A 72,089-nucleotide genomic window follows, 5' to 3' on the forward strand; every position below is an offset into this window, starting at 1 on the left:
TGAACCATCAAGTTGTTTTGTTTACAAGTCTGTATATGTATATATTTGTTGAATGACTTGTAATGTTATCGTTTATGTTTTATGGTCTGTATCGGAACATGACATCCCGAGTTTTGATTATATAATGAAAATACATTTCTTTTATGAAATGATTTGGTAAACATTGTTTTATCACGTTTTGTTTTTGGGAACAAATTCCGCAACTCTTTCAAATCAAAAGGATTTACTCTGAAATTATTTTAAAAGCATAAATGAAAATCGGTCTTTTCTGGACGAGATTTTGGGGATGTCACAATAAGGCTAGCTAAGGCCTAAGCCTAAAAAACATAGGTCAATGACTAGAAAAAAGGACGAACCCTGAGCTCGTGAGCGCAAACTCTCGGGCCAAAACCAAAAAACTTTGGTAAAGTATAAATCCTAAAATCACAGTTCAAACCAACCTAGTAAAACAACTAAGTTGTTGAGCAATATAACTTTCACCTATCAAAGGGAAGAACGCCTCGAGTCTTAACACCCTACAAAGCAAGTAGGAATCATTCCCAGTCAATTCCTAAGGCCAACAAAAACCTTCGGAAATAAATCCCTCAAATGGGAAAAACATGAACAAATGCACCTCATAGGCCAACATTAACCTTTGAGAAGAAACCAAACCAATGGCCAACATAAACCATCTGGGATCAAAGCAAGCAAGCTTTAATCAAATGATAACCATACCATTAAGCAAACTAAAACAAACTGTATGTCAGACACGTCCCAGACTTAAAAGAAGACCACGTAGGGCCACAAACCAAGTTAAACATTATTCAAACTTTGTTTCCCAAAACGTTATCATCAAAACAAAAAACTAATAGGAGATAGAAAAAGGAGAGATCAATAACCAGGTGGACTAGAGGATGGTCCAACATTCGGAGAACTACCTTTTGATGGGTTCCCCTCGGTGTTGGAATCACGTCATAGGTGACAGAGGCCTGCCAAATCCATTTCACCTAAACGGCGATATGAAACAAATTCAGTCTCCATAAAGTCCTTCACGTAGTCGTTTATTGCTTGGGTCTGCTCCAAAAATACACTCGGCTCCTCTGGATTAAACTTTCCGGTGACCACGTGCTCTCGCACTACATGTTTATCACCCTCCACGTCGGCTGCCACACACACTGCCTTCATTTGTCGGACCCCAAACGAGAACTCAATGCTCTTGATGAGCCGATTCACCACACGAACAATACAATTTTGGAGTAACCAGGACATATCCATCTCCAAAATCCTTCTCTCCGACTCCTCACGACAGCTGCTCACCCTGTTGCTTCACCTTCTCCTCCAACACTTTCTTCTCTATTGTCAAGGTCTCCACTTGCTGAGACAAGTGTTCCACTTTAACATCCAAGCTTGTCACTTGATCCTCCACTAAAGCTTTCTCCCCGGCCAACATATCATAGCCGTATTCAAAATTGTGTTTCTCCTCCTCAAGACTCAACACTTTCTCCCTCAATTCACCATGCTCAGCTTTGAAAACGGTCAATTCTGCCAAGTCTGAGCCCACATGACGTAGGTGCCCATCGGAAGCCACCAACTAGGGGAAATATGGGTCTCTGCATATCGAAGGTTGTTCTCCATGTGGGAATTGGAAAAGGACGTCAGTGCTTCCATTATAGTCAGATGGAACGTATGACGACACCCCTCATACGCAATGACATGTTGTATGAGTAGGGTCTCGTGAGTAAGAGTCCATCCAAGGAGATAAATGTTGGGAGCCACCAATGGCAAAAGGGAAACACCAAAAATTGTGTTGTCCCTCATCAGAGACAAAGTAGTGCCAAGAGCAGTTTGGAGGTCAACCTCCGACTTCTTTTCAAACTTTCCCTCATCAATGTCAAGGCCGATAGCATCCTCATCTTCTTTCTTTGGTTCCCGAGGTGTTTATGTTTCCTTCTTTTCTATCCCCTACGATTGGTGACAAGTGTCATAATTGGGGATGTTAATTATCGTGTTGGACTCTCCCAACAAAAAATCGACGTTATGCTTCTTGCGAAGTCATTTTCCAATAGTGTCTGCACTAGCATCTTCTGCAAGAGGGGAGTCCATCCAAGTTATCTGCCGTTTGGTGGTAATACGGTCGCCGTCAATTAACACCTCCTTCGCCAGTTCTTCTTCATATGTTTGAGGCAGAGGATCGTCATGGAAAACGCCATCAACAGGTACATCCACCAAACCAAGTTTAGCCTGGCTAGCAAATTCCTCACCCTTGATGGCAGGAGAAGCAACAAGCGTCATTGCCCAATCAACAATAACGGGCGGAGGAAGAGTCTCCACCAGGTCCACCTCATGGTACTGGCGATCACTCTTGTACTTGCCCCGCATAACCATCTCAAAGGATAACACCATTTCGATACCTAAAAATACGAACAATAAACGGGTTAGCAAACCCCTTTCTTCTCCCAAAAAAGAAAGGGGGAGGAGAAGAGTACTCACCATCCTACTCCACAAAGAACCGAGGCATCTTTCCTCGGGCCCGCCGGGTGGCACTCATTCTTGCTGCCGCCAAGATGCAATCCTCCTAATCTTCCTCACTGAAACAGATCTTCCTAAACGTCTGTGCCACAGTCAAACTGACACTCCACGGCTGTGGTTCTCGGTCAGAGAAAGTGATCGAACGAGGATAACCAAAACCACCCAGGTTGTTGTTAACCCAGAACCACTTGTCCTTCCAGCCCATCTTAGGCGCCTTATGATTGATGATGAATGTGTAGATGTTTTGCCTCTTAGATAAGGTGTGAACATTGGACTTCATAGACGAGTTGAAGTAAGCCTAAAACACCCAAAATTGGGGAAGGACACCAAGTGCTCAGCAAGCTAGTTCGAACCCCACGATCTTGTTAACAGCGGTAGGGGTCAAATCGTCCACAAAAAGATGTAGTGGCGCAAAATTTCATCAAAGAAATCAGTCTTGGGTAACCGCAACGCTGCTTCAAAGATTGGGATGGGGACTCCGACCTTGCCTGCTGGAGGCTGATAGATGGTAAGCCCCTTTCTTGGAAACTAAAATCCGTGCTCTGGCATGAATCCAAAGCGGGGCTACAGAGACTCAAACTCCTCCGGAGTCGGCTTAATTCTAGATCGATCAATCGCTAGTGTTGTTTTAGCGCAAACAAAAGAGAGAAGAATGAGGGAGTAAAGAGAATTCAGAAGTAGTGTAGAACGAAAGGGTGAGAAGAAAACCGCTCTTAATGAGATGGGTTTAAATGAGGAGCGGGAATATCAAACCGTCTCCATGATTAAATCGTCTGCGCTGACGACCCCGTCGCATTAGTCGAACGTCCAAACCATCTCCGTCGAACACGTGTCCTAATCAAGGCTAACATGACTCGGCTACGCTACGCCAACGCTCACGCCTACTAGCGTAAGGGACTTGTTAACATATCCCTCTTGGAATATTTTAAAGATAACATAACTGCTATCTTTAGGATGACCTAGCTAACAACTGTTAACCAGCCTAGTCCCAAACCCTCTCCCTTGCCCTTACAGCCTCATGCTAGGACTCTGGTGCTTGGCGCTCTTGTGCCCAGGTCCAACTCATGACAACAATCTCCGGTCTATAATAAGACAAAACACAATTAATCACTCCCTAGGGGCGACAAATGTAATGCTAAAAGCATTATCCTTTATTCCCTCTGCACCAATAGCAGAGATGATTACTACTAGTGATGCACGATTCACCAATGGGACTCCTCCACATCCTATCGGCCCTGACGGGACAAAGGAAACCGTTAGGATCATGCTCAACGGATAAAACGTATAAAAAGTGTCCTTCTCCTTCAAAGGAAGGGATCACTTCCTTACAACTAAAACTCTAATCTCTGTATTCTCACATACACACTCAAACTAACTAGACTGTTGGAGCTTCGTCCCATGACTACCGTCCCAGACGTCGACTGACGCCACTTCTTCATTGTTGTGATGTAACATCCCAAAACACGAGGGTAAAATTTCATTTTTAAAACAATCAAAACACCCATTTATCATTTAAACAAATCCTTAAAGATATTTTATAATAAAAACAGTTATCAAAGTACAATCCTAAAATCTCAAAGTTGCGGAAAATATAGGTGTATGCGCTGCGATCAAGTCGAGCTCTTCCTTTTCGAACCGGAAGTACCTGAAAGGATAAACAACAACTGTAAGCACAAAGCTTAGTGAGTTCCCCAAATAACACATACCATACATAACATATGAGTCATACATATCAAACATGCAATAGGAGGTGCTATGTGCCAACCATAGTCTTGACATTATGCCACAAGCCATATCATGGTCTTTCCTTTCCAGGCCGGGGACCAAAACTTTGGGCCTTACAGACAAGTGCCAGGAGTCACCTCCTGGTCTTCCATGCAAGCATCACAAAGACAACTAGCATTTAATCTACAACTACTTATCTACTTAACTGTCAGAGTCCAAACTCTAGTCTTGCATATAGATTTGCTACAAGCCACCTCCTGGTTTTTCATACAAATGCCAAGGGCCACCCCCTAGTGCTCCTATAATACATAAACTAAATGGGTCGGCATTGGTGTCTTCGACCCATAGTACGGTGATGAGTCTCACCTCGACAGCTAAACCCACAAATAAATCTCTGACTGCAGATTCTCTAGAATCCTCGCGTGTAACGCCCGTAGATCCGGGTTAGTCAATTTAGAGATAATAGGGGTCAAAAACGAATTTTCGACAAAATATTATTAAGAATAAATAATCTCAGCCAAGTTTTAGTATATGTTACAAGGTTTCCGTACATATAAAGAGCGTCGAAATCCGAGTTATAACGAAAAAGTTATGACCCGTCGAAGTTTCGCGACGGAACCAGCACGGCACCGGGAAGCGTAAATAGTGAATTTACGATAGAGCGAGATTTAGCCTTAGCGATCTAAACAAAAGTCGTAGAATACGGAAAAACGAGAGCGTCCATAAAAAGAACGCCCAAATCTGACTTTATATGAAGAAGTTATGATTTTTCGAAGTTTCAGATTAGCAATGTACAACCCGAAATTCGAATAATAGATCGAGCAATTTTTAGCTGACATGACCTAAACGAGAATCGAAGATCTCGTTAAGAGTAGCGTAATGAGAAAAAGATGGGTGAAAACGGACGTCGGATGAAGAAGTTGTGGATTTTTAACGGACCAATCCTATCCCGACCTGTTAAAAATATAAAATTTAAAATAAAATCAAAATTAGCCGTTGGAGTCTAAATGAAAGTTGTAGAGTACATTCCCACCTACGCATGGATATAAAGAACGTTGAAAACGGAGCTCGTATGCGAGACTTATGAATTTTTGAAGTCGGGACTCGGATTTGCGAGATTTGGTGACGTGGCCGGATCCTAGCCGTTGCTTGATGATCACGCCTCGCTTCGGATTTGCGACATGTCGCCTTCGCTTACGCCCATTGTTCGAAGCTCGGTACGCACCGTGTACAGCTGCCCCCCTCAATCCACAAGCAACCGCGTAGCTCCGGCCGATGTCCAACGTGTGTCTCGTACGAAACCATCTGGTAGCCTGATGCGAACTACGCCCAATGTAGCCGAGGACTACGCCCAACGTACGTCCGAGGCTGCTGAGGCTATAAATTGCATGCGAATTCATCCGGATTTCTCACACCTTTCTCATATCTCTCTCTCTCTCTCTAAAGTTTCTCTCTCTAGGGTTTTGAACCCTCCCTAAAGTCTAGGTGAACCCCTAGCACCCGAGGGAAGCTCCGAGGCTCCCGGAGTCCCGAGAAAAAGGGTATTTCAGTTTCGAAACGCTACTCCGAGCAAAGCTCAGTTTTCTTTAAAATTTGCTGTAAGTGAGCTAGGCTTACGCAACTTTTAATATAGCTTTCAAATAATTATAGTAATGTTATTAGGTCCTTAAAATAATTATTTGGGCTATTATTATGAGTTATATTGAGTGTTATTTAACGCTTATATAATAACAATAATAGTCAGACTATTAATTTGTCGCGGTTATCGTTAGACTAAACCCTAGTGGTATTGATACTAGGTTTTATCCGAGGGAAATTATTCTAACAGTAACAAAGTGTTGTCCAAGTACCGAGTCATCACCTTATCAGGTGAGTGCATAGTCCCTTTCATCTTACACATAGATATGAAGTATTTTACTATAAATTACGTGCTATGTGTGCATATTGTCTAAATACTTGCTGTCTATGCTGGTGAAAGATTTTTATACATGTTTTAAATGATGTAAACTGTATAAAGTATTTTATATCTACAAAATATGTTGGGTAAAACATGGATAGATGAATGATGAGGGATAAAAGCTGAAATAGAGGAACATTAGTAGTATGGACCTAGCGCCCTATAGGTAAACATTGGCAGCAATGGACCTAGTACCCTATAGATGAGCACTAGCAGCTGCACCACAACTCGTAGATGTTTTAGATCTACGGTAAACGTCCTAGCAGTTGCGCTCTAAGGACAGTATTAACAGTTGCGCCTAATAGGGAGCCTTATGACCATGACAGTAGCGTTTAAAGGTCAATACCAGCAGCAGCACCTCATAGAAAATGTCCCAATTTTGGCAGTTGTGCCTACACAATAATATTAGCAGTTGTGCTTGACCACTGTGTCATTAGCAAGAATGGACTTCATGTAGTTTCCTTAGGATGATCCTTAGTAATGAATGAACAAGGGTTAGCTGATCCTTAGGGTAAATCCTTAAGAAGATAATGGGAATGAGTAATTGGGTTGATTGTTTGATATTTAAATATAATAATTATATTATTGTGGGTTGAAAACCCTATGTACTCACCAGGTTTCCCAACCTGACCCACTCAGCTTATTTATATCACAGGTGTCGATATGAAGTTACATTACACTGAGAGACTTAAAAGAGATGTAAATCACTAGTGTAAATGAATGTAAGTTCTGTTTATGATTATGTTTCTGTATTGACGATGACATCTCAAATGTTTTAAAAGTGAATAAAAAAATACATTTCTTTAGAAATACTTTGATAACGCAATTATCATGTTTTCATGAGAACAAATTCCGCAACATTTATATTAATTAAAAGAGGTACTCTGATTTTTATAAAGCATAAACAAAATCGGTCTTTTCTGGCCGTGAAAATGGGGATGTCACACCGCGCTATCGAACATAAATAACATTTGGGTTCCAATCCAACACCAACAATCCATATATGGGGTAAAAATACCATTTTACCCCTCACCTAGTTTGGTCTAAGACTAAGGCCCAAACTCACAATAAAAAAGGCCCACAAACCAATTAATCATCCAAATCCTTCTTATGGCCCAATTTTCCAAATTGGGCCCAACCCTTACATGGGTCTTACCCTAAAGCCCATTAACTTTTCCCTAATCCAAAATACTTGTTCTTAGATGACCTAACAATGCCCCAAGCAACCAAGCCCAAAAGATAGCCCAAACATATGAGGCCCAACAGACCGAGTACGTGGGGCGTACTCAACACATACGCGCATCGTACTCGCTTGGAGGCTTGTACGCTAAGAGTACCTGCTTGTACGCCCAACGTACTCACCCTCTTTAGCCCAAAACTTGATTAAACACTTAATCCCTTAATACAAAGCACCAAAACATAGATTTGACTTCCTTGAGCTGGATTATCACGTAAAGTTGCTAACTTGATGTTCATGCATGGCTAAATGAAGCTCCTAAGCTTAAATAGGACTTAATAAGTGACTTAATGCATGCATGGCACCAAAAATCTCATAAAGCTGACACCTTTATGCTTAAGGAGTCCAAAACAAACTCAAATCTAAAAGAACAAGCCCTTGAACGACTTAACTCTTCCATTAACCCAAAAAGGGACCAAAAGCATAACAAACTAACTATGAAGAGATCTAAACATATACAAGCCAAGATGCAAACTTGATACCTCAGAAAGCTTTCCCACAAGATGATGATTATGGATCCAAAACCTTTTCACAATGTAAGGCAACTTCAAGCTTCTCTACTTCCTTCACAACGGAAAAAATGGGCACCAAAGTCTTCTTAATAGCTCAAGAACACCACCAAGAGGCTAAGGGGTCGATTTAGGGTTTTAAGGGCAAGTAAAGAGGCCAACCCTAAAGGATTAAGATGCTTAAATAGGGTACACTTATTCAAAAATTAAGGTTTTAGCACCCCTCCTACGCCCAACGAACAAGGCCGAGTTTCGCGATCCTTCCTTCTGGGTACGTTGAGCGTACACCAATGTATACCCAGCGTATTGCCCTTCGCACTAGTATGCTCTGCGTACTCCCTATGTACGCCCAACGTACTAGGGTTTCCTCTTAAACCCTAAATTACTCCGAAGACCATAACTTCTTTGTTATAAATTTGATTTTGACGATACTTATATCCATGAAAAGGTAACGAGAAGCTCTTCACTTTTATCAACTCATACTTGCCATGAAGTTTTCCAAACAAAAATCCAATTTCCATAAAAGCCCGCTGCCATTTTACCAAAATACCCCTTGGCTCCAAAACAAAATCCGAACACCCGAATCATCTACATTACATCACCCACACCCAAATGGATGATGATTCGAGACAGTAGGTTACATGTGATTACAGGGATTAACTTAGATGGAACCACCACGAGAGGGCGTTAAGCTCAGAGCACATATCACAACAGTACTCATCATGCCAACTTGCAAGATTAAGTCTTCAGGAATTGTTGGGAATAAAATTGCAATTTCTACATTGTTTCTCTTAGCATCCATCGTTCCTGGATCAACATCATCCTAGAGTTGGTAAATGTTGAAGATAACTTTCATGCGAATTGCCCAAACAATGTAATTTCTTGTAATGAGCATTGGTGCGTGAGACGAAATGGACGAATTTTCCTTTGTTCTGGATGTGCTTGGATTCGTCGGTCCTATTATGCTTGGTGAATTGGATCATTTTTTCTAAAATACGATACCAATTGAAAGACTATTAATATGCAAAAAAATATAAGAAAGCGAAATTTAAAGGTACACAACTCTTATTGTAAATAAGAAAATAACTCAAAACTATGTATATTCTCTCCTCTCAAATGCTCTCTCGGAGCTGGAAATTCCTATCAAGGGTGTCAAGAATCTCACCAAGGTTATCAAGATCGAGATCTTACTTAAAACCGTTTTATGTTTTGAAAGATCTTAATTGTACGATCGGATCGGGATCAAAAGATTCTATCAAAATGAACTCATATTTAAATTTGATCGCAAGATAGTGGGTGTGAAGTATACATTATAAGTTGATGTTTATTAAGATGTTGATAGTGGAATCAACTTTAACTTCTTAAGCATGAACCATAAATTTTGTTGCTACAAACTATAAATATTAAGAAGAAAACGACTTAACTAGAAAATATCATTTTGATCATGTAGAACTAAAGACATAATGAGTGTGTTATGCCTAATTCATGATGAATTAATGAACTGTTGATGCTTTACAAGACTTCTTGCAACTTGTGATATTCGATTTCAAATTGACTAGACAAAACTTTGATACTCGACTACATTATAGAACTAGAGAGGTCATATTGGTATCGTAAAGTGATCAGGATCATTTTTCACTTGTAGGATCTTAAAATCATAAAATTTTAAGATCAATATCGGGATTTTAACAACCTTGATTCCCACCACCCTCTGAGACGTGGATTATGTAGACAACAAATAGAACCAGAAAAGAAAACCAAATATCTAGATTTACATAGTTGAGTGAACAAAACAAAGGTTGAAAGTAAGTTTAGGAATATAATAGAAATCAACGAGAGAAATACGAAGGGTAACAACATAACCAACATTCTCCATTGTATGAATATACAGATATAATAGAAATATGTGCGGTAGTATACAAATAAATAGAGGATGACAAACACGTTGACATGAACCAAAATCCAAAATTCATAAGGATGGAGTAATACTTGAAGTATTGAAAGAAGACAAACTCCAAATGAGACATAAATGTTGAACTGGCAGCAAGACTAAAGGCAATATGTTATCTTAACTTCTAAAAAACATGTAGATCCAAAGACATGGCGGTGTGATGGTAGCTTGGTGATCAATCTCTAATGAATGTGTAACAACAATAATGAATTATGGTGGACAAGGTGCCTATGATGTAGGACCAGAAGGGCATGGGTGAAAGGATGGCAATAATTGTCCAAATGGTATGTTTTGTACGTCCTTTGTTGGTGTTTTACCTTGTTAAGTAACAGTGGGCACTGAGACTTCTAATAATTCTTTTGTTTGAAAAAAACACATTCATCAAATATAACTTTAGGGTTGGTTCAAACTAATTTGCAGTCTATAGTCGTGGTAGAAACAAACAAGTGTAGTTGAAGCTTTAGACTGTTTGTCAATCTGAGATTTGATACACGTTTCTTCTACTATCAGCTTATGAAAAAACTAAATCAGCCGCGGGAATAGGAGTATAATGGAGTATTGCTCCACATAGTCCTTTAAAATCATATCATGATGCCATCAAAACTACATTAAATGTTGTTCTTTTAACCTAACAATGTAAGGTTTGAAGACCTTCAACTCAAAGGACTCTATGATAGCCGACTGGTCCCATAAATTAGACATAACAACATAAAAATCATGAACACTAATTGTATTCAGTTTGAGGGATCGAGTATAAATATCAAGTTAGTATTGTTTAACAAAGATATACTAACTGTACACTCTACCAAGTGATCTCAAACTTCTTTTATCGTATCAGACTTCACCAATTGGGTGCCAATCAATTGATTGAACTACATAGTTATTGATCCAAGTGATAATCCTAGAATTATCAGTTTTACATGCATCCAGTAGCGTTGCATAACTAATAGCTTTCTCATTTGCCGGTTTTACTTTTACAAAAAGTTCTTCATTATATAACCCCAGTAAGCATAATTATTGCCATCAACTTTGGTACTAATCGACCGAAGATAATCATCTTTTGGATCCATAATGCCAATAATTAAGCACAAAAACAAATAACCAACAACGAAAAATGAGAACTAAACCAACAACAAACGACAACAACGAGAATCAAATACTAATGAGATCGAAAAACACACCTGACAAAAAAGAGATTGAAACGAGAATATATGAAGAACAATACCATGAAAATTTGCATTTTGGCATTGCCCCGGACCCCGATCGAAACCAAATGCACAATAGTGGTGTCTCCTACAAAGCCATCTATAATAATCAAATTATCAGTCATGAATCGAATATAGCTTTTATACCATGTAAGTTGATAACAAAATAAAGAATATATAGCTGAGGTTTATTATTGAAAGGAAAAGTTGTTTTAAAAAAATACAACTATAAATAGGAAAAATATATAATGTTAACTTAGCTAAAGAGCTAAATAAAAACTCAATATAAAATAAGCATGTATCCTTCTTAATAAATGAATGTTTATTTTTTCCACATGTCAATCTATCATGATTTTTGACACTTGTCATTTTATGGTATTTTTTAATAAATGTTTTTTCCATTTGTCATTTTCTTATTTTTTTTTTATCTTTCTTAATTAACATATCATATTTACATCTTAATTAATAATTGTTTTAATTGAAAATAACCAATAAATTACAATATTACAACTCATATAGTATTTAATATGTTCCTTTAAATTCAAATTTTAAAATTTAAATTTAAATAAATTTTTGTTTAAACCTTCATATTTATTTATTTTTTTGTTTTATCCAATCCATATAACATACGGGTCTCACAACTAGTATTATATTATGTTAACATTTCTACACGGTTAAGATGTAATACATATTTAAAAAAAATCAGATTTCTTCTATTTAACAATCAAACACATCAAATATTAGAATCTTATCTTTCCGAAGAAAGCCTGATTATTAAAATGCAAAATTTCACAAACATTCAATACTCAACATTAATATATCCAAAATATTGCTATTGTTTGACGAATGACCTATATGAATATGAACCCTAAGACGAATAGACCTGTTATAGTTTACCATCTCTTTTAGAATCTTCCGATTTAGTATTTTTGGATTCCATCGAAAGCAAAACAAATGAATCCAAACAAAATGGTTATTTATATTACATGAGTAGATAACACTTTTTGTGTTATTATAATTTTTCTGCCTATGTTTTGAGTTGTGTCCAATTAAAAACTTTAAAAATTCTTCTTTTATGATGTCGACCATTTTGATATTTGCATTATTGTTAAAAATTAATCTACTTTTTATAGAATGGGATGAAGGGATAGGATGGCTTGATGTTATATTTAATTCAATAAATTACTTTTTGTTATGATGCGTTTTAAGAGGTCATATGAAGCACATCAATTTCAGTATTTCACATATTTTACATGTATGATGATGTTTCTAGAATTTCAAAGAATAAATACTAAAATTTAACCAATCAAAACCAATTTCGAAAATAATTAATCAAGTCGGATATCCAAACTACATCAAAAAGGGTTGGTAAACCAACATTCATTGATTAAATCCATTTAGGAATGAATGATGTTTCCAGAATTTCAAAGAACAAATACTAAATTTTAACCAATCAAAACCAATTTCGAAAATAATTAATCAAGTCAGATATCAAAACGACATCAAAAAGGGTTGGTAAACCAACATTCATTGATTAAATCCATTTAGGAATGAATCATACCCAATGGAAACACTTACAAAACAAATTCTCTAATCAAGTAATATGTTAATTTGAAGTAAAGGGAATCTAAAGTTCAACCAAAAGAACTTCAGGGGCTTTTTAGTAACAATAAACACCTACTCATAAACATAAACAAGTATCAATATATAGCATTGCACCCATAGCATTCCTCCACGTGTCACAATTTTGAATAATTTATAACTAACAAAGCAAAATCAGCCACCACAAACAAACCACGTATCATTAGATACACATACATAAACCCATCCTTCCCCTCTATATAAACGACATCGGTGAGACAGGATCGAAATGGTCCACCGTCTACCATCGAAGGCGGCCAAAGCAGGCAGACTACGGTGCATGCTTCCGGTGAGCCATCTTTCTCTCTATTCCTCTATATATAGTTATATACGTAAATATATGTATATGTAAATTTCTATACCCTATGAACTTCAACCTCGAAATTGTTAACATAATGATGAATTTGATTACATAATTTGATCACAGATTACTTACAGTTACAAAGATGTTGATAGATAGGTTGTTGAAGCTAAATTAAATCACAAATTTTGCAATAAAAGTCAAAAGTCAAAAGTAAACCACAGAGTTTTATTCCTGAAAAGCATGTGTACAAGTACAATTACAAATCTTTTCGAGCAGAAAGGGCCAATCTTCCCCTAGCTGTCGAGGGTTAACTTCCATTGCAACTCTAAAATCTAACAAACAAATCCTCCGTTTCTCTTCGTGTTCTTCACTTCTCCCCAAACTTCCAAAATGTTGTTTGACTGGTGTCCTGAAATTACCAAAACACCCTATCAACCCCTTCAAATAAGCATCTAATCCTTTATTCAGTACACTAGCACAATCCATTGATACTCCTTGAAGACCTTGTGCTGCTGTAATTTGATCCATACGTTCTTTTAATCTGATCGTATCCATCAATCCACCAGTGTCAAAAACAGTAACATACTTTCGATTATTGGATGACACCTTTCGGGCCCCACATGGAATCCCGAGTGGAGCTGTGACTGTAACTGATCCATTTTCATGGTGAACCTTCGGTGGTGGTGGTGGTGGTGGTGGTGGTGGTGGAGGAGGAGGTGGGGGTTTTCTGGTGGAAGCGTTCTTTAAAAGTGATTGAATTAACTGATTATGAAGTGATAAGTTGTCTCTTCCAATAGTTCTTAAACAAAGCTTATCGAACTCAATCTTATTCAGCTTTAAGCTCAAAAACCTTTTCAAGTAATCAAAATACTGTTTTGATCTTTCAGGTCCGAGCTTTCTGGTTAATTGATCTTTCATGTCGGCAAGATTGATCCTTGAATGCTTCTGCTGTGGTTCCATAAAACACTCACAAAACTATAAATTTCCTACTTCGCTAAAAAAAACCCCAAATTTGACGAACTAAATTAGGGTTTTGCTTCTTCTACAAAATGACATCTTCCTGAATGAATTTAAACTACTCTACAACAATTTACGTAACGAGTAACGAATACACATTTATTGAAACTCTCAATTGGGTTTTTCCGTACTGATTCAGAGAATCAAATCGCATATTACAGTTTTAACTAACTCTCCCTCCAAAACCCAAATCCCCAATTATTCAAATTCTAATCTACAAACGAATAAACCCTAAATCTAATTCACATCTACACTATGTAAAAACCCTTAATTTTTGAAAAGAGATCTCTATCCAACTCCAAGTAAACTCATGAATCAGTGTACGAAACATGCTCACACTTTCAAGAATCTTCAAGTACCGGAAACGTAACTTTAAAAATGTGTTAAGCTTAACAAAAAGATCGAATTTGGAGATTTCCCAACACCAACTTCAATTTCTCAATGCAAAATTGGGAATCAAATATACAACGGATTGAAGATATTTATGCTTCGAATCAACTTTATCAGTAAACATAAATATCCAATTCTGACCTTTTTGCAGCTCCTCCAAAATTGAAATTCCGATCACTGAGGTGTTAACTTTCACAATCATCAATCTTTTTCTTCGTTGGAACCCAAGGTAATGATACTATTAGCTTCGATTTGATGTTCCAAAATATCGGGGTTTCCTTTTGGTATAAATTTCTCCGCCGCATTAATGTTCTTCGCCTAAAATTTCCATCTTGCCTGTTTAATTCAAAGCCAAAAGAGCACTCTCTCTCTCTATGATCGCTCTTCACCGATACACACTCTATCTTCTCTTTCTCTCTCTACTTTCCTTTTCCAACTCTTTTTTTCGTTTTTGAGTCTGTACAGCGACGTTAATGTGCATTACCAACTGCCCCCTCATCTTTAAATTATATAAAAAACACCCCCTTCAGTTCAATACTTGTGGTAGGGAATTCAAAGATATAAGTTCATTTCATTTACTTCATGTTTGTTTCAAGCGTATTGCTATGTGTGCATGATAAGTAAAATATTAAAATGTTTAACCTTTTATTGATGGCTCGAAATTTATTTGATGATACTTTCGAAACATAGGGACTTCCATGTCAATTATTATAAGCTAAGGGTGGTTTGTGTAACATAACAGTTTTCAGTTTTCTATTTTCATGTCTATTATAGCTTCATATACAATGGAAACTCCAAATTCGTTAACTAAATCTAATACCCCAAACATATATAGTAAGTGACGTATTGCTGTTCCATTTTAACCTTCTGATTTCATATATTTACTTTCAGGTTCAAGATTTCGCATATGCATGTTCGGGGCATTTTGCCATTGGAATCAACGTTGTTTATGTAGAAAACTTATAAACCTAAAATAACACATTTCATGAGAAAAGACAATAAAGAACATAACTTTGTGTATTATGTTCGGATAATTAAATTGATACATGATAATACCATGGTAATAACAACAAGACTACTACTGGAAGTTCCAATGCCTGATGGTTGATCAGTATCTGCAGGCTGGGATAGTGATTCAGCGGGAGTGTCTGCAATCTTTGGTGGTGATATTGGCGGTGCCTCTATAGAATTAGGAGGTGATTTTGGTGTACTTGCAGAACTACCTGAGGGTGCAACCAATGATGTTTCACTCTCCGGTGGTGATTTTGCAGATACCGGTGTATTTGCCGAACCTCCTGAGGGTGCACCCTCAGGTGGTGATTTTATTGATGTCGGTACATTTGTAGAACTACCTAAGGGTGAGGGTGCCGGTGCACCGTTAGGTGGTGATTTTGTAGATGCCGGTGCACTTGCAGAGGGTGCACCCTTCGGTGGTGATTCTACAATTGGAGGTGGATTTGGGGAAAGGGTTGGGGTTGGGGATCTCGAATGAGATGGTACTAGCTTAGGAGCCAACAACGGTGATTCTGCAAATGCTGGTGCATTTGCAGAACCACCTGAGGGCGCAGGTGATGCGCCCTCAGGTGGTGATTCTCCATGTGGATTTGGAGAAGGTGCGGAGTATCTCGAATGAGATGGGGCCACTTTATGGCCACATCGTGGCGTGTAGACACGTGGTTTTGACGTTTTTGGGGTAGGGGCAGAAGAGTCCACCCGAGAACTTGAATTTGAATCAGAAACAACCGGAAAATTCATCCCGAGTGGGACGATCTCAGTGCTAATATGAAGCACCGATATGTTGAACGGCTCAGCGAACATTGAATTTACCAAAATAGCCCCAACAAGGACTCCACTAGTCGCCGAACTAATGACAACATTTTCAGTCTTGGAAACCGTAGCTTTCAAGAAACCCTGTTCGCCAAGGGCTCGACCAGTGGTTTGGAATAGTGTTGTCATTTGTGTAGTCCCGTTTTGCAAATTATGTAGCTTTTCAACATCAAAATAATCAAGAACAACATGAACCCTCATGAGATCATCAAGCATATCATTTTGATGTTTTCCAGATAAATGCAATACATCATCATTAGATACAGCCAACACTGTTATAGTTTGGCGTGAATTGATCTCTGATGAAACGTTTGTTTCAGAAAGATAACGATTGAAGATGCTAAATGATGGGTATTGGTTGAGGATCGTTGTGATGTTAAATGCATTTGAGTAGTGAATGAAGAACAAATGGGTGTAGAGTAAAAAATAAAACTTAAAATGCATCAGTGGCAACAATGGCGACAATGGTTAATTTCTTGAAAATGGATGATAATATGGAGTGGTTGTTATTTGTTAATTTGTTATGTGTGTATATATTTGTACATGTACACACACAGATAAACGCAGTCAAGATTAGGACAGTTTCAATAGAAGAAAAAGCAGATTCTTGTGCCATTTTTGTAGGGAATTTGTTTCCAATTGTATAACTGAACCTGACTAAAAAATGTTTCCTTTTATATCAATGAAAGAATTAATTAAATTTTCTACAATGTTACATATTTTGTACATAACACGTATAAGAATATCTAACAATAAATCTTGCTAAACTCCCTTGGAAACAGTTAATGTAATCGGATATTTTTGTACTTGATGGAATCTTCTACTTTCTTCACTTTTAATGGCGTTCACATCTCCTTCTGACCATGAAGATAGACCATCATAGCTTGATCCATCTGTAAATGAAGACGACCATAACTCACCATCATCATCATCATCATCATCATGGGAGAAAGCTAGTGATGAGGTGATGTTGTTTATGTCAAAAACTTCTTTCTGTGATTTGTCAACCTCATTGACATTGTCATCAAGTAAACCTTTTACAAATGGATGATTTAACAGCATATTAGACCTTAATCTACACATAACCTTTCTAGACAAACAACCCTTCAAGAAACTCCTTCCATCTGTAGATATACTGCTGGAAACACATGGCAACTCATTTTCATCATCACTAATACGACTCAAAATCTCATCAACTGTCAAATCTTTTTCAGAAAACCAAAGCGGTTTTCCAGTCAACATCTCAAACACAATACAACCAACTGCCCAAACATCAGAAGGAGGCTCTTGAACACCATTAACAACAGTTTCAGGTGATAAGTACATTGGGGTGCCTCTCCAGTAAGGACCCAACTTGTTCTTCTTGCTCTGTTTTGCTCGTTTTGCCAATCCCAAATCCCCAATTTTAGCAGTGAAACCATCTCTTGAATTGGCTACAAGCAATACGTTTTCAGGTTTTAGGTCACAATGAACGTACCCTTTCTTGTGAATGTGAGTTAACCCACGTAGAATTGACCTGGTGTAGCGTCTGACGTCAACTTCCGGCAAGCTTTTACCGGATTTCTTGATTAGGTCGGCTAGGGTTCCACCGGAGCCATACTCCAACAACAAGTTGTACACCATTTGACCATCTTCTCCGTTTGTAATCTCGTCGCCAAAACATTTTATCACGTTAGGACACCCACGAATGTTATCCATAACTTCTTTCTCCTTTTGGATTGAACCAGAAGCAGAGACCTCCGCCGATTTCACAGCCATAATCGGTGGATAAGAGCTGTATTTCGATTTGGGTTTCTTCAAATTCGCTAGAAAAACAGACCCGAAACTTCCTTTACCTATCATTGCACCTCTGGACCAAGCAATCCCATCTCCATATTTCTTATGCACAAGCTTCCAATCGTCTTGTTTACTTCTTTTACCCTCGTACGACTTCTCTCCAGCAAGCAAGCTTCTTTTCTTCGTCTTTGCTTCCATGGAGTTCATATTTGTCACCAATTGGTTCGTGAAACTTAGGGCTTTGGTGACAAATTAGGCAACAATGTCGTTGTATTGGTGCAATACGCATGTATATGTATGTTTTTGCTTACTTGGGGTTAAAGCAATGAAACTGAAGGGATTGGGGGATGGGATTAGGGTTAGGGTTTAGAAGAAGAAAGCGTATGGAATGGGCATAGGTTTGTGGATGATTGAAGTGCATATGCAAGCTATTTAACGGAATAACGGTCAGTTGCGTTTATATGGAGTTTCATGTGCAGTTTCTATATTTGACGGCATAATTCCCTTCTTTGCTTCTACGGTCACGTTTACTCTTCTTGTAATGAGAAAAGTATAGACTTCATGAAAAAAATGTATTAAAAAATGGGTAAATTGTATTTTACGTTAAAGATTCATGAGTTTAATCGGTATTTGTTATAACGTATAAAGAATACATGTATAAAATAAAGTTTAAAAAGATTCATGATTTTAATCGGTATTTGTTATAACTTATAAAGAATACATGTATAAAATAAAGTTTAAAAGTTTCTAACTTGAGTATATAATTATATGAAGAATGAAGAATTCGGTCATTAAATAACAAACTCATCTACCCTAATAAATTAAAATGACTTTGCCACATGTCATCTTCTCATTCATTTGGACACATGACATTTTCTAGAGATTTTAAATTTTTCTATTTTCCACTTGTCATTTTATTGTATTTTTTATTTTATTAAATTAAAATCCACATTTAATATATAAGGTAATATATATGTAAGGTATTTATTAGAAAATGGTTTATATATGTAATGTATCTAATGCATTAAAGTCTCATTAATTTTAATAATTCAAAAAATTTCTTATTTTTCTTATAAATTTAAAGTTTTCAAATTGTTAAAATTTTATATTTAATTTTTTTTTTAAATAAACTCATGTAATACATGGGTCTCACACCTAGTTAGCAATAATTATGTTAAATTTAGAAGAGAAATGACTATAATAGTTTTTTTTCTTAAAGTGTTTTTACAATATAATCTAAAAATGAAAAATAAATCAAAATATTCATAATTTTCATGTCACATCTATTAAAATCGACATGGCTAATGAAAATTTTTATTTTTTTTCTCCAAAAATCTAAATGACGTTCTTCTGGAAACTAATGATGTAATCTTAGAAAATTGGTCAAATATAGTTTTTATTTTAAACAAGTTGTACTGTCTTGTCATGTTGATTACGAAAATCATAGGTCGTACTGCGAAATCAGAATCTGTGATCACGAAGAAAGCTTGGTCAATACTTGCATAACCTTGGAAGTACGAACCTCCATAGTTACACCAACATTAGAACATATGTTGTTAGATCATTTTTTACTCTATTTTGTGGCTCTTGGATGTGTGATAAGATAATTTTATTTCCTAACTTTTAATTGTTTATTTTCATTTTTTTAATTTTGTTACCATTAACTGTTTAGTTTTTCCATAAAATATAGCTTCATACATTCATCTTGTTAATTTTACCAATCATCTTTATATGTAATATCCCTCTAAGAGGGGACTAATGTACATAATGGCTGTTATGGATGGAAACAACCGGAGTTTTCATCTAATGTTTATCTAGACATGACAAATAGCATCAACTCTTGTACCTGGTTGGTCATGATGCGGATGAAAGAAGCTCTTAGCGGGACACTAGGGAAGTAACATTCATAACTAATCTGGACAATGTCATCATAATTTTTTTAGGTCAACCTGATTCATATCATGGGTATTGTTGTAAGAGTGTGGTTGTTGCTTTGTGCCCTAGGTTTGGTCAAAATAGAACATATGATCTTGTGTTCTATAGGGCATGAAAATCATATACAATGCATGACTTATTTTGAAGAAAATGTTGGTTAACTACATGTGACATAGACTGCATGTGACTAATAAAATGTTGGTTGACTACAACATATGGCATAGATTGCATGTGACTAGCTTGCCATATTGGCCATGCGAAATGGTTAAGTCCTTTTTCCGCTAACATTTGTTAGAATGTAATCAACCTTAATAGTCCATATGTGTGACAACCCGAAAAAATTTTACGTTTAAAAGACCAGTCAATCAAATCAACTGAGTGTCAAAATCATTAGTACAGAGTTCTAGCCTGGTTACAGGTCATTCTAAGGAGTTTTGAGCCTAATACACTTACGGAATAAGTGTTAGGAAGTACCCGCTAGAACCACAGTGTAGCAAAACGAACCCTAACCCCATCTAAATGAGTTCACGGCCACAAGACCATGAGTTTACGGCCGTAAACTTATGTGGCCGTAAACTCAAGAGTATATATAGGGCATTGGGTCATTTCTTCAGTTCTTGGCCGAATTTTCCTTCATTCTCTCTCAACTATCATAACAACAATCACCCTAGATGTAACACCCAAAGTTTTGAAGGCCAAGAAAGGAAAGAAAACCCTAATTTTAAGGGGGGGGGGGGGGGGGCTCGGCGAGTCCAAGCGGGATCCGGGTCGAGGAGTAAGTGACCGACTCGGCGAGTCGGCCATGGAGACTCGGCGAGTCAGGTCTGTTCGAGGAAAACCCTAAATCCGGGACTTTGGGCGCTATTTAAACTCCTTATTCTCTCCATTAAGGTTCCTTAGAGCCTCCCTCATACAGAAAACGAACCCTAAGCCCCCATTGTTGTGCATTCAAGCTTCCAAGTCATTTTTGGGTGAATTGAAGGAAGAAGAAAGAGGGAAATCATTGAAGTCTCAAGGATTGGCCTTAGATCTGGAGTTTGTGGAACCTTTCTGAGTTATTGAAGGTAATAAGTCGTTCCTTTCCTTTAGATTTTCTTTGGTTGTGAGATTTGGGGCTTTTTAAGCCATGGATAGTCATCCATTTGAGTTAGAAGCCGGATCTGGAGTTGCTACTTCAGATCCAAGCATACTATGGTCTTGAGAAGCATAAAGTTTCAACCCTTGAGTTGATTATGGAGCCTCCTTGCCTTAAACCCTATTTTATGGTGTATTTTGCCTAGATCTCCTTCTCTACATGTAAAGTTTGCAACTTTACGTGAGGAATAGGCTTGGGAAGGGTAGATCTACGGTTTGGAGTCCATGCATGACTCAAAAGTCCTCTGCATGTATAGAGATCTGAATGGACTCGACGAGTCCTTTGAGTGGACTCGGAAAGTAGCATGACGATGAGGAGGAACTCGACGAGTGGGATGAACAGCTCGTCGAGTCAGATGAAGTTGGGTAGGAACTCGGCGAGTCTGTTGAAGGTTGTCTTGGACTCGGCGAGTCAGGTCGCGAAACCCCAAACCCTTCGAGTTGAGACTCGAATCAGTGAGTCGAGTGGAGACTCGGTGAGTTGGACAGGTCAGGACTCGGAAATCGGTACACTCGGCGAGTCATGGACTGACTCGGTGAGTCGAGATGCGAATGGAAGAACTCTGAACATATGAACTCGGCGAGTAGGGTTGACCTGGAAGGTTGACTATGACCAGGACTTTGTCTTTGACCGGAGTTGACTTGGTTGACTGGCGGGGGTCAGCTAGACTAAGTGTTGCATTGATTTTGGTAGCTCGGGAAGCTAGTGGAGCAGGAGTTCAGAGAGTTGCCGGTCAGCAGCCAGTGGGATCATCAGCGAGTTCAGCCAGTGCAGGTGAGTTTCCCTTTGTATGAATGGGTCTACGGCCACAATGTCGGCCCATGTAGTTATGAGTAGGAGACCCGGGGGTTAGCCCTAGGCACAGTATGCTAATATGATATTCGGGACGAGGTCCAATGATAGAGGGCGGGTGCCCAAGGAATGGTTTATGTGATAGTTTATACTTGTTGTCTGTGTGATACTTGTATGTGCCTGGTAGGGAGGTGAGTGTGGGCGAGGTCCCGTATCTCACCAATAGCAGAGTGTGGATGGTGTTCCACATCTCAGTAGCAGCAGATCAGGGGCGAGGCCCAAGTTAGGGAAGGAGTGAGGGTGGGTTGGGCCCGTACCTCACTATCAGTAGGAGTATGGACGGGGTTCCATGACTCATCAGTAGCGGGACAAGGGCGGGGCCCAGAGATAGGCGAGGCCTTAGGACAAGATCCGTTAGAATGTGTTAAGCTTACGTGATGTGATGTGATATGTTTATGTGCTATTGTATGTTAGTGCGTGAGGCCCTGTGATAGGGGAGGCCTAAATGAAACAGATTTGTATCCGAGCGGGGCTCGAAGCCAGGGGGCCTGGAGCGGCGGGGCCGTTGTAGCGGGCGAGGCCCGAGGTAGGGGTGGGCGAGGCCCAGGATAGCGGGTGTGGCCCAGTATGTGCAGTATGTGGTTATGCATGGTATGTGGTAGGGTGGGGAACTCACTAAGCTTTGTGCTTACAGTTTTCAGTTTTGGTTTCAGGTACTTCCGGTAGCGGATGATGGAGCTCGGGGTGATCGCATGGCATACACCATAAATTAGTCAGCCTGGGAATGTTTACTCTGATAACGATCATGTATTTTGGAAACTATTACTCTGTTTATGTTTTGAAAAGATGAATTTGCTTAATGTGATGTTTTATTAAAAGAAATTTTTAGTCTTGAATTTTGGGACGTTACAAGTTGGTATCAGAGCCTTGGTTTGAGGGATTCGGACATGCTCTCGGGTGTGTCTGAACTCAAACCGAGGAATTGGTATAGAAGTTTTCAAAATGAAAAGACAGTTTTGTAAAAAGAGAGTTTTGGGAAAGAAAACAGTTTTAGAAAAGCAAAAATAATTCAGAAAGAAAAGAACTTTGAAAAAAGAAAAAGGGTGTGGTGCATGCAATCAACCAAGCTCAAGTAAGTACCCCAAAATACCCATACAAGTTTATGTTTTGATTATCAGTTAGTAGAACAGCATGCTAGAATAGGGCTAAGGATCTAGGGATGATGCCTTATGTGCCTGTTATATGTGTTTTTGAGCTGCATGATAGTGCTGATTAGACAGTAGTCGGATAGCCTGTTTAGGTTATGCCTGAGTCTATGAGTTTGTGTGGGTCTATGAGTTTGTGTTGCATGCTAGTTCAGTTTCTTGCTATGTGGATACGATTTCTTAAGTATGTTGTGGTTGGATTTCCCTTTGTCTGAATGTTGCTTGCTTTGTGCATTGTGGGATTCTGAGTGATGAAAGTTAGCCATCAGGTGGATACGACATGTCACATGTGATCAGGGTTGAATAATCTCAGAGTGCTGGATTTGGTCCTATTGCGCAGCTCTTGTTTGAGTCCAACCGTTGTAGGGACGAGTCTTTTACTTGAAGGATTATCTGAGCCTCGTCACATGTGATGGTATTCAGGTGATGGCTAATTGGCATCACAAGGAGACCCTCAGCAGTTGAGGACTGGTTTGAGCGGAGTCAGAGGTTTTCCTAGGGTAAGCCTAGGATGAGATAGTGCTGGGAGCAGTAGTAGTGGTTAAGGGAGCTGGTGGAGTCAAAGCAATTCCTGAGGAAAGTACGGATAGATGTGGAAGGTAGTATGGGCCCGTACTACTGAAAGCAGAGGATCCGTACTCGATTCGGGAAAGGCTGAGACAAGACCGGGAACCTGGTAGGGTGTGTTTGGTCCCACATCAGTGATGAGTATTCTGATAGTGGTTGTGGTATATTTTCAGCATGGTGACGTTGCGGGAGAGACCAGCGGGCGGATCAGGCGCCGGAGAGGGATCAGGCTCGGGTTCAGGGGCCGAGCAGCTCGAGGAGCGAATGAGGGAGTTGATATCCGCCGAGGTTACGCGCAGTATTTTGAATCAGACTCCTTTGATCTTTGGCACGGTCCAGGAGGGTATATTGGAGATTTTGGATGAGAGGCTGGGAGCCTTCCGTACTAAGATGATGGCTTTGATGGGAGCGCGTACCTTGACATTTCGGGAGTTCAGGGCTTGCGGGGCACCATATTATCATGGGGCTAGGGACCCCATCGCTAGCAGCAAATGGTTGGCTGATGTTGCCAAAGCATTCCGTACGAGCTGGTGCCCTGAGGGGGACAAGGTCAGACTCGCTTCCTGTCTTCTGAAGGACAGAGCGAGGGATTGGTGGGAGGAGATTGGTCATGTTTTGGGGGATGATGCCGCGTTGGACGCGATGACTTGGAGTGATTTCTCGGCCAGGTTCAGGGCAGAGTTTTCGCCGATTATTGAGGTGCAGCAGTTGGCACGGGAGTTTCAGGATTTGACGCAGACCACTGAGACTGTGGTAGAGATCACCGCCAAGTTCAGGGAGAGGGATCTTCTTGTACCGCAGTATGTCGCGGATGAGGAGATGAAGAAGGCCCGATACCATGAGATGTTGAGGGACGACATCAGGGAGTTCGTGAGCAGATCCAGCTGTAAGACGCTAGAAGATATGATTTCTCGGGCTAGAGAAAAGGAAATTGATTTGGAGCAAATCCAGAAGAGGAAACCGGATGAAGTTCAGGTAGTTGCAGGTTCGGGCAAAAGGCCCAAGGGATCGGATTCGAGATCGAGGGATTATCAGGACCGCAGTCGGTGCGGGAAGTGTGGCAGGGCGCACGGGGGCGCGTGCAGGAGTGGTAGCGGTGGTGAGTCTGGCTGTTTCAAGTGCGGTCGGACTGGTCATTTCAGCAGGGATTGTACTGTTACCGCCGCGCAGGGATCAAACTTGTTATGTTTTCATTGCCATCAGCGGGGCCACAAGAAGGCCGAGTGCCCCAGTTTGTTTTCAGCAGGGCGGGTGATGGCACCTGACCCTGCAACTTTGAGGATCACAGACGGCCGTCAGGGCCGTGCAGAGGCGCCTGCGGTGGGAGGCAGAGCTCTTCAGATGACTACCTTAGAGGCGCGATCAGCATCGGACGTTGCAGGTATGCGATTTCTGTTTTCAGTTCTTTTATTTGTGCATGCTTATATTGTTATGGTTCTGCATCATTATCGGTATGAGTATTTTTTTTTGAGCGGTTGATTGTGATCGAGTTATATGCCATCTGCATACCTTGGATGTTCGAATGGTAGTGAGGGGATGTGCCCTATTGGAGAAGGTTACATAGGATGCAGTAACTGTAGCATGCTTGGGAGGGACTTGGTATGTCTCACTAGATCGGAGTTGTATAGTGTTAGAAATGGATTGGTTAGATCCCTAGCTATGGTAAGCTTGGGTTCCTCAGCAGATCGATTATGGAATGGTAGCAAGGATTTCTTTTGAGTATTGAGCAACAAGGGGTAAGCAGGATCGAAGTGGGGGAGAATCCTCTGAGTGTGCAAAGGTAGGAGCACGCAGGTCCAGAAAGAGTGTCCGACCTCCGAGAAGGAAAAGAAGTGGTTCAGCGTTTGATAGATTGAGGATTTCAGGGTTGGGAGTTTGAAAAACTCCCCATCAGCTAGTGCGGGTGATGGTAATGGTTAGTACGTGGTTAGGAATTCAGGTTGTGGATCGCCCGTAGGACTCGAGGGAGTCGGAATGAGATCTTGAGAGCTAATGGCACATGGGTGCCTTCGAATTAACAGTTAGTGGTAGAAAGTGATGTAAGACTACAGGGCAGCCGTAGCATTCGCTAGCAGTTAGTGGTGGAAGTGTTGTAAGACTACGGGGCAGCCGTAGCATTCACTAGCAGTCAGCAATGGATGGTGATGTAAGACTACGGGTAAGCCGTAACATTCCTTAGTAGCTTCGATAGCGGAGTTGGGGCGAGGCCCTTACCTCCTCGTGATCGGTCAGGGATCAGGAATGGGTAGTGGATGAGAATGATAGGGAGTTTGCCTATATAGCCCTAGAGAGGTGAGACCTTGGGAGGCCGCTCCAGGATATGGTTGGGTGAGACCCGTGGGCGAGGAACGAGCGAGAGTGATTAGACTAGTGGGACTAGAAGGATAGAGGCGGGTGGGACCCGTGGGCTTAGCATTCACTAGCAGTAAGCAATAGATGGTGACGAATACAACCCACCTATTACGATTTAGTGTATATGCGAGGGTGGTATATGATTATGATTACGCAGACTTAGTATGTGTGTTTCCGCCCTTTCTCCTATTCCTCGTTGGGTTGTGGACCTGGGGCAGAGTCGCACATGCGACCGTCTTACTAATCCTAATTATATACGGCTCATATACACGAGGTAATAATAGATGGACCAAGTATAAATCCTATCAGGAACACCAGGGCAAAGTTTCCAGGTCTACGAGTGAGTATTCTGCAAAGCAGAAGAGCGCAACCCCAGTAGTAATGCTAAGAAAGCTAATTTCGGGACGAAATTCCCTCTAACAGGGGGATGATGTGACAACCCGAAAAAAATTTACATTTAAAAGACCAGTCAATCAAATCAACTAAGTGTCAAAATCATTAGTACAGAGTTCTAGCCTGGTTACAGGTCATTCTAAGAAGTTTTGAGCCTAATACACTTAAGGAATAAGTGTTAGGAAGTACCTGCTAGAACCATAGTGTAGCAAAATGAACCCTAACCCCATCTAAATGAGTTCATGACCACAAGACCATGAGTTTACGGTCGTAAACTCATGTGTCCGTAAACTCAAGAGTATATATAGGGCATTGGGTCATTTCTTCTCATTTCTTCAGTTCTTGGCCGTATTTTTCTTCATTCTCTCTCAACTATCATAACAACAATCACCCTAGATCTTCAAAACTAGTAAGTATTCATCCTTTATTAGTTGATACACCGCTTAATCTAGCATTCTCTCACGATTTCATCCACAAAAATCATGTTTTCTTAGATCTTCAAGAAACACCAAGAACACACACTAGTGTTCTTGGCCAAAACCGACCCTTCAAGCTCCTAGATCATAAGTACTCTTTTTATAACTTGTTTTGTACTAGATTTAACATGTTTAGGTATCAAAAACATCAAGAAACAAGGATTGGATGAGAGTTTACGGCCAAGGATCACCCAAGGCCGTAAACTGCCTTTTATGGTGCAAAGTTGCCCTAAATTCCTTCCTTATGCTTGGAAACTAGCCTAGACCTTTACCTTGATGTGATAAGTACTTGAAAACATCAAAAGACCATCATCCATATGGGTTTACGGCCGCAAACACATGGAGAAGTGGTCCATGGGCCGTAAACTCCATTTAAGAGTGTATTGATGCCACAAACACTTCCTAAGGCTTAGACTTGAAGTTAGGATGCTTCATTTTGACTTTTAGGACATCAAACCACAAAATGGTAGGAGCACCATGAGTTTACGGCTGTAAACTCATGGGTTTACGACCATAAACTCTAATGGAGTTGGTCTCATGACCATAAACACCTTTAGATGCCATTTCACTTCCCTTTGATGAATCACATGTGATTCCAACACTTGATCAAGGTGTTTCCTAGTCCCGGAAGGCGTTTCCTTTCATATAGTTGTTTATAAACACTATATTCATGTCAATATGTGTCCGTATATGTCATTTAGGATTTATTGTGTCTCGGGACATCATTCGTGGAACTTCTCATCCTTACACGCATACTCGTTTGAATCACCCACATCAGGTGAGTTCATACCCCTTAATCAATGTTTTAAATGTTTTTAAATGCTTTTATGGGGGGGGGGGGGTACAAGTTAAGTCATGCTAGTTATTATATCAATCACATGTGATTACGAACCAGCATACAAATGGATTTACTACACTTTTAGTTGTTCTATCAAATTGATTACTTCAAATGGCTTTCCAAAACGTTTTACTTGTTTAACAACTGTTTATTAAACTGTACTACGTTTTGTATGTTTTCTTCCAAACTTTGTTATACTTTGTTATCAAAGGAATTACTTTTGAAATGCTTTATAGAATTACATCAAGTCATTATTATTTATTTATTGTTCAAAACCCTTAAATGTTTTACAAAACTTCTTTTGTACTTTTAAATTGTTAAAAGCATGCCTATATATGTATAGTTATATAAGTAATGTTTGAAGGACTTAGGAAGGCTAGCTCGCCTTATTTCCTTTTCCTCGTTGGGATGTGGCTTTAGGGTATCGGTTATCCGTCTGAGGGTCGTTCAACTATTAGTTATATATCATGTATACATATATAGAAATAAAAGTACCCTCAGTCAGTTCAGTACCTTTGGCTAGCAAAGGTATACCTTCGTTATACTTGTACCTTACTAGTAACTATTATAGGTATAGTTAGGAGATACTACTTGCTATTCCTATTACAAGGAATACACCAGATTCAGTTCATTCATGAGTCTATACTAAATGCTATATGAAGAGATACACTTACATAGATACTTTTACATAGATACCTTGTTAAAAGCATGCCTGTATATGTATAGTTATATAAGTAATGTTTAAAGGACTTAGGAAGGCTAACCCGCTTTATTTCCTTTTCCTCGTTGGGATGTGGTCTGGTAGGTATCGGGTATCCGTTTGAAGGTCGTTTAAATATTTAGTTATATATCATGTGTACATATATGGACATAATAGTTCTAATCAGTTAGTTCAGTACCTTTGGGTAGCAAAGGTATACGTTCATATATCCCTAGTAAGCTATTATAGGTATAGTTTGGGCTTATATATGATTTGGTAATAAATATGGATTTCGACCTAGCGATTCGTTGCGGAAGTCACCTTTAGTTCCAAACGTAGAATAGGGACTACCAATCATATTACTACTTACTTACAACGGGTCTCGTGAGAAGACTACTTACTTATAGCGGGTCTCGTGAGAAGACTACTTACTTATAGCGGGTCTCGTGAGAAGACTACTTACTTGCTTACTTTCTTTCACTTAAGTCTTGGTAGAAGACTACTTTCAAAACAGTCTAGTTTTGGTAGAAGACTACCTTTTTATACTAGTAGGAAATATGGGATTTTCTAGGAAATTCAAACATTTACACTTTTACTTATAAGACTTTTCATTAATACTTATATAGATAACGACATTAAATACTTATGAATTCACCAGCTTTAAAGTTGATACTCGCTTTCAAAATAACTTGTATTCTCAGGTCACAAATAGACAGGTACCGATGCAAGGTTTAGTAAAGACGGAGCAGTCAAGACTCGTCTTTTATTTTGAGTATTCATTATGTTGTTATTACCATAAAAGAATACACTTGTAAGTAAAATTATACTAATAATGCAATGGATGATGTTGTTGCTTGTTTACTACTTTGCATTGTTGTGATACTGTACATGACGTCCTCCGCCCCCGAACGTTTCTGTCGTTCCTATTTTGGGGTGTGACAATATGCCATCAACATATTATTGTTCGTGAATGCAAATTTGTCTGATGGCAGATAAGAAAAACGTCGTCCGCCATGTTTCATGTAATAGATTTTAGGTCACATATGTTGTAAATCTTCAACTTTGAAAGTATACATGTGGGAAATGACACAATTGTGGTATAGTGTGTGGTCATACTTTGGCGACATTATAGTTTTTAGCATTTGTATGTTTTTACCATATGGTTAAGGTTTATTGGATGTCTACAGTGTATCGAGCTACATACCAATAGACAAATTTGCGTTCTCTCTCGCCTCCTTCTGAATGGGAAATACCAAAACAATTAATGGTCGTTTTAACCCATATGTCAAAATTAATTATTTTTGGATTTAGAATTATGAAAGACAATTATTATCATTACTTCTTATTACATACCACAAATAAAAATAATATTCGAAATATTGGACATCTTTAAAAATATTCCAATACACTTCGTGTGCAAGTCAACCCCATCACTTCACATTATGTATTGCTCTTTAGCCGTCTCCAAAATATCATTTTCATCTTCATTCGACAATTCATCTTCAATATTGTAATAAATTTTGTTAAAATTCTTCACATCTCTTGTCCAATACTTAAACTTAGTATTCACTTCTTTTTTTTTGTTCGAGGGCTCTACAACCAAATTCATAGTGAAATATATTTGTCAAGAAGACCAAAGTGATCATACTAGCAAATGTGGGAGATCGATAACAAAATATCATCTTTAATGATAATCCAAGAACGTGTGAGTGCGATCTCCTTTTCTGTAGTCCATGAAAGGGTACATTTGCCGACATTTTAAGTTGTAAAATTGAATAACTAGTGTAAAAAAAAGTTGAGTTCTAAGTCCTATATATATGGAAAAAGGTAAATTGACACATTATGGACATTTAATAAGAATTTTCATTTAACCATTGAATTTTCATTTCGTCAGAGAATTGCCATGTCACTTTGACAACGAAAATATACACTTTGACTATGAATTGCAAACATTTAGTAAGAATTGTCATTTAACCAATGACTTCTCATTTCAATAGAGAATTGTCATGTCAATTTGACTATAAAAATGTATACTTTGACTATGAATTTTAGATAGTTAATAAGATTTTCATTTCATTAGTGAATTGTCATTTCATTAGGGAATTGTCATGTCAATTTGATTACGAATTTCAGACATTTAATAAGAATTGTCATTTCATCGATGAATTGACATGTTGATTTGATTACGAAAATATACACTTTGACTACAAATTTCAAATATTGAATAAGAATTGTCATTTCACTAGTGAATTGTAGATGTGGGAAATGAAAAACAACATCTAATCGGAAGATTTATAGATGTGACATATGACAAAAAAGTGGTGTACTGTGTGGGCACACGATAACAATGATGAGGTCATTAACTTGGAAAAGATTCACCAATTTGTTAACTATAGTTTGATTTTTTTTTTCATGTATCGAGTTACATACTGAACTAAAATGGTATACCCTCTACAACCTCCTGCTGGGATTATGAAACAATGTATCGATGTTGTTACCCCCTCTATAACTTAAATATTTAGATATCTTTTTTAAGTGTATGTGTAATGTTATATGTTATCCACTAATAAAGTATCTACTTAATATGACCTCCAAAAAATTTCCATCATCATAACCCATCCTAACTTGGAGCTTACAAAATACGAATTCTCGACCTCCAAATTTGAAGTGTAATATTTCCATGTATAACCGTTGTTATATAGTACACAATGAAAAAATCACCTTAAAATGAAGTTCGTATTAAAGAATTATGATGGTTCAAAGTTTGAGTATTTTTTCATATATTTCACCAAGAAGACTACTTTGGACCTCAAAAAATATGACTTCTCAACCTTTAATGAAAAAAAAAATAGCCAATGTGAACTTCGTATTAAAGAGTTATGAATGTTCAACGTTTAGGAAAAAGTTGGATTTTCGCAGATGACCACAATTCTCACAAATGTGGCCATTTTGGTCGATTTTCATTTTTGAGACTATTTTGTGGAAAAACCTTGGAAAAAATGTTATTATGGTCATTTTCTCATTTTAGAATCATGTATGTTACTTGATATAAAATATATAACAAAGTTTTTTTAAGATTAAAATTTATTAGGGTGGACGGATTTGATGAATTTTTGCAATAAACTCACCGTGGTACCTTTGGCCATTGAATAGAGGGTAGTGCCAAATTGGAAGGATAACAAGTTACATAGCTCGTTGAAAGACTCTCTCTCTCTCTCTCTCTCTCTCTATATATATATATATATATATATATATATATATATATATATATATATATATATATAATAACTAAAATGATTGGTCCATAATCAATCACACATGCACACAATAGATAGTGAAAACAAAATAACCTAACCCTATATATATATATATATATATATATATATATATATATATATATATATATATATATATATATCATATTTACCTACTATAGATAGTGAAAACAAAATAACCTAACAAGTTACATTTCAATTTTTTATTTTTTAAACCTTTTTACCTACTATAGATATCATATTTAACCACTACAAAATTCACACCTTCACTCCAACTTTCTTCAATTCTGTAATAATTGTAACTTCCCAATCTTCAGGTATGAATTTAAAGCTTATTATTTATATTTTTAGGGCACCTCGATGAGTTGGAAGGCCCCAACTCGACGAGTTGAAGGCTGATCATGAAAACCCTAATTTTTAGGGTTTGCACCCTATTTAAAGGCCTTAACTCTCATTGTTGGCCTCCTTCATCACCTCCTTGTCCAGAGAAAACCCTAGTTCGTGCTTTTGCCCTTATTGAGTGTGTGTGTGTGTGTGTGAGAGAGAAAGAGAGAGAGAGAGCTTAAAGAGTGGTTTTTGGTGCTCTTTTGGAAGGAACGAGAAGCTTGAAGAAGTTAGCTGAAGGGAGTGGCTGTAGATCCGGTGTTTGCTCTGTTGTGGCTACCATTTTGAGGTATAAAGTCGATACCTTGGCCTCTTATTGCTTAGATCTACTATGGAAAGATATTGTTATTCTTGGTCCATATTAGGGTCATTCTTGGAAAGATGCATTGTTTGAATTTGCCACTTCAGATCTGGATGTTTTGTGGCTCTTTGAGCCTAAAGTTTCAAGCTTTATCAAGTATTGGCCCTCCTTCATGCCAGACATAAGTTGTGGGCCCGAGGGGCAAGCCAGACTTATGTTATGGGCTCGGGAGCAATCCAGACATGAGATGTGGGCCCGATAGGCAAGCAAGACTCAGGCTGTGGACTTGGGGGTAATCCAGTCTGTAAAGTTGTGGACCAATTACATGTTGTTATTATGTGTACTATTTGTTATGTATCGGTATTTTGGGGAAACTCACTAAGCTTCGGCTTACAATTGTGGATTTTGTTTCAGGTACTTCAGATGATCGTGAGAAGGCGAAAGCTTGATCGTGCACCTCCTCGTTTTTAATGTTGTGATTTCTTGGAAAACTCTGATAATAGATTATTTCGAAAACAATTTGTAAACAATGGATGGTTTTGGAATGTTTGAAAAGTTTAAAATTTTTATAAATTTTATGGATGTTACAATAATTCTCTCCAATCTCATTCCATTTTAGCCGATTCCATTTTAAATCGGTCTTTCTCGTGGAAAATCCAAAAAAGTCGGCTTAAGCCAAATACACAAACTGGCATAACAAAACCGCAAGCTCTTCTCAAGATTTTCCATATTCCTTTCCCGATACCTAAATCCAAAACTATTCCCGATACCAACCATATCAACCACAATATAAATGGTTGCACGTCAAAAAATACGATGACAACCCCCTCATCTTGCATCTAAAAGGACCAAAATATCTTATTCCATTACATACACAACTTCTTCGGATATACAATTTCCACCTGATTTCAACGTAGAGTCTGAAAGCAGTTTGTGTTTGACACGTCGCCATTGAGGCAACGTAAAAGGGGGAGGAAGCGGAAGCCACATCCTTATAGCCTCATGAAATAACGGATCTCCTCACTGAATCGAATCACTGGCCACTCTCATATAAACAAAGCAGAGATGGATGAGAGAAAATGATACCGATAGGAAAAATTATGTGTCATGGAAGCTAAATGAAAAAGAAAATGGCACTCTTGGAACATGAAATACAAGTGATGAAGAAAAACAAGAGGAAAAAAATATGCAGTATCTTTTTGAACCGTGTTTTACTAGTTGTTGAAATTGGTGTTTGCAAGAAACGGAAATTTGAAGAACTTATGGTTAGGAGATGTCGAATTTCATTTTAGATTTTTAATTATCATTTTAGGATTTTTATTATTGTCTTCGAATTTTATAGTAGTTTTATAATTTTATTTATTGTTTGTAGTAGTTTATCTTTTTATTTAATGAAATGTTATTTTCATTTTTAGTTTTAAAGTAATAAACCTTTAGTTTCGTTAAAAAAAAATTAATTATGTCTGAACAAAATCTAATTTATAGTTGATATCGGGTCGAACTAGTCTACTCAAACAAACACCCTTATAGCTAATTCATGTCTATTTTTCAGTAAAAAAAAGAATATTTATTATTTTCATCATATCTTATTAAATAAGTTTCAGACTTAATCTCCAATTACTCGTCTCGTACATATTTTTTTGTTACATCAATTATTTAATTTTATCCAACAAAATGTTCCAACTTAAATCTTCTCCAATCTTCTTCTTCTTCTTCTTCTTCTTCTTCTTCTTTTTTTTTTTTTTTTTTTTTTTTTTTTTTTTTTTTTTTTTTTTTTTAAGAAATGGACTAATTTACCCGTATCAGTATAAAATATTTTATAAATCCCTAATCCACAATTTTATTTTTATGTATACATAATATATATAAAATTAATAAATGATGAACAATTACATTAAATAAAATTAATATATTACAAGGCATGAAAATTAAAATAACTACTATTAAATCTAGAATCCATATTTTGTGTGTATCTCATCATACACCATTACATTAAGTAGACTGTTATAAAAATAAAAAATAATAAAAATACCATATAAACATTATAAAATAATATTTAATATTGTATGAAAAAAAATAACTAGTCGAAAATAATAAAGTTTTAAATGTTCCATATATCAAGTGTAGTAAAATAGAATACTATTGAATAAAAATGTTAATTATAGAAGAATATTTAGTAAAATAAAAATGGTTGATATTATTGACTTAAACAATTCGCTCAATGATATTTAAAAAAAAAAAAAAAAAACTTTGACCGAGTTTATCTAAGTAACATATCTTAAAATTCACTGGAAATAGCACGACAACAGTACATTTGTATCTATTATCGACAGGCAAATGATATTAGTTACACGGTTTTACCGATCATTTTTTTTCTCAAATATATCTGAAATTTTATTGTAATTATAACTGAAGTTGGCAAAAATGAACGATAGAGACAAGTGTGAAACAACAAAACATGCAACCAATTTTTTAAACTCGCAAATTTAGAATTTTTATTTCCGACGCAAAAATATGAGCTCAATGGTATTGGTAATATAAGTAACTTGAGATACATTACATATTAAAATAAAAATATCAAAGTTTAGTGTCTACATGATGATATTTAATCTTTGAAACCATACGAAATGAAAAGGCCTTATAGTTAAATTTGTTGTGTGAGGTTTTCAAATTGAAGTCAAAATTGAAGTCAAAATTGTTGGGTCCAGATAGTCTTTATATATGCAGAAAGACTTATATAAAGAACTACATATTTTGGCATCAAACAAACAAACTTTTTGATTAAAAAAAATATAAAAGTTATATCAAAATCAACGTAACAATTCTCTGGTGCATTCCCCCTCAATAACCCCTGCATCATGTCAGATTAGAATGGTCAAAAACATGTAAAAAATAGCAGATTCTTTTAGTACTTCAAAAGCTCAAAAATTGAAAAATAAACAAACTAATATAACTATGCAGTAATTAAGTTTTGATAAGTCGATCTTATTTTTGCTCACTATGTCAATGGCTCCTGATAAGGTAATTATTAAAAGTACTACAGATATTATCAAATTATTACTAGTATTTATCACCATTTCTACTAAAAAACTTGTCAATATATAATGTTCTCCTAACCCTTTTTTCATGCTTATTACATTCCATGATTACATGTAGGAATGGAATGAATTTTCATATACATGTTAAACCATGAATTTTTTTCTGAAAAGATTTGTGTTGCTAAAAGTCACATATGAAGAAAAAAGGTTATAGCAATTTTTTAAACAATTTCATGTTGGAATGGAAAACAAAAACATCATATGGCTAACAAAATGGGAGGAATCACATTCCTTCAAGAATTATCCATTCCATTCCATTCCACCAGGCAAAACAAACAACATTTTTTTTATTCCTACGAAACAAACACTTCAATTCCATCATACCAAATAACAATCTTAGTTGTGACATTAAGTGGTCATTTTCATTTCACCCTGCAGCAATATATTCCAAAATCGATGTCTACGTTCATGAACCACATATCAAAACATAAGTGCAATCATCTAAATACCTAAAAACACGTTCTGCATAAACTTAAAACAATTAAAACCGCATCCTCGTACCTGACTTTTCTAACAAGAATCGACTTGAGCTTACGAGCCAGGTCTTGGGATTTAAGCCTACGCTGTAGATTCTTTCGAGCCAAAATTCGTTTCTCTGAGTTCTTGATGTGATATAGCTGTTCGTTTTTTATCATTCGTTCGATGCCACTAGATTGCATTATCCTCTGCATATAAGTCAGTCCTCTCTCCAAATTGTTGTTCAGAATCTTCACCCGGATACCCCGCCATTGCTGTAGATCTGAGTTCAGATTGTTTAATCCGACGTTTGGGCGTGTGAAGATGGATGCGATGCTCCTGTGTATGGAATTCATCGTTAGGGTTTCGCTTTTGGGGAAAAATTAGAGAAATTGAAGTGGAACCTGCGTACCTAATAAGTAAATATAAAACGTAAAAAAGCATTTTTAAAGTATCTACTATAATACGATAAATAAAGTTTTTATTTTTTGTTTTTTATTTTTATGAATTTCTCATGAGTTTTGACATTTGTTATTTTATTGTATTTTTGAAAAAAATATTATCGACTTGTCAATTTCTGATTTGTTTTAATTTTTAAAATTAAAATCATATATTTATATATTTAAAGTATTAAATATAATACATATGAAATTAAATTGCAATGAATATGTTTCTACGGTCTTATTTTAAAGTTTTACATTGAAAAATATTTACTACTTATATTTTAATGTTTATTTTTTTTAAATCAACTCGTATAATATACGGGTTTCACACCTAGTAAATGAATAAATTAATGTTTTTTTTTTCCATATGACCTCTTCTCCTTTATTTGAACACATAACATTTTTTAGAATTTTTAAAGTTTCTATTTTTCACTTATCATTTTATTGTATTTTTCATTTTATTAAATTAAAATTTCACATTTAATATGTAAGGTATTTATTAAAAATGGTTTATATATATAATGTATTCAATATATTAAAGCCTCATTAAATTTAATAATTCAAAATTTTTCTCATTTTTCTTATAAATTCAAACTTTCCAAATTGTTAAAATTTCATATTTAATTTTTTTAAATAAACTCATGTAATACATGGGTCTCACACCTAATAAATTATATTATAATGTTTAACCCTATATTATATTTATCCTTATATTTTAGTGTAACACTATATAACTATATAGTATTGAATAAAAAACAATATATTTAAAATATTCTTTTTAGGGTTAAATATAATGTAATTAGTTGGAAGACTTTAATGTATACACTATCTTTCATACTATAATTATAGATATAATGTAAAAATATAATGTTAAAGGTTGGAGATGATCATAGTTCAAAAATAATGAATTTCATTTGCCTTTTCAAGGATTTTGCTCTTTATGGTTTCAAAATTGTAAATTTGGTCAATAACCTCAGATTTTATTATAGCTTTAATCGTGACGAATAATCCATGTTATCTTCCAGTCGTTAACCCATTTTAAGTGCTTCTTACACAAGGTATTTTATTCATTTTACATCACAACAAATTATAGGGACCAAACTTATAATTTTTCCTAAAACCTATCATAAAGTACATAAATAGCCCATGTGATTTGGGTTAATCTGTACGTTTTGTCCATAAATTTTTTTTTTAAACTTAGACAGTCCTTATAATATAATTTTGTTACGATTTTGATCTCTGACATATATAAAAAGACTATTATGCATTTTTTTTTATTTTCTTTTAATTATTTCTAATTTTTAGATAATATAAATAAAAATGGGTCCCACCCTTTATACCATTCCTTTTGATTGGAATACTACGACCCACACTTTTAAGCACATAGAGGAAATTTAGCACCACTGCTCACAACCACCACACCAACGACCCTTTAGCAGACTACCAACACTCTACCCACTATTAGAAAACAGACCTTTAATGACGCGCTTTTTACGACACACACTGATTAATGATACGCAAAAGGACGTGCCCTTAAAATAGTGTCATCTCTCCAAAAAAAATTAAGGATTCACGTCACGCATTATTGCATGCCCTTAATTTAGTGTCTCAAGAAAAAAAAATTAAAAACACGGAGGGCACTTTATCTTAAACGCGCGTCGTCTGTACCTGTCGCTTTATAATTTTAATGAAACGCGTTTTTAGTAGACAGGGGGGAAACGAAATCCCTAAAATTTTGAAAACCCGCCTCATTTTTTCTATCTTCTATTTCTCTCTCTCTCTCTCTCTCTCTCTCTCTCTCTCTCTCTCTCTCTCTTCTCTTTCAAGCCCTATGCCCTAAACAGCCTCCACCAACATCTGAACGAGCCCTCGCCAGTTACCTCTACTCCACCATCAAGCTCTTGCTCCGCTTATGGAGGTGTTGGCGCTGCTGGTGGTTGTCCTTCAGCTTCAGCCACACCTCTTCACGATTATAGTCCGTAGCAGCTCGTCTTCCCCCTCTCTCTCTAGCTCTCTCTCTCTCTCTCTCTCTCTCCCTTCTCTTTCAAGCCCTAAGCCCTAAACAGCCTCCACCAGCATCTGAATGAGCCCTCGCCAGTTATCTCTACTCCACCATCAAGCTCTTGCTCCGCCTATGGAGGTGCTGGCGCTGCTGGTGGTTGTCCTTCAGCTTTAGCCACGCCTCTTCACGATTATAGTCCGTAGATAATGATTTATGTTTGTGAAGCAACAACGGCTTTGACAACTGCGATGGCGGAGAAGTTGTATTCGTGTCTGACAAGACTGGTGACAGCGGTAGCTATCCTCCAACCCATCTCTCCTCTCCGCCACCGTCGCTGACCTACGCGCCGCCTGTAAGAGTTCAAGAGGTTTCGATGATTTGCTTCCTGGCTTTGGAAGCGGCGGTTCTCCATCTAGTAGCAGGTATTGTGCTATGATTTAACTACGTTTTAGTTGTTTAATCCACTTATTTATGTAATTTATCTGCTCTTGGTTTTGAAATTGTATAACTCTATTTAGTATTTAGCATCATAGCTAGGTTTTCATATGGATCAACTATCGCAAGTGAAAACTTATATTTGTTACTAAGAAAATTCATTTGTAAGAGTTTGTGCATTAACTATAGAAACGTAGAAATCATTAGTCATAAGTTAAGTGGAATCATAATTGCTTGCCTTTATGTTCCTGAAACAAACTGCTATCCTACACATTACATAACTGATATCACTAGAAGAATTCCATGGTAATATAATTAATGATAAAGGAGTCTAGTGATATGCAAACTCCAATAAGTCAGTAGCTTTTCAAGGATTCAACTACTTTTGGTTTTTTTAAAGCTAAATATGCCACATTTTACTTCTCTGGTATTTTATTTCTACAATTTCCTGCTGTAATCCGGGATTATAATGAGCGCATAAATAGATGCAGAAGCTCTTGCTTTTTTGTTTCTGTTCCCTTATGCTTCTGAATTTTGCCTACAGAAGAATGCCAATCTGATTTTAAAATGTGTTAAGATGGTGAACATTGAATGATATGAAAAGTCTAATGCGGAATATCATACTTTTCTCACAGGTCAAATTCAGAGACAGTGCCAGCATCAACTGGCAACACAATGGAAACTTCTAAAGCAATGGATGATCCATTTGTGGTTCTAGAATCTGCATCAACACCTGTCACATCACCCCCAAGTGTTTTTATCGATCCACTAGAAACAATTCACAAAATGAATAAATTCGGGAGCACTAATGCTGGAGTAAGTAGGGGTGTGTTTGATTTTGATGACATTGCCCCCTTCATGGATTTGGTAAGCCTGCACCTGCATTCCCAAATGAGACAAATAACAAGGCAAAAGATCAGAGCCCTTCTAAAGAAGGACTAAGAAGTTGAACTCATAGAGACCCAACAGACAAATCTTCTTTTAGATTTCCCGAGACCCAATCAGAGAAGGCACTTGAAAAAGAGAGAATGAGGGAGATTGAAAGGGAAAAGGCTAGGCAAGCTGTGGAAAGGGCAACAAGGGAAGCCCGTGAAAGAGCAGCATATGAAGCACGTGACAGAGAAGCTGCTGAAGCTCGTTTGAAGTCTGAAAGGGCTGTTGTTCAAAGAGCACAAGTTGAGGCACGTGAGCGGGCAGCTATTGATGCAAAGGGAAGGGCAGAACGGGCAGCGGGGGCACGTCAACGATATGAGGTCATTCCTTTGTCTCCAAACAGTGGGTTGAATGAGTGGTTCCCTAATTGTGACACCCTCCACCAACTGATCCGAGAGTACAATGCTGCAAAAAGAAGAAATTAAAGTATAAAAAAATCAGTGAAAGCATTTTGCTATTTGTTGCATATATGTAACTCTAATATGTAACTCCTGCTTTACCATGTTTTCCATTTTGATGGTGATATAATCTATAAAGGATCAATTGATTTTTGCAGACGTGTATTGTCTCTGCCTCCAATAATCAATGGAGTCCACTCATCTATTTCTACAAATACCAAGAACGTGTTCATTGAATGCACAGCCACTGATTTGACAAAGGTCAAGATTGTCTTGAACACAATGGTTAAGTGTTTAATCATAATTTTAAATGATTTTTAAAGAACAAGTGTATTGATAGAATTATGCATGTATTTATTAATTGTAGGTGACAATGTTTTCTATATACTATGAATGAAAGTTTGAAGTGGAGCCAGTTAAAGTAATATATTCTGATGGAAAATCCTACATTTGTCCTGAACTATCACCCTACGATATGAAGGTCTCTCTAACATACATAAATGATATCACTGGGGTTACATTGGAAGCAAATAAGGTACTAAACTAAAACTTGTCTTTTAACTTGTTATATGATTACTTACATTAAAATGACTTTTTTACCCCCCATCATTCAGGTTGCTCCCCCTAGATGTTTCAATTGACCACATGAGTAATATTGTTTGATTCTGACACACTCTGAGACATTTTAACAAAGATCATAAGGTGAATTAAGAATTTACAATTAATACCTTTTAATATTATGTTAAATAGTAGTTAGTTATGACATGTATATAAATACAAGGTCATTTCGGTCATTATACCCCCATAAAAGTTTTTAAAAAAGATAGGTAACTATTTGTTGCACTTAATTTATGGATTGATAACATTAAAAAAATCACATCTCATAGTATTTTCAAATATACATTTCTCCTTTTGTCTTACAATTGTTATATTGAATGTTCAGGATGATTTAGATAACATAACTCGTTATCTAATACTAGCAAGAGAACCTATAATCCCAGGAATTGACAAGCCCCATAAGGTAACAAAAAAGATAATTTATTTTATTGTATTTCAAATCAAATTATCAAATCGTATATAAACTACCCTAACAATATTCAAATTTTATTTTATCGCCTCAATTTTGCAGACGAGCATTGTGTTTACATTAGAAGAAGGCCCTAGGGTCTTGTTCAATGCTTTAGTTGTGTTTGCTCTAAGGGAGATCAACTTATCAAAAGTATATTATTTTTTCCACCCTTTTATTTAATATTTTTGTGATTGAATGAAAGTCTTAATGAAAGTAATTGACAATCCTTTTTCTGTAAATGATGTTGTGATGGTGGGAGAGGTGTTGTATTTTTCTCTGTTGCTAGGTAACCTTCTCAACAACAACATTCTACTTAAGCAGGTGAGTAATCAAGATTAAGGGAGACTTGTAATCATGTTTGTCATTCCTTTCCAGTAAGAAATAAAGTTGTATGATTATTTTTTAGTTTTATAGGAATGTATAACTCATGTTAGCAATGTATTATTTTTGTTTAACATTTGAATGATTCTTTATATGACATTATAATTTGTGCAATTTATTTTATTTTTTGAGTATGAAATTTTATTTTATATTATGCAATGGATTGTATTTTTTGTATTTGGTATTTTATTTCTATTATGAGAAATTAAATGCAAATTTAATTTAAAAATTAATAAATATATAAATTTATTTTTTTTTAACATTTAAATTTACGATACGCAAAAATGTGTGTCATCTTCATTTATGAAATGACCTTTCTTGACAGGGGCTTTCTTGATACGCATTGCGTGTTATTAACACGCGCGTCGTAAGGTTACGACACGCGAATGCGTGTCGTAAACGCGCGTCGTAATTGCGCGTCGTAAATGAGCGTCGTAAATGTGTGTCGTCTCTCTTTATGACATGACCTTCCTTGACACGCATTTGCGCGTCGTCTGAGCCTTTTACGACGCGCAATGAGCGTCGTAAAAGGCTGTTTTTCTAGTAGTGACCGAACAATCATCCAACATGATTTCTATTTCTCTTATGAATTTGAACGAAAAAACACTAAACACCATAAACATCTTACCTCCATCGTGATACCCAGCCTTCATTGTTCCTCTCGTCGTAGGAGTTGCGTTTGTTCCTCTACCAACGAAGTCGGTAACTTTGTTTCTTTGTCGCTCTGGTGACTTTGAAGACCAGATCTAAAAAATCGACGACATATTAAAGCTTCGTTCTTCTAAAACCCAAACCCCCACTAGTGGTTATCGATGCCAACAAAATAAATAACTCCATATATTGCACACACGATAGTATATAATGGCAAGGGGATCGAATCCACGGAGACTGATTCAATTTGTATATGAAAATCTTTATGTACAAATACTTGCGAAACAAAAATAAAAGTAAAAAATAGGGGTTTTAATCTTTTGGTTGTTTAAAGAAACTAAAGTTATACTAAGACTTAGAAATTACAATTCAACAACAAGAGTTTGATGTAAATCAATGAGAGAAATATGGTTGACTTTGGTTTTCATTACATGGACACTTAGTTAATTATCATTAGACACTATGGTTGGCTTAATGATAATTAACTAAGTGTCAGTGGGAGAAATATGGTTGACTTTGGCTAGACTTTTCTTGCTTAGTAAAATAGCTAGAGGAACTCATAACATATTTTCTTAGTTAAAGTCACAATTTCCATTAAGCATATAATTAGTGAAAGTTAACTAGCATTAAGAATTAAAAAAAATCACCAAATCCAATAGGAGTCAATATGCTTTCACTACCATGTTGGAGAAAGTAATTTTATGATTGTGTGAAGTGAAAACTAACACAAAACCCATTTGTTGCTTGCTAATTTAAAGATCCATTACTTAATGAATAAATTAGCCAACTAATCACTACATATACATCAAAACTCATGAATAAAGATATATAGATAGAATGACGTTCAAATGCAAAATACTTTCATAAAAATCATCAAAAGCTTATAATAGTCCTCAAACAACTAATCATCCATGGATTTCACCAAGATCAACCAAGAGTAGTTTAGCCTAGCATGGATAAACTTAAGAAAATAAAATAAAAGTAGATTGTACCAAACATGTAGCAAGATTCAAGGATAAAAGGTGATTTTTCTTCAAGTCTTCAAGCTCTCAAAAACCTCAACATCTCCATAGAAAACACTCAAAACCTAATGTTCAAAAGGTGAGAAAAAAAGGCTTACCAACCTTCCCTATATAGCCAAAGTGTAAAATTCTAGAAATGCCCCTAGCGGTGTCTGCACGGGCTGCACATGGTTGTGCAGGTGGCCTGCAAAATGGGCTTCTTGTATATTGGGCCTACACTGCTTTTAGCCCACTGGCCCGGTTTGCTTCCCATCAACTCATAACCCAATTCTCTAAGATTTCTTCAATTTCTTAGTCCACTTCACTTTCTCATAGTCCTCCAATGCTCGAGTACTCGCTCAATCAAATAATTTTACATGCTCAAATATTCCTCCATCTTCTTTAATAATCTACATTTCAACAAGACCACTTTTTTCATCATTCCCACAAGTTGCCAAGCCCAAACTTCCTCATCCTCCAAGTCTGATTTACTCCCACGATTCCTAAACATCTCCGCACCATGCTAGTCTTCTAAAAACTTGGAATTAAGCTCAATGACTAGAAAGTACCCGATATAGGCATAAAATAACAAAAGAGAAAATATGCATGAATATTAAATAGAATTGGAATGAAATATGCTAAAATAAACTATAAAAATAAGTAAATAAAATGAAACTATCACCCACCCCTAGGTCTACCCCTATTGAAACATCGGTAAAACAAACTGAAAGCAGATGACTTTGACTACTATCTTGTTCATATCTTCTCTCGTCGGTGTAATCTGTTGCCTCTTTACATTGATTTGCTTATGGTTTTGATTTAATATAGTGTTGAAAATCAACCTTTTTTCTGGTTTGTATTTAATCAAGGGTTGAAATCGTGTCATTACGTTTGATTTTGATGTAGGTTTTTTTTTCTGGATTTGATTTAGGTTAGATAGAGTTAGAGGATTATGCACTTGATACAGGTTCTTTAAGACTCTGTGTGGTCTTCTCCGCTACATATGTCTTCTTCTCCTCCATTTGGTTTTTTTCTGGGTATATCATATTTTCTAGACTTATGTGAGTTAAGTACCAGTTGTAAGGAAGCAAAACTGATATTACCTTGATTCCGCGGGATAGGGTATTCCATATTGAGATAGAGGGGGGAGGATGGTGGATTTAATGCAGATTCTTTAAGACTCTTTGTGTTCTTATGCGGGTTCATCATTTGGTACCAAAAATGGATTTTTCTAAGATGGTGATTGTGAGAGAGTGCAATGAAAAAAATAAGGGGCAACGAGGGAGGAAATTAGGGGATAGGTGGGAACCATACATATTATTAAATAATTTTTATTAATAAAATACATAAAAAATCTGTTAAAGGTGATATGGTTATTTTAAGTCGTTTAGGGACCAAGACCGAAACAATAACAAAATACATGGATGGTCCGAGTTAAAAAAAACATTTAGGGACCAAATGCACAGATTACTGACCATTCGTGTAATTTACCCTAAAACTATTTATATTCAATAAAATAACAAATCAATTTTCAAATAATTTGTCTACTTTTAATGAAATATTAGGTCAAATGTATCTATTGTTAATATAAAAAATTTAAATACTTATTCATCAATAACCCTAGTTTAATATTTAGGTTAAAATAACATAAAACCAATTTACAAGATATAGCAACATACTATTGATTATACATTTTGGCCATAGAAATTTATATATCAATGTAGTATGGATCAATCATTTTGACCATTCCAAACAAAGCATGCATCAATGAAAAACATCAGCTCACTTGAAAAAAAATACATCCATTACCATGGCAAAATATAAAAAAAAAAATTAAACCACATTCATCCATACAAAAATCATCAAATTACTTGAAAAAGAAAACTAAACATACCAAACTAAAACATCAAAGTTATCCACACTTGTCCACCTTCAATACCAACTTCAAAACATTTTATGAGTTTCCATAAAAAAAATGCTAATCATGCTTTTTCCTCTCTATGCATGAAACAACTTTATTAATTGAGCTCTTCAATTGTAAGTCACTCTTATTTGCTTGTGCAAGGAAGACCTATAATATCCCAAAATTCAAACCAAAATTTTCATTTTCGGAATAAAGTATAATATTGAACTTTGTTCCTAAAACTACTATATAACCCATTTTGTTCTACATTGTAAAATCATGGTTTCCAAAACAGGGTAACAACATAAAATAAACGAAACTCTAGGTCATGAAAATCCATCGATGTGAATGTAAAGTCATGTAACGACCTAATTTTTATGTCCAAAAATTTCGTTTTAATTAACCGACTCATGAAAACATTCATAAGAAAATACTGTGAAATCACATCATCTCATAAAACAATAAATCATGTCTGAAAACCCAAGTCATAAAATAATAACATGTCAGAGTACAATCCCAGAATATCCATAGTGCGGAAAACAATGAGTGTGTGTATGATGTGCCGCTACGGCGCCGATTCCTTCCCCTTTGCTGAAGAGGTACCTGAAACCCAAACTGTAAACTGTAAGCACGAAGCTTAGTGAGTTCCCCAATCATACCACATACCATACAGTCACATATCATATATACTGTCGGGCAAATCTGGGGTGCCCGACCTACCCGGTACGGCCATTCTAGGGTGCCGACCTACCCATGCGGCCATTCTGGGGTGCTGACCTACCCATGTCAAGCCATTCTGGGGTGCTGACCTACCCGTCAGTCCTAAAAACTGACCCTCGGGGACTATTATACCCCCTACTACTACTATCACATATATCATAACATAAACATACTATCAGACATATATGGGGTGTCCAAACTACCCTTCGGTCCTAACAACCGAACTTTGGGACTATTCCCCTCCTACTACCACTATCACATATAACATATCATGCCAGCATATAAACATATCATCACATACTGTCAGACATATATGGGGTGTCTGACCTACCCTTCGGTCCTAACAACCGAACTCTACAACTATCATATATAACATATCATTCCAGCATATAGCATATCAGGTAGTAGCAAACCTAGATGATATCACAAAGACAATCACCTAGTCATAGAACTCCTACTGGTGGGACGGCATTGTGAACGTAGACCCACCGCTACTGGAAGGTAACTCACCTCGAACAAGTAGCTGCTGATAATCCGTATGGGAAGTCTCTGCCTGCTACTGCTCCGGAAATCCTCTGGCTACAATCCCCACAAACACTTAGTCAGAAACTGACATCTACTCTTAGGGTAAAATGACTATTCTACCCCCAATCAAGTCCAAGTCAACGTCAACTTCAAGTTGACACGACTCGCCAAGTTGGGCCGTCAACTCGTCGAGTCCCTATCTCTTTACTCGTCCTCACCCATGACTCGACTCGTCGAGTTTGGCGATGACTCGATGAGTTCCTCTTCTATAAGAACATTGAATGATCCTTCATCCGACTCGCGAGTTGTATGAACAACTCGTCGAGTTCACCTTCATCTGATGAACAAGTCCTGACCTTGACTTGCCGAGTTGTATGAACAACTCGTCGAGTTCATCTTCAATCTTAAGGAGATTGTCTTGGACTCGCCGAGTCTGTTCTAGTACTCATCGAGTCCCATGAACTTCAGGTCTAAAACTAAGTCCAATGCGTTGGGTCACTCTTTATGCCCTGCTACAACCCTTCTAATCACCCAACTGAGTTCTTTGACCCTCAATAGATATGGGACTCAAAGCCTTGGACTCGTCGAGTCCCAGGAATGGACTCGCCGAGTCGGTAATGTCCATGCTCTATTTCCTCGATTTCTGATGTACAACCTTTGAATAAATGATAGATCCAAGCCCCTAAGCTCGATCTAGCACGTAAAGTTTTGAACTTTACGTGCATGCATGGGACTTTTGAGCCAAAAAGGCTCTAAAATGACTCTTATGTTTCATAGGACCTTCCTTGGGTGCAAAAGCAACCCAAATCTGCTTTGTGACTCCTTCTAAGACTTAGATCCGAAGTCTTGACCCCCAACCATGTTTGCAATCATGGTTGGCCACCTCATTTGGCTTAAAAAGCCCTAAATCTTCCCCAAAAAGGATCTAACAAATGAAAGAGCAAGGTTACAACTTTTTACCTTCAATGAACTGTATAAGGTGCACAAACTCGGGTTCCCTTGGTCTTTACTTGCTTCCTCAAGCCTTTCTCTTTCCTTCTTAAGACCACAAGCACCAAAATCCACCAACAAGGCTTAGATTGCTTCAATAACGGCTAGGGTTTCAATGAGAGGTGTTCTGGGAGCATAAGGGACGTTGTGGCCGACATAACATTGCTTAAATAGGGTGCAAACCCTCATATTAGGGTTTTTGTCCAGACAGGGTCTACTCGTCGAGTCCGGGACCCGACTCATCGAGTCCATCACTTAAATTTCGCGTCCCGTCCCGCTTCTACTAGGCGAGTTGGTCCCTTAACTCGCCGAGTCCAGGGCCAAAAATGTAAAATACTTAGAAAGAAATACATACCAAGACCCAGGTGCTACAAGTCATGCCTAGCCCATCCTTTTTGTACCTGAACAACTTGAAAAATGTTCAACTTAACAATGTAAGCACAAATCTTAATGAGTTCCCCAGTATACCATATATCACATCACATAAACAATGCATACAAAACAAAGGCTCTTGACTCTAGTATTGATCAACCTAATCAATCGTGACTAACTTCTCCCATGTCATATGGTCATCAACAGCAACTAACAACTCTCGTGCCATCTAGTCATCAATGGTGACTAACGGCTCTAGTGCAGTCTAGTCATCAACAATGAGTATTCTAGGCTTATAGCTATAGTATGGTTCCACCATTAACTTCTCAACATAAAATAACAACATATCATACAATCAAACAATCAACATGCAAAGATTATACTAGCCTACTTAACTGATCAACATACTACAATATGTCAACATCCTATCATGCAAATGATATATATTGTAACACAAAATATAATGAGATAACTTACCTAAATATGAAGAGTTGAAAAAGCACATCGGTAATAGCCACAAATCACATACCTTAACCAATATACAAACTTACAAAGGTCCAACTATTATTGACGATTCACCTTATGAATGTGGAGTCATACGTAATCGAGAAAAAGATAGCCAGTCAGACAAATGTTCGTACTCGAGAGTAATATATCAAACAAAAACCATGTAATATGGCTAGATCAAGAATTATAAGGATATCATATCATAACTACGCATAACCCCTAGGCATCCACTCGACGATATATCAATACTAACATAACCCAACAAGCAAACCTGACACATATACTAACACAATGCTATCCTAGTCTATCACATACTTGTATACATATAGCACACAAACATCCTACCACACATTAGACATGTAATGTCACACATATTATAGTGAGAAAACTCACTTGGGTCTAGTTAATCAACCACAAGCCTCATATGCGAGTCAACATCAACGAATATGCTAACATGAACCACCTAATACCAATCAGAGACCTATTCTTAGTCTAAAACTCATATCCATCAAAGTTTTACCAAAATTCAAACTAGTCAAAAGTCGATGGTCAGCTGGGTCAACACGTTGCGACCCGGCTCTTGGTCGCATTGCGACTACTAGGTGACAAACAGTTGTGAATTCATCTTCAGGCTCGTATCGTGACCCTCCCTTAGTCGCATCGCGCTTCTCTAAGAAGAGCACTTGTTCTATTAAATGCTTAATCTCTCCAGCCAAAGGTTAACATTCTCAAATATGAATCCAACATGGGTTTTAATGGATAAAGTTTCCAACTTTATCCATTCAAAATTCCAAAGAAATCTATAGCTCAAACCCTAAACCTTAAGGAGTCCAAAATGCTACTAAAATAATGCATAGATCAAAAGTCAAGACAAAAATCACTTCTTTCCACCACTAGGGGTCCAGGGGACCAGGAAACATAACCTTTAGGACATGAGACTTCCACAACTCCATCCAAATCCATAAAAAGGACTAAAGCATGATAAAAAACCTAGATCTATTAAGCAAATCACATAAAGGTGGAGACTTTATATGTTAAAAAGGTTCGAAGAGCTATGAAGATGAAGGGAAAAAATCTGGACCTTGCTTCCCTTGGCACTAGAGTGGTTTGCTTCCTTTTCAAGCTCCCATCTCAAACATAAAACACCAACAATGCAGGTAAGGAGGCAAGAGTTTTGACGTGAGGGGCTTTTATGCGGTTGGAGGCTGAGTAATTAGGGAAATTGGTGGATCTATATGCTTAAGAATATATCATTTAGAAATTATGTTTGCCAATAACTTATGATCCTATAGGGTCACACCTTTAGCAAGTTGCCACATATTGATTATTTATTAAGTAATTTGATTATTAATAAATATATTCAACTCTTGTATTTAAGTGGGAAATTATTATATATGGAAATAATATTTTCTAAAAGAGAAAAAAACAACTTGTAATTCATAGTTTATGATTTATATGTTGTGTACATCTTTTTGGACCCTTTGTATTCCATTTATATAAAGTTAGTTTATATAAATAAAAGGTTTATATACTTGTATACAATAAGTAGTGGAAGACACCCATGCTTAGACTTATTCCTTGTCAAAGTCATAGGTAGTGATGGAGATGGCGAGGTAGCTTGTAAAGTAACCCCTTACACCCCATGTCTCTTCCTTTTATCCCATTCTTTCATTTATGAAAGGTATGATACTTACTACTTGCACTATAATATATAAGGAGAAGACTAACTAGTTATTTGATTGATTGTTACTTCCTTCTCTTCTTGTGTTTTGAAGCTAAGTGAAGATTTGGTGCTTAGAAGTGCTTCTCCTTTAGTGCTTATTTGTGATATGTACTTAAAGCCTTAAGAAGTACTTCATACAAGAGAGAACTAGCATTCTTGGTGTCTTAATCTTTTTGGTGGATACATTATAGAGAATATCTATTCTTCAATTTTTCCCATCTTCATCAACTCCCGAAAACCAAGTGGGATCAAATTCTTCAAATGTTGTATTCTTAACGTACTATGGTTGTCATAATCTTTTTAGTTCATTTAATTGGATCCTCTTGATGGTTTTGTTAAAATGATCATAAAAATAAAGGGAGAATTTCGTATATACCCTTATTAAAAGGCTAAATATCGTATTTATCCAACATAACCTCTAAATATCGTATTTTCCCTTTTTAATGTTTTAAAATATCGGATTGCCCAAATCTATTTTTTAAACAATATTTATTATTTAAAAACCATTTTTTATATGTTAAAACCATCAAAAAATAAATAAATAACTAGATGGACAATAATACCCTTTCAATCTAAATCACAATAATCCATTACCTCCGTAAATTGGAATCACCATCGATATTGTAACACTGCCTCTACTTTTTTTTTTTCGCGCCTTCTGCCAATCTTTGTTGCAATCGTATAATCATCATGTAATTTTATGTTTTGTATTTGTTAATTGATTATTCAATTCGTGATTAGAACTACAGATAGCTTAAAAAATCGCAGGAACTGATCAGATATAAAGTGTAGGTAATCATGTAGGTAAATCACAACAAATGTGGAGAGCTTTTGGTTTGTGGGCCATTAGTGTTTTGGAACTACTGATGGTCTACAATATATATTAGAATATGGAGAAAGTGGAACCATACAGATTATCATAATTACATTGCTTGTTAATATTTTGGGACTATTATTGAATAATTTACACATTGATACTAACCACCCTAAGTAACCGACATGTGAACGAGATTTTGTAGCTTCATGATTTGCGACTTTAAAGAGATGCGTGAGATCTGCATGGCCAATAGAAGAGTCAACAGTGATAGACTAGAAATGTAGCAATTGCAGAGTCGACTTCACCGCTAAACTCCTTCTTAATATGTACATATGTATACATACAAAACATAAAATTACCTGATGGGTATACGACTACAACAAATTATTGGCAGAAGGCATGAAAAAAAGAAGAAGAGGCAGGGTTACATATATCGATCGTGATTCCAAATGTCGCAGGTAATGGATTCTTGTGATTTAGAAGGCCAGGGTATTATGGTCTATTTGGTTGTTTTTTTTGCTGATTTTAATATATAAAAAATGATTCTTAAATAATAAAAACTGTTTAAAAAATAGATCTGAGCAAATCCGATATTTTAAAAAAATTAAGAAGGGCAAATACCATATTAAGAATTTAAGTCGAGTAACTACAATATTTAAACGTTTAATAAGGATATATATGAAATTTAGCCAAAAATAAATTAGTTATTTTAAAGTCTTGCGTTTGCCGCTTAAAATTGTTTCATAAAAAAATTGTTTTTTTTGCTTCCCAAAACCCATCAATGGTATCGGAGCATTTTTTACATGTTAGAAAATTTTATTTAACTGTTTGATAACCTTTGGTTTTGGAAAATATATTTGATATATCTTTTGGTAAAAAAATCACTAAATATATTTTTTATAACAACTTGTTTTTTTATAATTGTTTTTTGTATGCAATCAATTTTTTCATAGATTTGGTTGTATAAAGTTGTCTTAGTTTATAAACAAAACATTAGGACTATTTTGTTATGTTTCATTGATATTATTTATTCATGAGATGTGATATATATATATATATATATATATATATATATATATATATATATATATATATATATATATATATATATATATATATATATATATATATATAGTCAAGATCAAATAAAAAGGAAATTTTTGGTAGGAAGGTAAGAAGTTTTTTTTTCTACATATTTTTTCGCGAACAAACAAAATGAATCATTAGATGATTTATTTGTAAAATGATTCATAAGAAAAAATTCTCAAAAAAACATCTCGATGATTCATTTATACAATGATTTTGTTGTTATTCACTAAAATTGTAATAAAAGTGAATTTTTTCTTAATTTACTTAAAAATGAATCATAAAGATGTTTTTTTGGGAATTTTTTCTTGTGAATCATCTTACAAATGAATCATCTAGTGATTCATTTATTTTGTTCGTCAAAAAAAATATATAGAAAAAAAACTTCTTACCTTCCTACCAAAAAAAAATTTCTTACCGGATCTATATCCTATATATAGTCAAGATCAAATAAGAAGGAAATTTTTGCTAGGAAGGTAAGAAGTTTTTGTATGTAATAAATTAGTTATATTACTTGTATTCTTTTTTTTTTTTTTTTTTTTTTTTTTTTTTTTTTAATTTTACCAAATATAACAAGTTGAAGAAATGAACATCTTGAATATTTGTTATGTCTTAACCACTTGATACTATAATCCCAATCTTGAGCTTAATTATAGTCTTAATGGTTTAAGTGTCATGACATCTACAACACATGGTGCCTTGAAATTCTTTTTGCAAGAGAAAGTTATCTTAGCAAGTAAGAGCTTGAAGACCTTTTGAAATGTCCCTTAGTCCGTTAGAAAAAACTTAATAAATTTTATGTTTACTCACAAAAATTATTACTAGAAAATGGCTTGGTTTATACACTTTTGATGCTTGCTTGTGATGTTTTATTTTATGTGGTTATATGTTATGTTTTATGTATGAAAATATTTTTTACTTGTTAAAAAAACATTTTATCATAAATTAACACCACTTGGAGTTTGAGAAATAAATATTTAAAAGATAACACAAGATGTTTATAAATGAGTTTTTTTATTAAAACATTTAAAATTGAGTTTTTATTAAAAATAGTTTTATTGTAAAACTTTTAATAGCCAACTTTAAAATATTTAAAATGGTTTGAAATGTGTTTTAAACTATATTTAAACTCCATGCTTTTTGTAATAAATAAGATTTTTATCAAAAAGATTAAAATCGGTTTAAAGCGTTATAACATTAAACTATAATATTATGTATTATTTTTACGTCAAAACTTTATATATGATATTAGTTTTTTTTAAATGCAACATGTTTATATTATATTTTAAGCATGCTAAATGTGATTTAAAACATTATTATCATCACCTTAGTTTTGGCTTTATCAAAATATATCTTTTTGACATAAGATGTATGTGAAATGAGTTTATAAATAAAATGAGTTTTATTTTACAAATTCATAAGGTCATAGGATTTTGATCATTCAAAGGAGATTTAAAATGATGATTTTGAAACTCATCTAAAACTCCAAGCCTTAACTATAAAATGAAGTTTTATTAAAAAACTATAATAAGTTTTTAAAGCGCTCTATGACTAAACCTTAAATATGGGATATTTGTTTATGATTGATTACAGATAACAGTTAATAAAATGAAGTTTTATTTGGAACCTAAAGAACCTTATACAAGGGATATGATTTTTTTTTTTTTACAAAAGGTACATATATAAATTGTTGGATGCATGCAATATTCATAAGACCATGTTTTTATTACTATATTTGTAAAACATATATAAAACATTTCCTTAAAAATGCAAGCCATTGTTGTCCATTTTGAAGAATATTCACTTACCATTTGTACGGTCTTTGTGGGAGATAGGTCACCTAACCACTTGGATTTTGTCTTATGATAGTGAAGCGATTTTCGAATATGCTAGCGGGAGACGGGTCACCTAACCACTAGTGGAATGTCAATGCCACGAGTTGTTTCAAGAAGGATTACTTGATTGGGAACCTTGTGTGATAAATGTCACCTAAGAATTAGATGTCCGACGCATAGATGTGATCAAACATGCCAAGTTAAACAATAGTTAGTTAGAATCCCATTTTCTAGGAATTAAATTTTGAAAGAATTGGTAATTGCTACCTACCGAGTTGGATTAAGTGTATAGGATAAATGTTACTAAATCATTTACTTGTTTCGTAACTTGGATCCTAGATTTTAATAAATTAATGTTTTAGAAACAATAAAATGTATTAATTTTTAAAAATTAATATTGAGAATACTAAATGAAATTTTTGTTAAATTTTGTAAATGACTGCTAATACTCATACAACCCTAGACAACCTCTCTTTTGTTGAGTTCCAATAAGTAGTAACATTTGATGATTATAATTTATATAACTGGCATGAGGCCTTGATATTTTTCCTCAAGGATAAATAAAAATTATATGTACTGAAAGATTCTGTTCCTGAATAACCTCTGCCTACCATCCTGATCATAATGCTTGGTGGAAGCATTATTGTGATGATGTGATGTGTCTCACATCATTCACATCATAATAGAATAATGACCGTTGAAATACATAAGGTCTTGGAGAATTATGAATCATATAAGATGTTTCTTCAAGTAAAACAAATATTCATCTAGAATAGTAGAATTTGGTTAAAACTTGTTCACTCATTGGATAAAAAAAAGGTCTGAGAGATTGTGTAATCTAAGAGACCTATAGTTTGGTTAAGGTAAATACATAATAAACCCAAGAAATCAAGAAAGGGTCAAAATGATCAGTGCTGTTTCTATTATGGAGAAACTAAACACTGAAATAGGAACTAATCCTCCTATTTCATCGAGCTAAGGAAGTCTGGCATGAATCACACTTCAGGTAGCTATATGATAGAACATTTATTTTTACACAGTTGACTTGAGTATTGAATACTGCATGTGACACTAATACTTTATACTATGTGCGGATGATTAGAAGAAATAAGCAACTGATAACGGACGAATGGTATTCCATGGTGGAGATATGGCAAGTGTTGTTATTGATATTGCTGGAGCTTTTGATTACCAAATAATATGTATTTAAATAACAGATGTTTTATACCTATTATTATATGAACATGTAATTGTTGCAAATTTTTGAATAAATCTAGATTTACTTATCATTTAATGTATGTTCACATTCATGTTATTACACGATGTATTATATGTTAAGAATATTTTTCCATAATGTCATTTATGAAGTAAATCTATAATTTTTCATTAAGTTAATAGTTATAAAGATACACATATACGATCAATGATATTTGGTTCAATCTTATTTATGTCATTATCATCTAAACTATATAAACATGAAACAAATATACCAACTTCAAAAGATGGAATTTTGAAGGCAAATAAATCCGATTCTTTTGATATATGTGAATCCTATTTATATGGGAAGATAGTTTTCAAGTGTTTTTCTCTAATGGTGATGAAAGAACAAAAGGTTCGATAAAGAATTATACATAGTCATGTATGTGATCTTTTTAATCCATGAACAAATTTTATGATAAATATCTAATCAATTTCACTGACGACTTTTATTCTTTATTGTTGTAATTTTTGATTTGCTAAAATTGTTTCATAGTGAAGATTGAAATACAAATCAATGAGGCTATCATAAACCTTTTTGTTCTAATAAAGAAAATGAGTTTTTAAACCAACATCTTAGGCGTTGTGGAATCGGTTCATAAACCATTCCTTCAAAGAACACTTACTTGTCATTTGTATAGTCTTTGTGGCACGGGATCACCCGGTCTCTTAGATTTGGTCTTATGATGTCTGAGGTAGTTGTCATATTTTCTAGCTATGTAGCTTATTTTAGACAAGAAGCGTAACTCAACTTGACATATACTAATTGTATTTATGTAAATTGTCTTAAATGATTGTTTGGGATGAAGAGTTTATGATCCTACTGATTGCTATTCCAGAAGACATATAATTACAAAGTTTTTTTTCTAAGTGGGAGCAATATGGAACGTAAGAGCTTGAAATTTAGAGAAATTTGACTTTTAGTCAAATCTTGACCAAAAGGGCAAAATGCTCATTAATGAGAATTTAGTAAGTTTATGAAGATGTGACTTCATGAAAATTGCTAAGATAAGTTTAAGTCACTTAGAAAAGATAAGATGAGTAAGTTCAAGAGAAAGAATGCATGACAAGATGCATTTTGGTCAAAAGGGTAAAATGGGTATTTTTATGCTTTTTGGGCCAAGTTTGTGACTTAATAGATTAAGATCCATATTAAGTTAGTAAGAAATGACATAACAAACTTGTAGAATATGTTCCCACCTTCACATGGATATAAATACCATAGAAAACAGATATAGAATGTAGAAGTTATGAAGGTTAGAAGTTGTATGGGAAGTTGTCCCCAAAGCTGGAATCGAATTGGTAATGCACTTTGCTTATCTCCAGGTACCGTGGCATGGTAAATAGATCGCCATTATGAGGTGGCGTAAGCGGGCTTCCATTGACCGAAGTCAAATGGCCATCATGATGTGGTGTCGCAATAGATTAAAGGATGTTAAGCCTTCATTCTTGTCATAACGCACCCCCAAACCCTCCATTGCCAAGCTCTGATGATTTTGAGATTTAAGAAGGATCAAGAAGCGATCAAGGGTGCTTGTGGCTTGTATTTGACATGAAATCTCCTAAGGTAATCATTTTCTCCATTTCTAAGCTAGTAGGGCTTTAATGGTGATTTATGGAATTGAGTTAGATATGAAAGATTACTCTTAGGAAGCTTGTTATTGATGTCATTAAAAGTGTTTAAGAGCTTTGAACAAGATCTATATGTGATTTATATGGTGGGATCAATCCAAAGAGAGTTAGGGTTTGAAACCCTAACTAGTTGTAATGTGAATTGATGCATTAGATTAGATTATAATGAATTAGGTAGTATGTGGTGCTTAATTCATTGATTGTGTTGAATTAGAACTAGAAAATGAGATGTTAGAAATATGATCCATTAAGTGGTAATTTTGACCATAAGATTCATAAGGTCTGAATAGGATAAGACAAGTATTAAGAAACTTGTAGATGTGTATGAATTGACATAAGAGCAAAGAAGATGGATCAAGATGCATCAATGGAAGAATTCAAGAAAAAGGGATAGTTAGTCCTCACAACCTAACAAAGTGAGTTATATATATATATATATATATATATATATATATATATATATACATATATATATATATATATATATATATATATATATATATATATATATATAATTATATGTATGTATGCTTATGAGATGTATGTTTAAAGTCATGTAAGAGAGCATGCATATTGATAGTTTCATTTTATTACTTCTTTTCCTAGTTTATTTTAGCTCATTCCATCTCATTTTAGTTAATATTTATGCATATTTTCTCTTTTTTTTTTCATCTTTATCGGGTATTTTTAGTCTTTTGAGATTAACTGCAAGATTTTTCGAAGACTATTCAACATGGAGGATTGAGGGAGTGCGATACCTTGAAAACGGGAAACTTGCAGTACTTGTGAGCTAAACTATGGAACTCTTGGATTTGGATTGCAAAGAAAGAAGACAATAGGGCTTGATGTCAAAAAGAGATGGATAATAATGGACTTTACTTTGAATGAAGAATGATGATGAGGAAAATATGAGCTTTGGAAGATCAACGGATCAATGGACCATCTCGGAGGAGTTTAGAAGACATATTTGGGCTATTAAGAGCCTGCACTTGGTTTGGATCGTGATATGAAGCAATGGAGAAGGAGGCCCATTTAAAAATGGACCAAATTGTCCCAACCAACATTTACATGCGGTTCACATGCATCCATAAACCGTCTGCATGGATCCTGCAGTGAAGAGTCTGAATTTTAGCCTCTTGCCTCTACTTTGGGAAGTTTGGTGGGATACTTTTTTGACAAATTTTAGATCCGAATTTTTAACATATTTAACTACAATTTTGAGCTTAGGGGGAGGGGGAGCTCTTTCAAGAACACACATATTTTGCTCCCAAGAACATCTTGAAGATTGGTGGATTTTTCATCTTTCATCTTGGACAATGTTTGATATTTCTAAACTATATTACTTTTCCTTAATCTTAGCCATGTTAGGATAAGTTTATCTTTGGTTGATGGTTGTTTTATCCCATGTATGATTAGTTACTTTGAAGATTTCTTATGAACTTGTGCTTGAAATTTATGGAAATGTTTTCTGGTTAAGCATCTTTTTATGTTTGTGTGTCTTTAATCATGAGTTTGGGATGAATGAATATTTACTTTGTTGGCTAATTTCTTCGGTAAGTAATGGACACTCAAATTAGTAAGCAATAAATGGTTTATGTGTTTGTTTTCATTTCACTTAAGCCATGGAAATATTTCCCCCGTAATGATAATGTGAGCATTTGATTATCTTTTAGACTTGGTGACTCTTAAAACTTAATGCTAATTGACTTTCACAAAGTTACATGCTTCATTAATTTTGTGACTTTGATTAAGGAAATATGTTATGAGCTTCTCTAGCCATTTTAATAACAAAGAATAATTGAGGTGATCTATGCTTATGAATTGCTATAGCCAAGTTAAATTAAATCACATGTATTGCATGATATTATCTAATGGTAAGTTAACTAAGAAATACATGTGGTGAATTCCAATGTCAACCAACTCCCTTTCATTGATTTAAATCAAACCTTTTACTTGTTTATTTATAGTTTCTACATTCTAGCATAAATCTAGTTTTCTCAAAGCAACCAAAAAGATTTAAACCCCTATTTTAATTTTATTTTTGTTTCATAAGTGCTTGAATAATAGATTTTCATAGAGTTATAAAATTGAACCAATCTCCATGGATACGATCCGTTTACCATTATACGCTGTTTTTTTTTTGGAATATTAACGATATTTATTTTGTTGGCCTCGACAACCACCAAATTTTAGCCCCGTTGCTAGGGTTGATTTATTTTTAATCAATTTGTTTCTCTATGCCCAGATCTCAATGTACAGGTACTTTGATCTACAATCCAGAAATTCAAAAAAAGCAAGGCGTTTGGAAAAGGAAAGGAGAATAGAACATGGTCAAACTTCAAACCCTAACATGGACCCAGAGGTTGAAACCGCTTCCTCTAGCGACACTAAAACCGAAGTAGAACCTAATTCTATCCCTAACCCTTGCCAATCGATTCCTAAAACACCACCTCTAAAACAAGATCCACCCATCCTAAACCAAAATCCAATGGCGGGCGGAGAAGAAGCTCCCAAGAGAACCTTGAGACTAATGATGGAAACCGATGCCACGAAAACCCCAACTAATATCAACTACCTCGTTTTGGTAGGAGGCTTGGAATTGAATTCAAGCTTAGTTTATCACCTTCCAACTTTTCGTGGATTAGAAAATGAAGACTATCATAAGCACTTGAAGATGTTCCACATCTTTTGCACTAGCATGAAGCCACAAGGGTCAACCGATGATCAAATCAAGTTAAGGGCATTCCCTTTTTGATTGGCCGATAGAGCAAAAGATTGGTTATATTATCTTCCACCGGGGTCAACTAACTCATGGACCGACATGGCAAGAGCTTTCCTTGATAAATTCTATCCTGCCTTAGGAGTCTTAGGTCTTAGAAATGAGATTTGGGGAATCTGCCAAGGATAAAATGAGACTTTCCATGATTATTGGAAGAAATTCACTAGCTTGTGTTTAAGTTACCCACAACACCAAATTCAAGAAAAACTTCTAATTCAACACTTTTACTAGGGATTGTTACCAATAGAGATAATACTATTTGATGCTTCAAGTGGTGGAGATGTCTTTAACAATACTCCTCAACAAAGAAGACAACTCTTCAACACCATATCCACCAATTCTCAACACTTTGACCCCCACAAAGACATGAAGAATGACGCACATCAAAAAGTTAATGATGCGGTGACATCAAGCCTCGGGTCTTAAATTAAAGAGTTAACATTAGTTATTCAAAAGTTAGCCATGGGACAAAATCCATAAGTGATGGTTTGTGAAATATGTACAACAATGAGATATCCCATGTGAAATATGTTCCATTCTTCATGAAGATGCAGAACATGTAAATGCCACGAGAGAATTTCAAAACTACCACAACAAGCCATCCAGTTATCAGAATGCTTATAAGTCAAATTGGAAGCCAAATCCTAATATGAGCTACAACCCAAGGCCATTGCCTCAAAATGCATTAGTTAGACCTTCTTACCCACCACAACAACCCCATTACCAACATCCACAACCACACTATCAATCCAAACCCCACCCTCCACATCATCACCAACAACCTCATCAATCCCAACCAAGTAGCTCCGTAATGTATCCTGAAGACATTGTCAAAGTATCTTTGCACTAGCACCAAACAATTCCAAAAAGAGACAATAATTGGTATCTCCAACCTTGAAGCACAAGTGGGAGATATAGTTACATCCTTGAGCAAGTTGGAGTCCCATGGTAAATTACCTTCTCAACTGAAAAGAACCCAAATGTCAATGTGGTGACCTTTAGAAGTAATAAACAAATCGAAGAGAGTAGCTCAACAAAGAAGTCAAGGAGGATGAGGAAGAAATAAAGATCACCCTCATTGAAGATATGATTGTCAAGAATGATGCACAAACCAAAACTCCAAAGAAGGCTACCATTCTAGTAACTCCAATAGCTACTCAACCACCATTCCCCTCCTGAATTGCAACTTTAAAGAAGAATGCAGAGGAGAAAGAAATCTTGGACACCTTCCAAAAGGTGGAGGTAAAAATTCCATTACTTGATGCAATCAAGAAAATCCCTATACATGCAAATTTTTTGAAAGAACTTTTCACAAACAAAAGAAAATTGAAATGGAATGAAAAGATTTCAATGAGCAAAAATGTATTTGCGATTTTACAAATAAAACTCCCATCTAAATGCAAAGACCTTGGAATGTTTAAAATTCCTTGCAAGATAGGGGAGTAGTAGTGACATGCTTGATCTTGGTGCTTCTATTAATTTCATGCCCTATTCGGTATATAAATCTTTAAATGTTGGTCATTTAAACGAAACAGGTGTCATAATTTCACATGCGGATAAATCAAGTATTTTTCCTAGAGGTGTCATAGGAGATGTTTTGGTGTAAGTTAATCAATTGGTCTTAACATCAGATTTCTAGGTGATTGATTTAGAGGAACAAGCTTCCTCCAAATCAACTCTAATCTTGCTTGGAAGACCCTTTTTGAAAACGGCTAGGACAAAGATTGATGTGCATACGGGTAACTTTACAATGGAATTTGTTGGTGAAACATTAAGATTTAATATTTATGATGCTATGAGATATCCTGGTGATGTCTCATCTTTATATTTTGTTGATGTTGTTGAATCAATAACCTAATAGTTGTTTGAGTTGACAAATGGTGAGATGTTGAAGATGATTCCAAGCAAAGGGTTTGATTGTGAGAAGCTAGACAAGAAATTGAAGCTTTATTCTCTAGATTCGAAAGTTGAAAAGTTGGTTAACAATTTGAAGGTCAAGAAAACTACACAATTCGATGTCAAGAAAATTGAGTTGCCCCAAAGTCACAAGAAGTTGCCACATTCCTAATACCACTGGAATTGGAATTGAAGGTCCTACCTCAACACTTGAAGTATGCTAACTTTGGAAATGAGATTTTTCTGGTTATCATTTCTACTCACTAAACCGAATTTGAAGAAGAACAACTCCTCAGGGTTTTGAAAGAACAGAAAGAAGCCATGGGTTGGATGATTACAGATATCAAAGGATTGAGTCCCTCCACTTGTATGCACAAAATTTTGATGGAGGACGAGTTCAAGCCAACATGGGATACACAAAGAAGATTGAATCCACTGATGATGGAAGTTGTGAAGAAAGGGAAATTGAAGCTCCTTGATGTGGGGATAATTTACCCAATCTCGGATAGCAAGTGGGTGAGCCTGATGCAAGTGGTATTAAAGAAGACATTAATCATGGTGGTCGAGAACAACAAAGGTATTATGGTCCCCATCCATATGTAAGACGGGTGGAGAGTATGTATTGACTGCCGAAAGCTTAATGCAAGCATGAGAAATGACAATTTCTCATTACCTTTCATTGATCAAATTTTAGAAAGGTTAGCCGATAAATCTCATTATTGTTGTCTAGACGACTATTCTAGTTTTCACCAAATCCTGGTGGCACCGTAAGATCAAGAAAAGACAACCTTTACATGTCTATTTGGCACTTTTGCATACCAGAGAATCCATCAAGAAAAGGTATGTCATGTGGGTTTCTACCGAATGTTCATCAAAGAATTTTCAAAGATAACAAGACCAGTGTGCCTAATCTTGCAAATGTAACGATGTGAAAATTTAAAACAATTTTTCATTTTTAAAATGCATACTCTTCATAACGTATCTTATAAAAATCTCTTTTATTTAATTACAAAGCACAACTCAGTTATTAATCCAGGATCCTCTTAACTCTTTCTCTGGTGTGTACAATCAAGCCGGTGCCGTCCCGCGATCCAGACAAGAAAACCTGAAACACATAACACATAACACGGTAAGCACGAAGCTTAGTGAGTTCCCCAAACTACCACATAGAACACATATTAGCCACTCAAGGCAATAAATCTGTAGACCCTCTGGTCGTAACTCTATGGACCCTCCGGTCCTAACTCTGTTGACCCTCTGGCCCTAACTCTATGGACCCTCTGGTCCTAAGCTCGTTGGACCCTCCGGTCTCTGCTTAAGCCTTCCAGCCTCATAAATCGTTGGACCCTTCGGTCCGGTCTATAAAATCCACATAGCATAAATCACAAAGACATAATGCATAGCATGTCACATACAACAGGATAACATAATACTCAATGTAAGCACATAAGACCTTCCGGTCACACATATCTACCACTCAAGGTAAAGTATAGTGAGAAGACTCACCTCGGATGAAGAACAACTCCTATAAACACTGCTGCCACGCACCAGTCTCTAACTCTGTGCCAAACCCACAATTATCTCAATTAGGAGCTAAGTCCAACCTCTCACTATTTGGGTCTAAAGATAGACCACCTACCAGCCCATTAATGCCCTGAACCCATTGGGCCCACCAAGGTCGAATAATAAATGGGCCCTCACACGGCCCAAAACCCCAAACAAAAAGGCAAGCCCAACCCAAGGGCCCGAAGCACATACATATGATTCTCTAATCCCAGGCTCTATTGTGTGAAGCCCGAACCCCATGCCCAACACATCACTTAGCCCAAAAGCCCACAGAGGGGTTACACGGGGCGTACTTCCTTTGGTACGCTCAGCGTACTCAAGCATGCACAAATCTGATCGGGGACCTCAGCCCAGTACGCGGGGCGTACTAGAATTACATTGAGCGTACACTCAGTTTTGCTTAAATTAATTTCTGGGTCTTAAACCGTTGAGACCTTAACTCATCTCTTGGATCTGGACTTCCTAACATCTCCTACTCCATAAAGTTAACGACTTTAAGCCTTTGCGTGGCTGAAGAAGTCACAAGCACACAAAAAACTTATTCTCTTTACCCATTAAGCTCTTATCTCATGCATAACTTGGTCCCAACACCCAAGGTTCCATTTTTATGACATTACACCACTAATAAGCTCAAAAGGGGAGGGTCTTAGTCTCTGGAGTTCAGGATCTCATCAAGTCTCCACCTTTTTTGGACAAAACCCTAAAATACCCCATTAACATACTTAAAACAAAAGAGAGGTAAAGTTTGAAGCTTTATACCTCAAAAAGAAGCTCCCATCTCAGATATGCTTAGATCTAGAAGCTTGGACTCCAACTCCTTCTTCTCCAAGGCTTCCACTTCTCCTCAAGAGCACACAAAACTCGCAAAAGCTCTTAAATACACATAAAAGCTCCAAGAATGAAGGACTAGGGTTTTGGAGGGTTTGCTCTCCGAGAAAGGTGGCCAAAAATGAGGCCATCTCATTCTTTATATAGGGTCACTTAAAATATTAGGGTTTTCCTTCTGTGCCTGGTACGCCCAGCGCACTAGGTGGCTCTTGCTTAAGGAACACGCGCATTTGTACGCTAAGCGTATGCATACGTACGCCCAACGTATTTCGTTGCCACACTTCTCCACTTTAGGGACTCGTCTAGCCAAATCTTCAAACTTCCATAGCTTATTTGATATAACTCCGATTCTAAAGATCCTCATACCTACGGGAAGGTGATGAGATGCCTGACGATTCCAGCAACTTGCCACAACCCGAGACTTCCTCATGCCCGGCTCGTGGCCCACGAACCCTAATCATGGATAATCCGAATCAGGATGTTACAACAAAAGTAGTTGATTTCGAGTTCAATGAGGTGTGCAAATAGGCTTTTGTAAAGCACAAAGAGTTGCTTACAACCGCCCCCATCATACAATAACCAAATTGGGATCTCCCCTTTGAGATAATGTATGATGCAAGCAACTATGCTATAGGCTCTGTTTTGGGTCAAAAGAATGGAAGAGTCTCTCATGTGATCATTATGCATCAAGGACACTAGGCAATGCTCAAAGCAACTACTCTACCACGGAGAAGGAGCTATTGGCCATAGTGTTCTGTGACATCCCCAAATTTATAATCATTTTAAAACTTTTCTTTATGCTTATTTTTAAAATAAGGTATTTCTTTTGTTGCGGAACTGCTCCCAAAAATATTATTTCAATTTGAGATAATATTAACATTAAACATTTTCAAATAAATGTTCGATATTGATATCTTTTTAAAACTTGGGATGCCATAACTAATACAAAAAATAAGTATAAACAGACCTTACATCAATTTACACTAATGATCTACATCTCCTTTAATCTCTCAGTGTAATGTATCTTCGCATCGAAACCTATGATACAAATAAACTGAATGGGTCAAATTGGGAAACCTGGTGAGTACATAGGGTTTTCAACCCACAATAATATAATTAATGTGTTTAATTATCAAACAATTAACCCAATTACCCATCCCCGTGTTACTATTTATTCATACCAAAGGATTTATCCTAAGGTCATCTTAATCATCATTGTTGACAGTACTGTTATATGGATTTCTCCGCAATACATGTTAGTAGGTTTCTTTCTATTTTTATTCTGAAGGATTTCTCCTAAGGAATAGGCACGAAGTCCATCGTTGCCAGTGTTTGGGCATGAAGTCCATTGTTGCTGGTGTTTAGGCACAAAGTCTATCGATGTCAGTGTTTATCTAATAGGCATTAAGTCTATAATTTCCAGTATCCATCTAATAGACACTAAGTCCATAGTTGCCAGTGTTTATCTAATATGCACTAAGTCCATAGCTGTCAGTGTTCTACGAGACTGTCGTCAATTAGTCTAGTAGTTGTCATCTATACTTTGCTAAGTGACTATATCCTTGGTAAAATAACAATTCCAAAGTCATGGCATTCTATCATTACCTACTTCTTTTGTCATACTACATCATATCTTTCATCATACTATGACCTCTTTCATTACCCATTGTTACCCAATGTATGATATTTATAAAAATACATACACGGTATAAATCATATAAACTTATCTTTATAACATTTCAGCTAACACATAGCATCTTTGCACGTAAGCATATATAGAAGTTATTTAATTAGATACTTCATATCTATGTGTAGGATGAAAGTAACTATACACTCACTTGTTAAAGTGATGACTTGAAACTCGGATAGTGTTTTGCTTCTAGCAACTATCTTTTCCTTGGACATAACCTAGTATTGTTATCACTAAATCTTAGTCTAATATTTCTTGGGACTAATTATTAGTCTAGATTCATCATTAATTCAAAGTCTACTGGTCTATAGTTGATAAGTGACAACCATGACATATCATATCGGAGATAGGGTCCATTTAGCATACATAGTATACTATTTGGAAAGCCCACTTTAAATACCTCACTAAATCCAACATTTTCTTTCATCCTCGTAAGTAGATCAATCGGTATAACGACTTGGAATCACTGATAAATCTTATTTATAGGTTCATAATAATGATAATGAATTTAAAGACAAGTTACACTTAAAGCGTAATAGGTGTAGCTCAACTTTCAGGGTTTCCAAAGAAAACTTAGAACTCTGTGGTCAGAACTCATCGTTGAATCTTTCTTCTCAAAAGATTCTTCTAGCGCTTCAGTGTTCACCTTACTATACTAAAACTACAGAAAGAGAAGTCGAATCATGAGGCACCAGAATGCTCGAGGATAAGAAGAGAAAGAATCTTGAATCAAGAGAATGGTACAAGAAATATGAGAGCCTAGAGACTCATATTTATAGTAACTGAGTTTTCAAAATCCACCCTTTATAGTTATTTAAACGACCAAACGCCCATTTAGAATACTATTTTAAATAGATTTAACGATATTTGTACTAAACTAATGTCAAAAGTATTCCATATTAGTCTTATAACGACCGCATCGTTGATACCTTTCTAATGATATATATATATATATATATATATATATATATATATATATATATATATATTATTTTAATATGTAAATATGCTATTGTAATTATAACTTGTTCATACGAACTTTGTTTTTGATGTGTCTTATATTCATGTGTAGCTATCAACGCGATCTACAACTTTTGTTTAGACACCAATGACTAATTTTGACTTTATTTTTAAAGTTATATTTTAATAGGCTTAGACTGATAAAGTCCTTTAAAAATTCATAACTTTGTCATCCGACGTCTGTTTTTGACTGTATTTTTATCGTTGAACTCCTATTAACGAGATCTTCAATTCTCATTTATATTGTTTCGGCTATAAATCGACCGATCTAAAATTCGATTTCTGAGATTTATACCACTATGCTGAATCTTAGAAAAATCATAACTTCCTCTAATGAAATCAAATTTAGACGTTCTTTATATACATGCTCTTGGTTTGATGGGTACTATGACTTTCATTTAGATAACTAAGGCTAAAAAGTATTTTATCAAAAAATTAATTTTTACATTACGTAGAGTCGTGTCGGTTTAAATCGCGAAACTTCAACGAGTCATAACTTCTTCTATCAAAAAGTCAATTTTAACGCTTATTATCTTTAAATTGACCAGCCCGAATATGTGGGCATTATAATTATCCCCCTTAGGATGATTACGTCCTAGAATCATCAACAAAACATGGCTTGTATAATGACTCCTCACGTTACCTTTCCATCCTAGGCGGTAATCATAACTCTCATGTCCTTTCTATCATGTTTCTAAATCTTGGACTTCTTGATCAGTGATAGTGTTGCACTTACTTGTACTTCTAAATTTGATCTCTAGTGGAGACTCCTACTTTTTCTAGAATAGACTTAACATTTATTAAGGTCCTTATTTTGACTACCATAACATACTGATGGTTGATACATCTAATGACCTTTCGTCGTATGAGCCAATGGCTAGACTCAGGTCTTTTCATTCTGACTCCAATATGATGGCACTTTCCTTCATGTTCTAATGTGATATAATCACATTATAACATGTACTAAATTTATCTATAGGCTTTTTAGCTTTATCCACAGTCGTGACACTTCTGTCGATTGCTTTGATTATCATATCCTTTAACCGTCTAACTTGAGTCGGATGCTACATCAAACATGGTTCTCTGAACCAATTAACTTATTTCACAAACTTATTCTCAAGTGGGACTTGATTTGATATGACCACTAGGGTTAGAATAACAGTCATCTTCGTAGTCATTACCAAAATGATGGTAATGACGGAAACAAACGAAACAAACTCAACTACTAATGCCTTAGTAACCTTATGACTTTCCCTGTGTGAGCCTTGTGCTTCCGGTAGCATAGGCCTATACTACCTTTCACACCTACTTATACTCGTCCCAAGTATTGTCTCTTAGTTCTCCAAGTCACCACAAAAGTAAACTCATATAGCAACTTAACATATTAGATAACATAACTAAGGTTTATATTAGTTCTTGAAACAATTACATAGATATTCACGTTCACCCTAGTTTATTCCTCTTATATTAGGCTACTCCACATGATACTATCTATATGGCTTCTTGATATCTTGATCTTCAGGTATATATATATATATATATATATATGTTTGTGTGTGTGTGTGTCCTTACTCTTGATCCCTTGTATTGCCGCCTGCTTCATCAAGGATCATCTGGAATGCTCTTGCCTATGGCTTTGGGGACGCATTCGGCCTTGGTGCTTCATTTTTCTTCAAGGAATCTTTTGACATATTCCCCTTGTCTCCACATCCAGAGCATACCTTATCATCAAACTTATAATCCTTGGAATTGTAACCGATCCTTCCACACTTATAACAAGTCACTTCTCTGTCGCATCTCCCAAAGTGCTTCTTCTTGCACTTCTCACACCACTTGGCTCCACCATTATCCCCATGCTTTTGGTCTTCCAAGTTGGACTTCGATAGTCTTCCTTTCTTATCAGATCTTTAGGATCCCTCAGGCTTCCTCTTTTCTCCAACCTTATCTTTTTCTAGACCCTTTTCTTATCTAGTTCACTACATTCCTAGCCACCTAAATGGTTGTTTTTAGAGTAGTTGCTAGCATCACCATTGGACCGAAGTTTGCCGGTAGTCCACTAGCAAACTTGTTGACCTTGGAAAGTTTAGTAGGAACTAGATAAGGAAATATATTCATCTTCTCTGTACAAGTTGCAACATACTCGTTTACACTCATCTTACCCTTCTTTAGATTCTGGAATTCATTGTTGATCTCCAGAAGGTCTTGTTCTGAGCAGTACTACATTTTCAGCTGCATAAGAAAGTCTTCCCAAGACATCTTACTAGCTTCTCCCTTGGGCATGGTATCAGCCAATAACTTCCACCAGATTAATACTCCTATCTTTAACTATCTAACCGCAAGAATGCCCTTTTGCTTGTTGCTACAGTTGCAACTTCAAACACCATCTCCATACGGAGATCCAATCCATGACTTCCATCGGTGTTAGGCTTCCAGAAAGACTTGGTGGCTTAGATTCCATGAAATCCTTGTGCTTACATCCACCTCGATCATCTCCTTCATTTAGTTGGTTCCTTCTAACCACACGTAGCTCAGCTTGACTGATAGTTCGACTACAGTTTCCTTGTTCTGATAGTTCAATGTCCATATCAGGTTGTACAATGGGTACAACAGGTTCATCCTTATTATTACACAACATTTATCTCATCTCCTCCATCTGTTTGGCCATCATAACCCGAATCATTGCTTGGACTCCTACCATCATTGTTGGATCGGGTGCAGCTGCTACCTTTAGTGAATGCTCAATCACTCGTGGCTCATGTTGTTGATTACCGTTTCCTAGTTTGCTTCGAGTTCTCACCATTCCGATCTATACACAAAAGCAGATGTTCAGTGTACAGTGATGAGAATTAAGATATGGAAAGATTTATTTACAAGAGACGTATAAATATCCTTATTACTCCGAAACATTATATGTCAGTTCTAATGTCATAGTTTAGAAATCAGAACACATACAATTTCCAGATCCGGTCGGCAATAGACCACATATTCGATCAAATAATAGCATCCTAAAACATATAAGGCATATTATAGCTATAACATAAATCATTTAGCACATAAAAAGCAATTTAGGTATCTTTCCTTAAATAAGCTAGTGCTCGTGTCTATTCATGCATACCTCCGAAATATATCAGACACTTATCTTATAATCATGGATTATCATTCTAATTTGAAATCTAGAAATCCATAAAATTTCTAGTTCTCTTATACTAATACTATGATACCAACTGTGACATCGCTAGATTTACAGTCATTTTAAAACTTTTATTTATGCTTATTTTTAAAACACAGTATTTCTTTTGTTGTGGAATTGGTCCCAAAAATATTTTTTTCAACGTGAGATAATATTAACATTAAATATTTCTAAAGAAACATTTGATATTGATATCTTTTCAAAACTTGGGACGTCATAACTAATACAAAACATAAGCATAAACAGACCATACATTAATTTACACTAATGATCTACATCTCCTTTAATCTCTCAGTGTAATATATTTTTGCATCGAAACCTATGATACAAACAAACTAAGTGGGTTAGATTGGGAAATCTCATGAGTACATAGGTTTTTCAAGCAACACTAATATAATTAATGTGTTTAATTATAAAACAATTAACCTAATTACCCATCCCCGTTAACTATTTATTCTTCCCAAAGGATTTATTCTAAGGGTCATCTTAATCATCGTTGCTGACAGTACTGTTAGATGGATTTCTCTGAAATACATGTCTGTAGGTTTCTTTCTGTTTTTATTCCTAAGGATTTGTCCTAAGGAATAGGCACAAAGTCCATCGTTGCCAATGTTTAGGCATGGAATCCATTGTTGTCGGTGTTTGAGCATAAAGTCCATCGCTACCAGTGTTTATCTAATAGGCATTAAGTCTATAACTGCCAGTATATATCTAATAGGCACTAAGTCCATAGCTGCGAGTTTTTATCTAATATGCACTAAGTCCATAGCTGCTAGTGTTCTACGAGACTATCATCAATTCGTCTGGTAGTTGTCGTCACCTATATTTTGCTAAGTGACTATATCGTTGGTAAAATAACAATTCCAAAGTCATGGCATTCTGTCATTGCCTACTTCTTTTGTCATACTATAGCATCCTATCTTTCATCATACTCTTACATCTTTCATTACCCTTGGTTACCCAATGTATGATATTGATAAAAATACATACACTATATAAATCATATAAACTTATCTTTATAACATTTCATCTAACACATAACCTCTTTGCATGTATGTATACATAGAAGTTATTTAATTAGATTCTTCAGATCTATGTGTAAGATGAAAGTAACTATGCACTCACTTATTGAAGTGATAACTCGAAACTCGGACAATGTTTTGCTTCCAACAACTATCTTTTCCTTCGACGTAACCTAGTATTTTTATCATTAAATCTTAGTCTAATATTTCTTTGGACTAATTATTAGTCTAGATTTATCATTAATTCAAGGTCCACTGATCTATAGCTGATAAGGGATAACCAAGTCAGATCATATCGGAGGCAGGGTCCATTTGGCATACATAGTATTCTGTTTGGAAACCCCACTTTAAACACCTCACTAAATCTAGCATTCTCTTCATCCTCGTAAGTAGATCAATAAGTATAACGACTTAGAATCACTGATAAATCTTATTTATAGGTTCATAATAACGATAATGAATTTAAACATAAGTCACACTTAAAGCATAATAGATGTAGCTCAACTTACAGGGTTTCTAGTGAAAACTTAGAACTCTGTGGTCAAAACTTTTTCACTGAATTTTTCTTATGAAAAAAGATTCTTGTGGTGCTTCAGTGTTCACCTTATGATACGTGCATATCTACATATATATTTTACATCATATCTTACTATTATTGGCTATATTTATGCTTATTATAGAACAAAAGGTACTTATTATGTTTAATATTTGTTATTTAGCATAAAAGACATTCTCGAGAGCAATATGGAAACTGGAAGCAGGAAAATACGAGCGTAGGCAAAAAGAAGACACAAAAAGAATTTTGCTGGGCATCTTGACCCCTCGTCAGTGTTTTGACCATATCTCATGACTCGTAACTCCGATTGACGAGATTTAAAATGTTCTGTAAACTGGACACAATTTCAGACGACCTTCATGTTTTTGAGAAAAGTCAGATTTCCAACCACCACGACGTGGTGAATGGAATCTTCGCTATTCTTGACACTCGCTTAGAGAATACGGGATAAACACGAGGACCACGACGTGGTGGCCAGATTTTAGACAATTATATATATATATATATATATATATATATATATATATATATATATATATATATATATATATATCCGAACATAGGTTAGAATTGAGGGACTTGGAGGTGACTTTCTAGAGAAGCATTACGAAAAATAACCTCTGGAAAACCCTTAGAAGATTAGGAAACGATTGGAGTTCAAGATTTGAAGAGATCTAGACGGAAACATAAATTTATTTCGATTTGATCATGTTTAGATTTATCTCTATTGAGTTTTTGTATTTGATTTCTACCATGAATAGCTGAATTTAATTACTCCTGTTTAGCTAGATGAAGCTTCAACTTATGGATTATTTTAATTAATTATGGATTTGACTTGTTGGTATTGTGCTTGTGTTTGATTGTTAATACCTAGCATGCTAATATTTGGTTGTTTAGTTGCTTGAATT

At 35.9% G+C, this 72,089-nt stretch overlaps 4 protein-coding genes across 4 annotated transcripts; all 4 read right to left on the bottom strand.

The window, feature by feature from the left end:
- Positions 1 to 13,262: 13,262 nt before the first annotated feature.
- On the bottom strand, positions 13,263 to 13,955 carry LOC145098885 (uncharacterized). Its single transcript, XM_079036480.1, has one exon. It carries the CDS (start codon positions 13,953 to 13,955, stop codon positions 13,263 to 13,265), a length of 693 nt encoding a protein of 230 aa, XP_078892606.1.
- A 1,435-nt stretch (positions 13,956 to 15,390) lies between these two features.
- On the bottom strand, positions 15,391 to 16,803 carry LOC145102692 (uncharacterized). Its single transcript, XM_079040148.1, has one exon. The coding sequence runs from the start codon at positions 16,713 to 16,715 to the stop codon at positions 15,465 to 15,467; it is 1,251 nt and encodes a 416-aa protein (XP_078896274.1). The 5' UTR covers positions 16,716 to 16,803; the 3' UTR covers positions 15,391 to 15,464.
- A 122-nt stretch (positions 16,804 to 16,925) lies between these two features.
- Positions 16,926 to 18,539, bottom strand: LOC145102693 (mitogen-activated protein kinase kinase kinase 20-like). The gene has a single exon (XM_079040149.1). The coding sequence runs from the start codon at positions 18,252 to 18,254 to the stop codon at positions 17,034 to 17,036; it is 1,221 nt and encodes a 406-aa protein (XP_078896275.1). The 5' UTR covers positions 18,255 to 18,539; the 3' UTR covers positions 16,926 to 17,033.
- Positions 18,540 to 35,083: 16,544 nt separating this feature from the next.
- Positions 35,084 to 36,372, bottom strand: LOC145102694 (uncharacterized). Its single transcript, XM_079040150.1, has 2 exons — positions 36,000 to 36,372; positions 35,084 to 35,251 (listed from the first exon to the last, which is right to left on the bottom strand). The coding sequence occupies exons 1-2, from the start codon at positions 36,308 to 36,310 to the stop codon at positions 35,242 to 35,244; spliced, it is 321 nt and encodes a 106-aa protein (XP_078896276.1). The 5' UTR covers positions 36,311 to 36,372; the 3' UTR covers positions 35,084 to 35,241.
- Between the last annotated feature and the right edge of the window lie 35,717 nt (positions 36,373 to 72,089).

This window comes from Lactuca serriola, chromosome 4 (genome assembly GCF_051521515.1).
Source record: "Lactuca serriola cultivar US96UC23 chromosome 4, Lser_US96UC23_V15, whole genome shotgun sequence".
NCBI classification, from domain to species: domain Eukaryota; kingdom Viridiplantae; phylum Streptophyta; class Magnoliopsida; order Asterales; family Asteraceae; genus Lactuca; species Lactuca serriola.

Bases quoted from the DNA above. Each gene is read 5' to 3' on its own strand.
- LOC145098885 (XM_079036480.1), bottom strand. From the start codon at position 13,955: ATGAAAGATCAATTAACCAGAAAGCTCGGACCTGAAAGATCAAAACAG.
- LOC145102692 (XM_079040148.1), bottom strand. From the start codon at position 16,715: ATGCATTTTAAGTTTTATTTTTTACTCTACACCCATTTGTTCTTCATT.
- LOC145102693 (XM_079040149.1), bottom strand. From the start codon at position 18,254: ATGAACTCCATGGAAGCAAAGACGAAGAAAAGAAGCTTGCTTGCTGGA.
- LOC145102694 (XM_079040150.1), bottom strand. From the start codon at position 36,310: ATGAATTCCATACACAGGAGCATCGCATCCATCTTCACACGCCCAAAC.